Below are 50,717 nucleotides of genomic sequence, written 5' to 3'. Positions count from 1 at the left end.
AAATGGCTAGACAACTGTTGTCAGGATTTGTGTAAAAATAATTCCACACTTAAGAGGTGGATTTTTGGTCTTATGCCCAGGCATGACAATGGCCTTTTTCTTATCACTGACAAGAACTGCTGCAATCTTTGTTTGAAAGTGTATGAAAATAATATTGTGACCTATGAGGTGGTCACAATTGAATGGAAATTAGTGTTAGTGAGGTTAATAATAATGTAGGTACAAAATAATACCTAAATTATGTTATTTTAGCCCAAAAAATTTAATTTTTGTAAAAAATAGCAAAACAAAACCAAACAAAACCAAAACCAAAAAACACAAGGGCTGTTTTGGCAAAACCAAAACACGAAGGTAATGCAGATCCAAAACCAAAACCAAAACATGGGGGTCAGTGAACATCTCTAGTTTAGACTTACCTTACCATCAGCCTGCCTATATCTTTTCATAATCAGATGCTGTGCTTGGGTCAATATTACATTATACATTAAGGATCAATGTGCTTTTTGCATTGTCCCAAACAGGGTATAACGCAGAGATGTTCATACACCATCTATACATTTCATATTCGGAACAACAGTTAACCTTTTCTTGTATCTCTAATTTGTTTTTGTGAGTCTTTTTTAAATATATTTTAATTTTTGCAGCAAAAATTGGGTGTGAGGAGGGAGCCAGAAAAAAGCAAGAGAGCAATGAATGAAGTCCTACATTTCAGTCCTACAGCATATTACCTTCCAGGTGTCATTTTAAAATATTTGCAATCTCCCACAGACACATGTTTAACAATAAGTAGAGTTAAATCACCTAATAGATAAAGAAAAAGGAGTGAATGCTAGTATTAGTGGGGTCTGGATCATTACTAACAAGTCACGTGTTAAAAAGGTCCTCCATACCAGGTAGAGAATAATAGTTAAGAGTATAATAGATTATATGGAAGAGTATCTCTCTTTTGTTGAACTGGAAGCTAGTGGCTGTTTTGGTTCTTGTATATCCCAATATTTTACAATTGGTGCATTTTCCACAGTAATAAAACTTACTTTGTCTTGTCCCCTCATGTCGACACATACCACTAGACTTTTTTAGTGGGATATGAAGTGCAATTGGGTCATTGTCACTTTGCAATGCAAATAATCATAGTCAAGGAGCCCAGAAAATATGCTCAAATTCACAATATTTATTGCAGATATGTTTCCAGAAAATGCAGTATGGTACAAATCGGATGGTGTAGATAAATAACAGGGATTGCAGGGAGATGCAGAAAAGCAAATAACAGGAACACGGCTGATGCAGGTGAACAGGTAGTTGTAGAAATCCCAGAGAACAGGTTAATCAGAAGTACAACAAGGAACAACACAGCAACATGTAACAACAACAAGAAAGAGCACAGGAATGATAGAGAGGCAGGTATAAATGGGGAAAACCCAGGTGCAGGAGATAATTGGTGCAATAAGGTTAACTCCTAAAACACAGAGAAACAGAGCACAATAGCAGCACCTATGATGGATCAGAGGTACTGCCGGATAATACATTCAGTGAAACACAATAATAAAGTTCAATCCAATCCCAGCGGCAGGAGCTGCGAGATGAAGCAGCATCCCAACACGAAGTTACAGAGGAAGTGAGGCAGGTCCTGACAGTCATATATTTTTCTGCATAAACTGATCCTTCTTTGATTCCCCTTGTGATATGTAGTTTTTATATCTGAACATTTATGCCTAATCCTCTTTAACTGTCCTATAGGTATGTATGTTCGTTAGCCAGCTTGGGTGGTGGTGACTGCTGGCTAGTAAGTAGCTGTTTACATCAAATGTTTTCTAAGAATTCTATGTGTTTCTTACTTTATTTTTGTAAAGATGAGATTGCACAGGCTGTCATTCAGGTACAGGAGCATTCTTGATTGCCCTCCTAAATGAAGAGCACATCATCAATATATCTCCTCCAAAGCACCAGGTTTGCAATTGGCCCAGGCAAGTAATCACATCCCATGCTCAGCAGTGTTTATACAAAAGAAGATGCGGTCATGTAACACAAATGTAACCAATCAGACGGATGTAGTAGGTGCGGTCATGTGATGTTAAAATGTCCAATCAGATGAACTGAAACAAAAAGCGATTGTGTCAGTATGTATAGCCCAATGGAGCGGCAATTGAGAATACCAATATGTTAGACATTCATGTGACTGCCAGGTATCCAATCAGAGAAGTTTAAAGACATACACAAAAAAACAGAATAAATAGTCTAAGCCAGGGTTTCCCAAACCCAGTCCTCAGGGCTCCCCAACAATGCAGGTTTTCTGGATCATATGTGACATAATTAGGACCACCTGTGGATCTGTTACAATGTGTCAGTCAGTAATGAATACACCTGTGCTCCAGCAAGGAGATATGGAAAACCTGCACTGTTGGGGAGCCCTGAGGACTGGGTTTGGGAAACCCTGGTCTAAGCAATCAGTACATATTACCAGTTAATATCCCATATGGGACTAGATATATGGTATAACCATACAGAAAACGGCTCCTATACAAATATTTTCAATAATAAAATTTATACCAGACCCTTCTAATGCATCACATATACTTCATAATGGTCACTAATTGCAAATCTATCATAATAATAGTAGGTCTCCATTGTAAAACACAAAGAAAATGTCCAATGAATGGAATTATGTCATATACATTCTATTAAGAGCATAAAAATAAATTATAATAATAGCTACCCATCTCTCTGCAACACCTAATCTACGAAAAATAAATGTATAATTGTCAAATCTAAGTACCTCACAGGGGAATAATTAGAAAAAAATATATAATAATATAGGTACATGAGTAAAATACAAGAATAAAATAATTAACAAAAATGCAAAATGCAGATGTGTGGCGGATAATGAGACTCAATACATGAAAACATATATATAATAATCAGACCACAAAAACGTAATGCTTATGGCTGGTTATTTAAATATTGCTGAGTCATTAAGGCCAGTAGGTAACAGTGTCTTTAGTTGATGTGTCTGAACTTATGACTAATGTTTCCTGTGGTCGACTTAGGTTGACATGATTTTTGTGTAAAAAAAATTTTGAGGGAAAGTTTCTGTATCAAATTCTGAATGTCTAGGTTAGTGTTGAGTTTGAGATGGTGTGATCATAAAGACAGATTACAGTAGGGAAGGGTGGACTATATTGCTTTATCTGTCATTTCATCTAGAGCAGCTTTGTTTCACAAACTATGGCATTATTGGCTCTTTTTAGTGTCTAATAGCATAGAGCTGCTTGTGTTGGTGAGTACTACTTATCACGCATCCCACCAGTTTTCCCCCGTGTGGTTCACTGTGTGCTTTGGTTTCCCTTGGTTACCGCTATCTGCTGTTCAGCCTGGCATTCCTCTATCATCGGACACCATCTTGCCTAATGGTCTGCGCATGAGTTTCCCTGGGAACCTTCAAAACCTCTGCTCCGCAGTGATTGGATCATCTGCAGCCAGTTTCCTTTATAAGGGCCCTCCTCCCTTTAATGAGTATCAGATCATCAGGTCTCTCCACCTGATAGGAAGCATCTCCTCTGACTCCTGTTGTTCCTGACATCGTGGACGGTGCAGCCTGTTGCTACTCAGAATATCTATGCTGCTTACTGATTTCCAGCAACTCCCTGTGCAGCTTATCTCTACTTAGCAATACCTGTGCTGTTCACTGATTCTCAGCATTACCTGTGCAACTCAGAATTCCTGTGCTGCTCACTGCTTCTCAGCAACTATCTGTGCAGCTCATCTCTACTCAGCAATACCTGTGCTGTTCACTGATTCTGAGCATTACCTGTGCAACTCAGAATTCCTGTGCTGCTCACTACTTCTCAGCAATTACCTGTGCAGCTCACCACTTCTCATCATTACCTGTGCTGCTTACTGTTTCCTAGCAATTATCTGAGCAGCTCATCTCCATTCAGCAATACCTGTGCTTTTCAATGATTCTCAGCATTACCTGTGCAACTCAAAATTCCAGTGTTGCTCACTGCTTCTCAGCAACTACACTTGCAACTCATCACTACTCAGCAACACCTGTGCAGCTCACCACTTCTCAGCAGTTACCTGTGCAGCTCATTGCTTCCCAGCATTATCGCCGCAGAGCATCGCTAATCATTGGTCCTGTTCCAGCGTTATAACACCTGTGTGGATCTCAGTGCTATTGTGCTGCTTGTCTACCAGACCTCAGTTATACCTCTGACAACCATTTTGTTCACTGCTTGTGCGCCAGAACCTGGCCTTGAACTTTTACTATTGCATATCGTTACCTCTGTACTAGACCCTGGTTTTGATCTTTAAGCAATGTTCTGCTGCCTGTATACCAAACCTTGGCTCAATGTTGACCACTGCCTATTTGTTTCCCATGCATCTGACCTTAGTTTGCAATCCCAGTTCCAGTTATATGCTTACCTGTGCATTATCTACATTGAAACTTTCATACAGCAACTATTATAATACCTTTTTGACAGACAACCTGGCTAGAGAACTGAACACAGCTTTGGGCCAGCTCCATTCCCTTAACCAAGTCTGCCGTTTTTCTTTACTTATATTTTTACTTTACATCACTATTACATTTTGCACATAGACTTAGTACTGGGTGACAGTGGCCTCCAGCTACCGGGGCCTATCCATCTTGCAAAAGGAATGTTCCTTGGTACAAGCTATTCAATAGGTTCAGGTTAAAGTGCACATTATGCAAAAATGCTTGGAAGAATTACAAGTGACTTTTTCTCGGATACCACTAGCTGGAGCAATTATACAAAAATTGACCCCAGAATTAAACACAAATCTAAGAAATTTGGAGGCAACATGATGCAATATCGATCCTTCCTTGCACAATATTGATTTGCATTTCAGATGTGCCCACCAGTGGGCATAAACTTAATGTTATCAAAATGAGAAGCACTAGCATGTGACACTCTGTTGTAAAACACTACACTGTTACACTGTTTTTACTCAGGAAAGTATTCAAAAGGTACTAAGTTGATGCAGCAATATTTCTCCTTTAACTGTTTACATATAAAGTGTTAATATTATTGTTTAAAATAATTTGTATGTTGTTATAATACATAATATTTAAAAGAAAACATAATTATACCATATATGTCAGGCATTAAAATTCTACTAAATTCCACATTGAGCACACACGAGCCTGTGTGATGTGTAGGTTTTAAAGGGCTAATCATAAGCTATTCAGCTGGTGTGTCTAAATATGACTAAAATACCCCCAAATGCTATCTCACACTCACTATTTACTACCTTCTGTCACTAAGATTTAATTCAAGAGATGTCACTCTTACAGTAAGTATTCAGCTACTCCCTGACATCTCAAAATATATTCCACTTTAAATTTAATCAGAGTTACTGTTACCCAAACTATGATCTGCCTTAAATGCAGCATTTATAAAATAACCAAGCTTATCTAGCACATGAACACAAAGACAGGCCTCGGGGACAGCAAGATCATGGACAGCTCCTCAATCAGATTGACCTACCAAAAAGACTGACAATGGTTTACAGATTTACATAGTTTTTAAACAAACTCTTTTCTCCCATTTGCTCCTCTTTCATGTGAGGTCACTACAAAGGGCTAATGACTCTTTTATGACCCGCATTCACAAATCAAAAATGAAACATTAAAATATCAGGTACATTAATTAGGATAATACTTTTTACTCTATCTTCTCTATTGGCTAGCATTTAAGCTTGACATATTGGATATACCTTAAAGGCTTTCTCAAATATCAATGATAAAGTAAATTGTCTTGATATATAATAAGATCTGAGATTGTCTTAATGGCCTTTAGCATTTGGTGGTGCAATAAAACATTATCTAACTTACTGTCCTTATCTGTAGTTGGAAGACACTAAGGCTCGGTACACACTAGAGCATTTTCTTCCAATAATCGGGCAAATCAGCTGACATACGACCGGCTCGGAAGTCGGGTTAGTGTGTATAGTGTGTTTAGTGACACGATGGTTGAAAGTCATTCCAAAGTGTCGATTGTCGGATCATTTGGTAGGTCGCACTGTTTAATATTTTCCGACAAATCACCTAACAATCATGTAGTGTGCATGCACTCAAGCCCAGAATTTCCATAGAATTTACAGAGTTGGGCTATTTTCAGCCAATGCTAGCAATAAATGTCCCAGTGAATAAATGTGGAGAGTGCTGTAGAAGGAATCATTCATTTGTTAGTTCTGAGACAGAATGTTTCGTTTCAGAGTCACAGAAGCTAGTGAAATTCGTTAGGACATGTGGATAGCTATAACAAGGCGTTTTAATCAGTATGACAATGTGACAAGAATGAATGAATGAATATTGTGCTGTCATTCTCTAAAGACTAGAGGACCAAATGAAGAACCAGATAAAGAACACAGATCTGAAGGTAAATCTTGTCAGTGTGTATGCATGAATCGCCAGACTGATCGGACCTACAGTCATAGGTACAATCGTTTGAGGTAACATGTCGGTCGGAAAATTCTTCAGTGTGTACCTAGCCTTAGTCTCTGCGAATAAAAACAACCCCAGCTGGGTGACAAGACAGTGATACTTTCTAACAAAATTAAATCTTACAGCGCTAAATAAATATGGACCCAAGAAGGAATAACTATACTTATGTTGTTTATTAGGCTACACAAAGTAGATGCACATTTTAACAATACATAGTATACATTTAAAATAGGAAAAAGTCCAGCTGAGCTGTACGAAACGCGTCAGTGTCCCTGAGCGAGAGACAACCCACGCATGCATGCGTTTGGTGTTTAAGATCTACTAAGAGATTTTTACAACGAACACGACTTTGGCTATCTGCAGTAGCCAGTAGATCGTGGATACTAGAGTGGTGATTTCCACGGAGCTTCTAACAATCCACATTTTTTACGTGTGAGACATTCAGGAGGCGGCAGAGGTTACCGTCCAGCTCCGCCTCTTCATCCACTTGCCGGATACTGCATCTTCTAATGGTAGTATGCCAGAACTGTTAGCGGTGAGTGCTTTTCTCTACTGATTCTGAAACAAATATTTCTAAGCCCACTTTGGCTATAGAGACTATCCATAAGACTTACCATCTAGACTATATCAGAGTTTATAATGGAGAGCACTCTTATCCGCCGCTGTCTTTAGGGACACATATTCAACTATATTGTGGAGACGATGATTTAATGCAACATTTGTATGCACGAATAGTTGAGCTGTCATTAGCTCCAGTAAAGAGACATCAGAACACGCGATAGTTCTCCTACTGCTGACTAGACTAACAAGTGGAATATTATATATATGGCGAGTGTCTCTCCCTATTGACTTCGAAACAAATCTTTTCAATCCCATTGTGGTTACAGAGACTGTCTATAAGAATTATCATTCTGAATATATCAGCGTTTACAACGGAGAGCACTCTTATCTGCCGCTGTCCTTAAAGGATATATATTCAATGATATTGTGGAAACGACAATCCAATGTATGCAAATCTAGTTGAGCTGACACTAGCTCTAATAAGAGACATTAGAACATGCAATCGGTCTCCTATTGATGATCAGGCTAACAAGCGGAATATCATATACACATCTTTTAGAAACCTGAGTGTATCTACTCTATTACGACACAAAGAATCAGAAAACTGTAAATACTTACCACGGTCTTATTTATTGTTTATGACTATTTGCTGTGTGGTGGACCCAGCATTTTTTGCTTTTTTAATCATTTATACAATTATTAATATATATTGTTTTTTCCTGAGACCGGTCTCTTGAATCCTATTTTAAATGTATACTATGTATTGTTAAAATGTGCATCTACTTTGTGTAGCCTAATAAACAACATAAGTATAGTTATTCCCTCTTGGGCCCATATTTATTTAGCGCTGTAAGATTTGATTTTGTTGGATTTTCTATTTTATGGGTTGACAATTACCCTTCCCTCTTATTCAGCTGCTTATACAATTAAATGCGTTCTTAAAGCTCAGCGCAGGATCTCTTTTTGGTGTTTAAGTGATACGTTCTAACAGCAATCTCCTACAAATAAAATTTACTGGATGGCACAATTATTATTGGGAGCAAGTAAGCCAGATTTATATTTTTATTGTATTAACTCATGGTTAGGCCACATAAACAAATTGGCTAAGGTCAAGATAAAGAAAGGACAGGTCTTAAAGTAGTGGTAGTTCCTAGACCTCTGTTTTCGGTGTAATGTTAGAGGTGTGCATTGCTGTTTCTAAGTCTTTATAAAGTCTCTATAAAAATTTTCAAGTCATCATGCAAAATAGTCATGGCCTTTGAAACACCTCCAGACACTATAGAAACAAACTCTGATACATCACCAGCACTTGGGACTGAAAATTTCTCATAGCAAACACAGGTTCAAAGCAGGGCATTTAGTTACACATGTGCTTTTTAGGTTCAAACAACAGGCCTACTAGCACCCAATCAGTCCCAAAATTAAATTAATAGCATTCACATTTAATAAATATGCTTATTTCCACCCCCATATAGCTCCAACATTAAAGTAAATTAATAGCATCCACAATAGCATCCTTCCCCCTAACCAGTCCAACATTAAGTAGTGTTTATGTTTAATAAGCCATCTTATCACAAACCAGCTCTGAGATTAAATTAATAGCATTCCTATTTAATTAACAGACTTATTTTACCCCTCATGAGCCCCAAAGAACAATCTCATTTAATAAACAGACATATCCCCCTTACCAACCCGACATTAAATGAATAACAATCACATTTAATAAACCAACCGATTTCTATCTGAACCAGCCCCAACATTAAATGAATAGCATTCCCATTTAGAAAACAGATAAATCCCACAATCAAATTAAGGACACAAAATCCCACCATATTTAATAGAGATTATTATTACTAATAACCACATCACCACTTTTTTGAATATAGTACTCATTTATTTCTTTTATAATTAATTACTTATTATGTTATTATTCTAGTAATGTAGGGCCTGATTCATTAAGGATCTCAAATGAAGAGGATACTCATTTCAGTCTCCTGGACAAAACCATGTTACAATGGAAGGGGTGCAAATAAGTGTTCTGTTTTACACATAAGTTAAATACTGCCTGTTTTTTCATGTAACACACAAATATTTGATAGCTTATTTGTACACTGAAATTTAAAGTTGATATTTGTGTGCTACATGAAAAAACAGGCAGTGTTTAACTTATGTGTAAAACAGAACACTTATTTGCACCCCTTCCATTGTAACATGGTTTTGTCCAGGAGACTGAAATGAGAATCCTCTTCATTTAAGAACCTTAATGAATCAGGCCCGTAGCATATATTTATGTATCCCAAAGAACCACCTCTTCTCTCCAACATTTTTACAGCCCCCTTTCCTCTCTATTCTTTACAGCTCCTTCCCCCTCCACTTTTTCTTTATAGCCCCCTCTTCCCCCTGTTCTCTCCAGCCTTCTCCCCCCAGTTCTATACAGCTCCCTATCCCCGCTGTTCCCTCCAGCCCTCTCCCCCCAGTTCTATAAAGCCCACTTTCCCCACCTCTTGCTCTTTACCGTCCCCTCTCCTTCCTGTTCTTTACAGCCCCCTCTCCCCTCCCTGTTCTTTACAGCCCTCTCTCCCCTTGTTCTCTCCAGCCCCCCCCCCCATTCTCTCTATTCCCCTCCCCATGTTCTATTCAGCTCTCTCTCCCCCATGTTCTCCCGTGCCCTCCCCCCTGTTCTTTACAGCCACTCTCCCCCTTGTTTTACGACCTCTGTCCCGTGTTCATTACAGTGCTCTCCACCATCCTCAATCTATACAGCCCCCCTGATCTGTACAGACCCCTCTCACCCCTGATCTATACAGCCTCTTCTCCTTCCTGTTCTTTAAAGCTCCCTCCACCCACACCCTGTTCTCTCTAGTCTTTACAGTAACTTATTTACCATAGGGCTCCTCAGCTACTCTTATCTCTGTATCTTCTTCCTGCTTCTTCTTGCTCTGTCATCTTCTTGCTCTGTCTTTTCCTTGCTCTGTCTTCTCCTTGCTTTGTCTTCTTGCTCTATGATCTCCTTGCTCTGTATTCTCTTTGCTCTGTCTTCTTGCTCTGTCTCCATACTCTGTCTCCTTGCTCTGTCTTCTGCTTGCTCTGTCTTCTCCTTGCTAAGTCTTCTTGTTTTGTCTTCTTCCTGGTCTGTTGTCACCCTGCTCTGTCTTCTTCCTGCTTCTTGTTTCCATGCTGGCTTCCTCTATACAGCGTTCTGACTCCACATTTGCACGTCAGGTACACTGCAGTGAACAGGGAGCCGGCACCTTTCTCATTTTGACGGCTCCCTGCCACTGTGGTTTGTGCCACAGGGCTTAACATCCAACTGGAGGGCTGCATATAATGGGCAGGCATGGATCTATACAGCCTCTTCTCCTTCCTGATCTTTACTGCCCCCTCTCACCTGTTCTTTACAGCCCCCTCCCCTCCACTACCACCACCTACACCCTGTTCTCTCGAGTATTTACAGTAATTTATTTACCATAGAGCTCCTCAACTTCTCTTATCTCTGTATTTTCTTCTGATTGTTCTTGCTCTGTCATCTTCTTGCTCTGTCTTCTCCTTGCTCTGTTTTCTTGCTCTATCTTCTCCTTGCTCTGTCTTCTTGCTCTTTCTCCTTGCTCTGTCTTCTCCTTGCAAAGTCTTCTTGCTTTGTCTTCTTGCTCTGTCGTCTCCTTGCTCTGTCTCCTTGCTCTGTCTCCTTGCTCTGTCTTCTTGCTCTGTCTTCTCCTTGCTAAGTCTTCTTGCTTTGTCTTCTCCTTGCTCTGTCTTCTTGCTATGTCTTCTCCTTGCTTTCTCCTTGCTCTGTCTCCTTGCTCTGTCTTCTCCTTGCTAAGTCTTCTTGTTTTGTTTTCTCCTTGCTCTCTCCTAGCTCTGTCTCCTTGCTCTGTCTCCTTGCTCTGACTCCTTGCTCTGTCTCCTTGCTCTGTCTTCTCCTTGCTCTGTCTTCCTGCTCTTTTGTCATCCTGTCTTCTTTCTGTTTCTTGTTTCCATGTTGGCTCTATACAGTGCTCTGACATCACATTTGCATGTCAGGTACACTGCAGTCAGCAGGGAACCAGGCACCTTTCCCATTGTGCCAGCTCCCTGCCTCTGTGGCTTGTGCCACTGGTCTTGATATCCATCTGGAGGGCTGCATATAATGGGCGGGCAATGTGTCCCTCGGCCTTGCACCCAGCTGTGCTTCCACACCGCTGTTGTTATGTCTCTGGTTTGAAGGATGATGTAAAAATAAATATTTACTTTTAGGGCTTAGAAATTTTATTAAAAACTAGTTAACAAAATTATTTATTTCACCTAGTCCACATCATAATTAAAGTGAAAGTACCAATTAAGGGTTGGGGTTGTCTGTTAACAATATAGCAGTTGACATTTTTAAAAAGTTAAAAATAAATATGTAATATTTTCAGTGTGCTAAATAATTATAAAATGTGTGCTAGAACAATGGGTTTGTATCCTGCTGTCTCAGCAGTGGTATTTGTGTCTTATAGGTAATTATCTCATTTGCATTTGAATCCCTTAATGCTTCTGTTGGACTCTGCAAAATTTCTTGGCAGTTTCTTCTACAATCCAATTATGTTCCACACAAAGTAATTCTTCCTTGTGCCTTCTGTTCAATAACAAACACAAAGGTCATACTGACTTATTTACTAGCAGATAAAACTGATAGAAAAAACAAATATCATAATGGAAAACTTTTAAATGTTTATAAGTTACACAATTCTTCCCCACCAATGTTGCACTACTTGTTTCAGCAAATTGGCAACGGGTAATTTCCAGAACAATAACAAAAATTAATCAGCAGCAAAAAAGGAATAAGAAATAAATTCTGTAAATATATGTACAATTTCAGACAAGGGGTGCGGCCACTGCTCAGAGGTAAGGTAAGGTGAGGTGAGGTGAAGGGTGGCCCTGACAATTTCACTGCCTCCAGCCTAAGGCTCCATGTTTGGGGCTACAGCCCACTCATGTGCTTAATTCCTCACTCTTTGCTGTAGACTAACAGTGGAAGGTAGAGGATCTAAGGCCACAGCAGTACAGAACTCTTCTGATGAAGTTCTTTAGCAAAATCTATCTGCTTTTAATTATCTTTTCACCTGTTAAAAAACACATTAAAAGTAGGACAAATAATAGTCAATGGGTCCACTGACAACATTGTACAAATTTTAACACTGCGTATAAAATATTAGAACACAGCATTCCTTATTTCTCTTATGCTTTAGTGTGCATCCAGCACAACAGATTATATTTGTAAGACTGCAAAAAAACAACTGGTAAAAATCAATTCCAAGTGTATATGTGTGACCGAGCCTTCAAAACATGCAGGTGCTATTACACATCTGCAGAAACTCATCACAAGAACCCTGCAACGCTGAAGTATTGCCCCTCCCCCCTCCTCTTTAGTGTAGAGAAGGATGGAGAAGTGGCAATTCACATGTATTCTCCAGGAAGGAATACTAAAACAAACTGGAAAAATACATACATAGAGTAGTATATCAACAATAATGATGACAAACCAGAAATATGGCGGTGTGTTAAAGGAGTGAGCCCTCTTCCATGTGAATGGTATATTAATGGTCTCCTTAAAATGGGGAACCACGTGAAGGGAGTCCCCTTAGGGACTCTGCTTACAAGATTCCTCGTGGGATAAGGCACATCAAATCATAAATGCATATCACTTACTTCAGGAAATCTCCAGCACTCATCACATATGAATGAAAAGATAGAACAGGCATAGCATAATACCAATTATTATTATTCAAAATAAACATGATGGGTTCGGGAATGAAATTCTTAAATTCCTCCAACATAACAGTTGTATTGAGGAAATGTTCAACAGCTTTTCTACCCAAATCATGTCTGATGACCGTATAGAGTGCCCATACATCAGCGGTCACCAGAATGTAACTAGATTTCCATTGAACTTGGGAGAGTTTATTTAAAAAATCTTTTGTATCACGTAAATACGCTGGGTTATTTTGAACTAGAGGTTGTAGATAATGATCCACTACCTCTGACAAATTTGTAGTGATGGACCCTGTACTAGCAATTATCGGTCGTCCTGGAGGATTAAGAGGATCTTTATGTATCTTAAGGAGTATATATATTACCGGAATTGTGGGATCCTCTATGTTCACATAACCATATAGATCTTTATCCAATATTCCCAATGTGCTATATTTTTTAAGCAACTCCAGGAATTTATTTGTGATGTTACTAGTGGGGTCACTCTTCAACTTCCTGTATGTTCCTCCCTCATTAATCCTCATCATACTTCTCCCTGTCCATCTGTACTAACTGATGGAAGAAACGTGGACCCGGGTAATCCACTCCGTTCCCTTGTCATGTGCTTTGGACTCAAGAATAACTTTGGTATGCATAAAGGAAGATTCAGCTCGTTTCAGGTTGTTTTATGCCATTTTAATAAATGGAATTATGCTATACCTGTTCTATCTTTTCATATGTGACGAGTGCTGGAGATTTCCTGAACTAAGTGATATGCATTTATGATTTGATGTGCCTTATCCCACAAAGAATCTTGTAAGCAGAATCTCTAAAGGGAATCCTATCACGTAGTTCACCATTTTAAGGAGGCCATTAATATACCATTCACTTGGAAGAAGGCTCACTCCTTTAAGACACCACCATATACCTGTTTTGTCATCATTATTGTTACTATACTACTCTATGTATGTATTTTTCCAGTTTGTTTTAGTATTCCTTCCTGGAGAATACTATCCATTGTGAGGAATTGTGTTTTATCTTGTTCTTGACTCATTAAGCGCCACAAGGTATATTCTTTTTATTGTGTATTGTTTTTTAGGAAGTTTGTGGTCTCCCTTATATATCTTGGGCAGCTTTGTGTTTTACATCAATGCCCATTCCGGCTACTGTTCCTTTTGGCAATTCACATTGTTAGCTATGCATAGATGGAATGTTTTTCTCTACAGTGCTTCTCTGCTAGAGACTGGGATAGGTTTATTAACAGAGGTAGGTGGGGGTGGGTTTTCAATAAAAGTTTACTTTTTAAATGAATTGGGCCGTTAACATTTTATGTATCTGCGCTCTACCTTAAAGCATTTTTACTTTTTTTTCTTCCTACTCTGTAAGGATGAAATACATTGCAAAATAAATAAATCATACTGGATCTTCAGTGACAATTTGTATTTGTTCCACTTATATTTCTTGTTCCCATATATCTTCTTTAGTTGTGAGCTCTCATAAAACATATTTATGTTGGTGTATGGTACCCCCTAGTGGATGACTTTTTTTAAACCCTCTTCCATTTTCTCCCTTTAACCAATATTGAGGAGTGCTTAATTTCATTAATGATTTTTCAGGTTGCTCATTACTTATAAGCCCTCTTAACTGATGTTTCTGTAGGTTGATAAGTGTTGTTTGTATAGGAGTCCAATGATTTGGATTGAAATAAATAAGATATGTGCATTAGAGAATTTGATATTGTAGAGAAACAATAAGTGAAATCGTATTTTTGTCTTAGGTCCCTTATAAATGCCTCCAAAAGATCTTGACTAGTTTTAGCAGTCTTGGAAACTTGTAATATTACCTTACTTCAGGTGTGGCCAACCAGTCAGAGACTAAGAGGCAAAAAATATCTAAAGATAACACAAAGTCAACTTTACCTTTTATATGTGTGTATACAGTATACATATACACAGTATAAACAGGTGCATACATACCTTACACACATACATTAATAATATAACATAATTTACAATATCTTGCTAAATGAATAAGAAACTATCCAACATCACAAAAATGTTCACAATAATGACCAAATCTATACAGCTATGCATTGCACGGCTCTTACATTGCGTATAATCAGAGAACAATTACCTTTTGGGTGAGATAATTTTTTTCCCCTCACAGCTATAAGCTGATACATCATTAATTGGATGGTCTGTCACCATTTACTAACCTTTACTAATCATCTCCTAAAGATCCTGGAATTATGAGTGACTGATAAAACTATTGTCCAGTGAGCATATTAAATTTACCTGCTTATCTGCTGAATTTTATTTCATTCCATTTGTTCCTGACATTTAGATTCTATTAGTGCATGCATGAAGTTATAGTTCCTGTTAAAAAATGTACTTGTTCCTCTTATTAGTATCTTTACATATTAAATAAATTGTTTTTAATTCTAAGGTGTTGCAAAATTTATATATATATATATAGTTAACACTTTTTGTTTCAAATCAGAGGTCCAACCATCATTGTGTAGCTACTTGATATTGTTTTCATGTGATCAGATCTCCCCACATGTCATCAAACCTATCCAAAAGCCCACCAGACCTCTCCAAATGCCCTCAGAATTCCCCACATGCCCATCAATCCACCCTACATGCCTCTAGACCTCCTCACATGTCCGTCAGCATTCCCCACATGCCACAAGCTCAATCCTCATAACCCTTATTTGCCATCTGACCTCCCAACATGCCATAAGACCTCCGCACATGTCTTTTACATGCCCATTAGACCTCTCCACATGCCACCTGATCTTCCCATATGCCCATCAACCTCCCCACATGCCATCAGATCTCAATTTGTGCTACAGTAGCTCTTCTGTGGGATTGGACCAGACGGGCTTGCCTTTGTTCTCCTTGAGCATCAATGAGCTTTGGGCGCCCATGACCCTGTCACCGGTTGTCCTTCCATGAACTAATTTTTGCTAGGTACTAACCACTGCATACTGGGAAGACCGCACAAGAACTGACATTTTGGAAATGCTCTGACCCAGTTGTCTAGCCATCACATTGCCCATTTTTCCTGCTTCTAACACATCAACTTCAAGAACTGACTGTTCACTTGCTGCCTAATATATCCCACCCCTTGACAGGTGCCATTGTAACAAGCTAATCAATGTAATTCACTTCACTTGTCAGTTGTTTTAATGTTGTGGCTGACAGGTATACATTCATACACATATACGCAACACCACAATTCCTCACCAGAAATATATATACATATATATGCAACCAGGCTGGTTTATACTAAACAGCCAAGTGCTGAGGTTGCTATGGAAGCGCAGGGTGAAGCAGTTGTCAGCCATACTAGAGAGTCTGTGAGGAGAAGAGAAAGAGGCAGAAAGGAGAAAGCTGACAGGAAGAGGTGCTGAAGGTCTGAGAGAGGTGGCAGCAACAGGAGTGGCAGTGAGGTGTGTGTGGAAAGCTGAGTCTGCCGAAACGACCGAGTGTATAGAGGAAGAGAGGGTGACTGATATGAATGAGTTCTCTGTACAGCGCTGCAGAATCAGTGGCACTATATAAATAAATGGTGATGATGATATCCAAGCTATGCAAAAAAGAAGCTTGGTGTAGATTTGCACAGAGAGGTCTTGTATCTGGATCACTGCAGAAAATCCACTATCAAGCCGCCTAAGCAGCCTGAGGGAGATTACACAGCAAAGCTAGCCTATGTGCGGAGAGGGAGACTCCAACTATTAGCGAATTGCGTGTGAGCAGAGAGGGACAGCTAGCAAGATCAGGCTTGCAGTTAGTCCATGACCCAACAGTGGTTAAGACTCTCTTCAAAGGAGAGAGAGAGACCATCTTCAAAGGAGAGAGAGACCATCTTCAAAGGAGATATATTAGTAAAAAAAATACAGCAAACACTGTGACACTATTAATGCTGCACAATTACCAGAGACTGCTACCTGTCAGAGATATAATAAAATTTACCAAAGTTTCAACAAGTGCACCAACCTTAAGTAGTTAATTTCACAGACTATTTAATATTTGCAGGATTGTAATTATGGTTGATTTATATTTTCACATTGTGTATGGGTGCATTGTGGGAGAGTTTAGGGTGCCAGTGAATATATGTGTGGCAGACATCTTATTGTTTAGTTATTACTTTACCGTTGCTTTTAATTAATATCTTACCCGCTGTCCAATTTATCCCGTCCATAATCTCCCCATATTTAAATCCGCCTCTCCCATTTATTGTCCCCAAATTAAACACCCAGTTGATTGTTTGCAACCACAGTGTGCGATACATTATTATTTATAGGGTTAGTGTGGTCAGGTACAAGGGGCTTCCCAAGTCAACCCCTGGTGGATTCAGTCATCCCACCATACTGTGCACAAGACTGACTCGGGTGGAGGCACTGAAGCGAGAGATAACATTTCACCACTAGGGAAAGGGGTGCTACATATGTGTGTATATATATATATATATATATATATATATATATAGTGACAAGAATTACTTCAAAGACCTTTTGTTGAGTGATACAGTGACACACGTGATTAGGTGTACAAAAGGGTCTGCATCTGGCAAACTCTGGGCTTGAATTAGAGTGAGATGTACACCCATTTGAGTACAGAATCTTTGCGGGGTTTTTTGCACTGCATATGCTCAGAAAGTGAACGTACGGAGCTGTGACTTTTCAGACCTGTGACTTTTTGGTACTTACCCCTTACTTCTGAGTCCTTACACGTTTCTCCTTCTCTGTCACCTTGCATCGCAAACGAAGCAGGGGAGGGCTGGCAAATTTTAGCCCGGGAGGGGGCAAGACTCAACTCAGCAGCCTATTAGGAACATTTTAACGGCAAAAAAATGCAGATGGCCCAGTGACCCAGCCCAAGTGGGCCCACTATGGAAGTGGGCTGATAGGCAGATGCCCCCCAGCCCAGCCTGCCCCTGAAGGGAAGGATAGGGGTTTTCTAATGTAGGCAACATCCAGTCAGGGCATGTTCGAGCAATTAAGTACAGATACACATTGGGACGTAGTTGCAGATATGGCTGAAAAAGTGTTTTTATTTGTGGGTGGTCAGGGGCAGGTCTAAATAGCGTATGATGATAATGAACACCCAAATTAGCAAACCACTTGTAATTAGAGGTTTTTAAATGATTTGAAGGCCACTCATTGTTTGGAGACTAGAGTGCACTACTTATATATAGTATGTTATTGCTGTTCTGCATTATATACATCTTCCAATCACCACCTGTCCTCTCTCTCTCTCTCTCTCTCTCTCTCTCTCTATAATATATATATATATATATATATATACACATATATATATATATATATATATATGCTTTGATTTATCAATATAATCACAGTGATTGATTGTTGAATTATTTTGTATGAATAGTAACATGTTAGTGGTTTATCGGTATGTGTCCATAGTATGCCTATTCTTACTCAAATTTCTCTTAGGACACGTTCAGGAACACCACCCACCACCTGTCCCAGCAAGTTTAGGTGCTGATGTGGAGATAGAGAATCTACTCTTGTATAAACTGGTCTTTCTAAAGTTCATTTTCTATGAGTATGCAATGCAATAACATGTACATAAAACTGAAACACTTTCATTAACAAACATAGATAAAAACCATAAACAATTGGCATAACAATTGGCACAAATTTTAGGGTGAACTTCCGTTACATAAAACTTTAAAGGAGCTGTGTTTAAAATTTAGAGAGCCATATTTGTTATTCTCTACTACTATGCAGTGATGCCTCACATAGTCCCAGCTGAGCCTGTTTTCTGCCAGTATAAAACTGCTGATATTAGTCCCAGTGGTCAGTTTAGAACTAGAATGCTGGGCACATACAGAACCATCCAGGCCCGTGTGTTTTGATCATAGTGCATTGTTGTAAGTTCATTTATCAGGACCCTGGTAACAGCAAATGTTAATGTTGTGTCCCCTGTGTGCAGCTCATAATGACACTGCCCTTGCTGTATAAATACCAACACTGTCCTCATTACAACAGTTCAGGCAACTGGAAATGATTTTAAAAGATCTCCTTATCCTGCTTTTTGTGCTGTCATTAGCACAGGCAAGCTCACCTCAGCATATCATCCATCCCAAGTTTTTACACCTGGGTAAGTAACTTGTTTCATAGCTCAATATATGGTTTTGTCTCCCAAGACTCCTTTAGCTGTCCCATGAACACAGTTGTGTACATTTTGTTTCACCTCAACAATAACAAGAATTGTTATTCCTTTATGTTTAAAAATAACAGTTTTATGTCTGTATCTGTTTGGTTAGTTAGTCAGCTCCTTTACCATTTATAAATAGAAGACTGATTTATTTTTTTGTTTCGGAGTTAAATATTTCAGAAATAATACTGGTTTTTTTCTGCTGTTTGTGGTAATTATTTATCTCTTGGAAATAGACTTGACTAGAGGTTATGACATTGGGGCATATTGATACCTTGTCATAAAATATTTTGTGGAAAAGACAACCCTCTGCAATAGATATCAGTAGTACATGTAACAAATCCACAATATTATGTGTTGAATATTATATATTTATATTATGTAATAGGGTGCTCTCAGTAGTATACCTAGGTTAAGGAAAGGAAAAAGAAAAATAACTACTTTTATTGTGGGGTGACTCCTGGGGCACTAATCTCCTGAGGCATGATAACATTAACTACGAGGACCTATCAGCAAATATTATCGTGCCTCATTAGATTAGTCCCCTAGGAGTGCCCCACAATAATAGTAGTTCTTTTTCCTTTCCTTATAAAATATTTTGGTTAATTTGTTTGTTACTTGCATAATACATTAAAGGAAATAACATATTTTGTTGTGTTGTTTATAGAGAGCATCAATGGTGACAGAGGGTTCTAGCAAGAGTTTCCCTCAGGGTTCACTGATGGGTAAAGATATCCTCTTTGCTACTGAGCCATCTGTTGAGTGCTGGATGTAGTTTATATAATGGTGCTGATCACTTTACATAAACACACATCATGAGTGTAGACAAAAATGTCCACATTTATCAAATGCAATTAAAATGTTTCATCAATATATCTGTGTTAGTCAAGTTATATCCTGATGTTAGTGCCTTAACAGAACTGAAACGTCAATAATACATTTTAAATTGCATTTGATAAGGAATGTATTGTTCTCTACACTCAAGTATGTATTCTTAAGTCTTATTGACCTGTGATCATCGCCCAGATTAACAGTTTGCTATACACAAGAGGTGGAATGTGTGCAAACCCTTAACATAGGTCCTACAGCACGGGGAACTAGCGAGCTGTGGGCCCTGGTCCCCTCCTCATCGCTTCCCTGCACCTGGGCCCACAGCTCTCTAGTTCTGCCTCTGGTGCTAAGGGTTAAGTTACGCCAAGCCAGGTCTGAGTGAATATGTATTATATATCACGTTTGCACAGTGGAATTGAAAACCCTGACTTGGACTTTCAGTTCCACTAGGTCATTTTGTCAGTGATTTTCTTCTGCTGTAGGCATAGTGAGATGACAGAAATGAATAGTAGGTCAAGGATTGTAGTGGTACTTGTACCTCTGTAATGCTTGTTAAATAGGTTTTCCCATACATTGCATAGGCATACTTGTCTCCGACATATGTTACTACTGCAGTGACCCCTTAATGTACTGTACAGGGCGAAGCCCTATTGTCAGCGAAAACATCCATTTCCGCCAGCCATATGACTGCTTGTTCTAAAAAAAATATGCCCCAAATTTGTGACAGATGTGCTGAATATTGTCACAAAATTTGTGATGTGATTTATCAGTCCGCTGGTTGAAAGAGCATTTTCTGTTTTCTACAAAACCATCTTTCTGATGTGACTAATGTGAAGGGGAGTTAGGATTGTGGTCAGGATTGTTTTTCAGTTTGTGCTGTTTAAAAGTGTATTTCTTTTTGTTAAGTATATTCTAAAAAAAATATACTGTATAATTCATATTTGCTCAAACCTCTATTGTGCATATTGATTATCTGAAAATAATTTCAAGCACTTACTGCAATATTTATGTGAGTGACAAATAGGTTGTTATAAGATTGACGACAATTGGTATATATTATTTAACTATATTAAATTATTTTCAACCAATCCTACTGCGGTCTTCGAGTGAAAAAGAGATGTTTATGAGACAGCAAATTTCTAGTCCACAATTAAAATAAAGTTTAGTGAAAACGTTTGAAATCACACCTATTACATGAAAAAAAGCAATTATGAAACAGAAAATGAATGTTGTATTTAGAATAAAGTATAACAATTTGAACCACAGCTTCTCCAGTATTTATTTTTGAGTGAAAACAAGGGAGTTATAAGACAGAACATTTACAGGGTTAGTCAATATAAACTATACTCTGATTATTTAAACCACACCCACTGCAATATTTGAGTAAAAACATATATTTCAAAGTCTGATTAAACAAACCATATACATTCAACATGTGTTCGCAGGTCATTGTTAAACACCAAGAATACATAGATACATAGGTGTTATTTCCCAAAAACATTATTCATATTGTTTTAAAATTGAAAACTATACACACTCAACATCTGTTATGGAGGTGATTGTTGTGCTGGAAGGTTACATGAATATTTTTTTTTTTAAAAAAACTATACAAAATCAGCATGTATTAGGTAAACAACCCATCAAAAGGAGATGTACAAAACAATATTCATATTTTTTGTTTTACCATACACAATATAAACACTGAAGGAATCATGTGGAGTTGGACACATTTGTGCCATCAACGTAAGCAGGAAAAGATACAATCATGAAAAGGCGTATTTAGATACATATGTTCAGCCAGCATCAGTAGCATATACACCAGGTTGAAATCAGGCATCTCAGTGTGTATCCTTATGCATCACAATATCATAGAGATGTGGCTTAACAGTGTCAGTAGTAAATGTCAAAGTCGCATTACCCTATTTGTAGACAATATAATAATATAATTCAGTGTCATAAGAGACGATAATAACTTGACATTGTTATTATTAAATGCAGAAGATGCATTTTCCATATAACATTTCCCCAGAGATAGTGCTTTTTACCCTTTAATTAGCAGACTCCTTAGGGAGAAAAGCTACAGATTCAACAATACACAATGTTGATCATTGTAGACCTTTAAGGGTAGAAGTCCATTTTGCAATTATTTTGATCTACATGTACTTTCTTGACTTTCTCAGATTGGCCAGCAGATTGCGGGGTTGCATTTTTTCAGCAAAACACAGCTGGGAGGATTGTGTCTGGGAATGAAGTACGCCCGTTCTCCTGGCCTTGGCAGGTTTCCTTGCAGGTAAACTTATTCTTTAATTCCCCAATACAATATTTTATTTTCAATTACCTATTATATAATATTTTAGATGTTTCTACTACATATTATATATTCCTTTGTGTCGCTTAATTTTTTTTTGATAGAAACAGTCTAACCATGTCCAATGTTATGTTGGATATATGTAGTATTTTATTTCTAACATAATTGTTTATTGATCAAGTGTACTAGTTAAGCAATGTTGGCTAAATGAAAGATCTATATCTACATAGGGTGTTACAGAATTGTATTTAATAATGTCTAGTGGTTATGTCATGTTATATAGGTTTAAAATTTTATGTCTCTATTGAGGGTAGTAGAATCATATTGTGGACATGTCTAGTGATCATGTCATGTAGGTCTACTATTAAATGCTTGTTTCGAGTGTTTCACATGTAACACTTTAAGATTGACTTGTCCAACGACAAAGTGATTCTGGAAATTAGATTTACATGTAGGGGAGTGTGTATTTCCTATAAATGCAATGAGTCTGATGCAGAGTTAGATATTCGACCAATTGTGTTGCATATCTATCCATTTATTCACACTACGCATTCTCAGAAAGTGAATGTACTTAATTATTGTTAGTATTATTATTATTATTTATTTATTTATAAGGCGCCACAGATTCCATAGCACTGGATACAGAAGCAAGTAACAAATAGATGAAGTAATACATGTCAGTAGATGACAGATGAATGTGAGTAATGATAAGGGGACTCACACAGAGTGCAGCAAAAGATGTGACAGGACATACGAGGGACAGGAGACAGACATGGGACAATAGGTAGAGAGGACCCTGCCCTCGTCCTGCCCGCGAGGGCTTACAATCTAAAGGGAGGAGTGGTGAGAGAGAGTAGGACCAAATGGGAGAAAAAATTTAGATGGCAGAAGAGGAAGAGGAGGTGATGGATAGAATGGTTAGGAGGTGGTAGGAGAGGCAAGCTTGAAAATGTGAGTTTTGAGTGAGCATTTGAAGGACTGAAGGTTGGGGGAGAGTTGAGTCAGATGGGGTAGGATGTTCCAAAGATTAGGGGCAGCACAGCAGAAGTCTTGGAGGTGAGCATGGGAGGAGGTGATGAGGTGAATTGAGGCAGAGGTCAGAGGTTGAGCGGAGTGGCCGGGTAGGTATGTACCTCGAGACAAGGTCAGAGATGTAAGGGGGAGAAGTGTTGGTAAGGGCTTTGTAAGTGAGGGTAATGAGCTTCAACTGAATTCTGAAATGGATAGGATGCCAATGAAGGGATTTACGCAGAGGAGAAGCGGAAGAGGTGCGGTGGGAGAGGAAGATGAGTCTAGCAGTCTGTATGGATTGAAGGTCATAAGTGCGAGAGTGAGGAAGATCAGTGAGAGGGAGTTTGCAATAGTCGAGCTGAGAAATGATGAGTAAATGGACCAGGATTTTGGTTTCTTCCTGAGAGAGGAAGGGACGGATTTTCGCAATGTTACGGAGGCAGAAGTGGCAGTATTTGGTGAGGGACTGAATATGAGGGGTAAAGCTGAGGGCTGAGTCAAGGGTGACTCCAAGGCAGTGGGCTTGGGTGACAGGAGAAAGAGTGATGTTGTCAACCAAGAGGGAGATATTGGGAGGGATAGCAAAATTTTCAGGAGGAAAGATGATGAGCTCGGATTTGGAAATGTTGAGTTTCAGGAAGCGCTGTAGCATCCAGGTAGTTACAGCAGAGACAGCTAGCTACATGGGTTAGGACAGTGGGAGAGAGGTCAGGGAAGGAAAGATAGATTTGCGTGTCATCAGCATAGAGGTGGTATTGGAGGCCAAATGATTGAATGAGTTCACCAAGAGAGGTGGTGAAGAGAGAGAAGAGCAGAGGGCCAAGGACAGAGCCTTGTGGGACTCCAATACAAAGGGGGAGAGGGGGGAGCCAAAAGCAGACACAATAAAAGAGCGACCTGAGGTGTAGGAGGCAAACCAAGAGAGAGCTGTTTCGCGAAGACCTAGGGAGTGAAGGGTGGTAAGAAGAAGAGAATGATCGACGGTGTCAAAAGCACCAGAAAGGTCGAGGAGTACGAAAGACCATTGGACTTAGCTGAGAGTAAGTAATTTGTTACTTTAGTGAGGGCAGTTTCAGTTACCACTCCTTACACCTGAAGAGGCGTGATGGGGAGGGAAGGGTGTTCTATTGTAAGCAATGTACAGTATGGGAGTGTTCGAGGAGCAATTGCCTCCGGAATAAGACTGGGATGTAATCGTAGGTACGACTGAATAAGCAGTTTTATTTGCAGGTGATCAAAGGTAAGTGTAAGTAATGAATGATGATGATGACGAAACCTGAACTAGCAAACCTCTTGTAACTAAAAGATATGTGAATAATTCGCAGACAGGGCTGCCAAGAGGAATTCAGGGCCCGGGTACAACAAATTCATGGGGCCCCCCTCACAGTCGAGTAAGCCCTAAAAAAAAATTGCGCCGCCTTCGAGGGTGTGGTCATACATCCAGGGACGTGGCAATGCGCCGTTGGGGCGTGGCTAGCCTAACGCCGATGCAAACATTTTTGGGGGTGTGGTCCTGCATTTGGGCGTGGTAATGCGCCGTTGGGGCATCGCTAGCACATCAAAATCACTAGGTCCTGAATTTACCAGAGCGTCACATATGTCCCAGCACTCCCGACTTTTAAGACATCTAGCACCACAGTGCAGTATACAAAGAATGCAGTGTGTACACAAAGAGTTCAGTCTTGGCCTGCACCTTACATTGGGCACGACACTCACCAAAAATTCCCATTGTCCCTACTAGAATCACAACATTTCACACACTCTGCTGCTCTCTCCTACCTGTTCTTCTCACTTTCACCACCTGTGACTGCTGCTTTCTTTAGTTGCGGCTTGTCCGGATCCTGAAATGTTGGACGACCTATTTGGGGAAAAAATGGCTACATTTAGAAAATTACAGCCAGTCCCGGCGTTAAATCAATAGCACCCACGATTAATAATTAGGCCTTCCTCCAGCCCCAACATTAAAATAATACTATTCACATTTAATAAATAAACCTATTTCCCTTCCTGCAAACAGCCTACCAATACCTATTTCCCGCAACCATCACTGCCATTAATAAATTCATAGTCACATTTAATAAATAGACCTCATTCTCCCTAAACTCACCCCCATATTCAATAGCCCCCAAACCACCCCATCTTAAATTAATAGTCCCCACTATTAAATGTGCCTCTCCCCTTTTTTTTTAACTTTGTGCTTCTCTCCCCTTTTTTATTTATTCTGTTTCTCTCCCCTTTTTATTTTAACTCTGTGCTTCTCTTCCCTTTTTTATTTATACTGTTTCTCTCCCCTTTTTATTTATTCTGTGCTTCTCTCCACTTTTTTATTTATTCTATGTTTCTCTCCATTTTTTTATGTATTCTATGTTTTTCTCCCCTTTTTTATTTATTCTGTGCTTATCACCCCCCTTTTTATTTATTCTATGTTTCTCTCCCCTTTTTTATTTATTCTGTGCTTCTCTCCCCTTTTTTATTTATACTGTTTCTCTCCCCTTTTTATTTATTCTGTGCTTCTCTCCACTTTTTTATTTATTCTATGTTTCTCTCCATTTTTTTATGTATTCTATGTTTCTCTCCCCTTTTTTATTTATTCTATGTTTCTCTCCCCTTTTTTATTTATTCTGTTTCTCTCCACTTTTTTATTTATTGTTTCTCTCCCCTTTTTTATTTATTCTCAACCTCTCTCTCCCGTTTTTTTACGCCCCCTTCTTTATAGCACTGTCCCTTTCCTCCCCTTGCCTCTCCATTTCTTTACTTACCTCCTGTCAGCTTCTTTCTTTTTCTCTTCTCTTCTCTTCTCTTCTCTCTTGTCTTCTCTTCTTTCTTCTAGCTTTGTCTTGTCCGGCGCTCCTCACTGACTGACGGACGTGACTTGATGACGTCACGCCCGACAGTCAGTGTGAATAGAGAGGAGGAGAGGAGGGACGCGGCGCCGCGGTGACATTTTTTTTTTTTTGTTTGTTTTATTGTTCCAGCTCCCCCCACCAACCAACTTCCCCCCCCCCTCCCCCGCCACGGAAAGAAAAAAAAATACATTAAAAAAGACCGATGATAAAAAAAATAAAAATTAAAAATTAGAACCGAGGGCCCGGATCGGGCCCCCTCGCAAGCTCAGTCCCGGGTAAAATGTACCCGCTCCCCCCCCCTCTCGGCGGCCCTGTTCGCAGACACTTATTGAGACCTTAGTAGTCGCTCAGCCATAGATTAGAATTTGCTGAACATGTAGCAAGGAAAAAAATAATTATATGAATGTCGGGAAGTTGTATTAGCTAGGTTATTCAAGTCTAATTCATACTTAATAGCAATTGTTTTCTCATAAAAACCTATAAAATAAAAGGTTAAGTTGAACAATACTGTCTGAGGGGTGTGTATGTTGTCAAGAGAACGCATCTGCTGCTCATTCAGTCCTGGAAACATCCTTAACTCTGAATACGGCATATATATGTATACACTTGTGTGCTACTTTTTCAATCACAAGATATGCTTCAGCTTTGGTTCCATGCTGAATCAGGCCTAATAGATTTTTGAATAAGTGGTTTAAGGTTACAGGTTCTTTGACCACAGAATATTTGTATAAACACATTATTATTATTATTATTATTATCATTATAATTATTATCATCATTATACTTTATTGATATAGCTCCAACATATTATACAGCACTGTTCAATGCAAAACCAGAATGTGTAATCAGATACAAGAGTCCTGACCCCAGTGGAGCTTAAAATTTATTTTCGAATAACACAGGCACACACATACACGCTATGGTTGATTTGACAGGACACCAGAGCTTGTGAAGTTAGCCCATGCAAACACAGGGAAAACAAATTCAACGCAGAACAGCCTGGTTGAATTAAGACCAACATTACCATCTAGTGGTGAATAGAGTTAGCCTTGTCCTTTATTCTACTCTGTTACCAAAGGGTGAACCTATAATAAGGCAGACTGAGGCAGTTTTCATAAAGTCAGGGTCGGCACTACAAGTAGGAAAACCTAGTCGATCACCTATTGCACCAAGGAGCCTCTAAAATATTGAATTGGTGGCATAATGTAATTCATTCAGTGTTTTTTATTTTCCCAGAAGTACCCCCACACTGAGCCTTGGTTGTTGCATGGAGGATCAGCAGCCAGCAGCTATTACCTTTGTCAAAGCTCAGTTCCACACTCCTAGTCTGACAGAGAAGTAGAAGATGCTACCACCCCATTACCTTATGCAAAACAGCGGGCAGGTCAATGCCAATGCCTGGGCCCAATGCCTGGGGAGGGGGGCAGGTAGATTAGTGTGGCCTAGAGCTATTAAGGTGCCTTCACCAGCCCTGCTAAAGCTAGGTACACACTACACTGTTTTCGTCCAATAATCGGCTCAATCAGCCGACATACGACCGCTCGTTCAAAAGTCGGGTCAGTGTGTGTAGTGACACGCTGGTTGAAAGTCTGCCCAAATGGACGATAGTCGCCTCATTTGGTTGGTCGTAGCGTTTAATATTTTCGTTCCAATCTCGTTTCCGTTGTGTAGTGTGTATAAACTTCCGACCGATCCAGACAATCCTCCGATACTTCCTCATATACTTCCGAAATTACAATCATTGCTCAAGACAACATGGCTGTAAAAAGTCGCTAAAGGGACGTCCACTCTTCCCTTTATTGTCCTAAACAAGGCTAGTGTGTATGCAGTCCATGGCCCGAGCGATTGGACCATCGATCTCATGTAAAATCGATCGCCATAAAAAGTTGGTGGAAATTTCTGTAGTGTGTACCTAGCTTTAGGATTGATACTTACAGGAGATGTTAGAGTCCTTTGTAGTTTCTTAGCATGTGTTGTGTTCTTTGAGAGTTAAATGCACCAACAGTGCTGTTCAAAACAGTGATTTATTGATCATTATGCCATTTGTAGGAACTGTACTGTACTAACATGTGCTCCTTTCCAGATCCATCCAATGTTTGTAAAGACTGACATAAGCACATTGTTCTGTGCTTGCCCTATTGACCAATAGATGCCACGTTTGACAAGTGCTGTCCATGCATTGAAATCCCAGTAAACGCTGCAGAGGGGAGCAGACCGCTGGCAACACTATAACAGCCTGTCATATAAACCCTTAAAAAGAGCGGTTTTGAAAACTTATGGAGGAAGGGCAGAAATCAAGATTAGATTGTGGGGTTACCTTGTGGGTAGATCTAATAATGATTTAAATGAAAATACATGTGTTGTAGATTATATACTATATTAATGGAATTGTTTTTATTTTCTAAGGTGCTACCAGTTCAGTTGCTGGCTGAATGGTTAGACCAGTTATGAATTGTCCTTTTTAGAGTAGATATTTTACAATGAAGACATTTTAGTGGTATTATTCTACATTCATTGAATTCATTATAATCAATGTTGTCTGCAAACTTAAAATGATGAAAGTGTAGTAGAATTAAAATTAAAATAAAATACCAAAAAAGAATAAAAATAGACAAATAAATCCCAATTATTAAGCAGTAATTGTCAATTGTCACTTTAAAAAACAACTTGCAATTACTTATGTATTCAATTTAGCAACAATATAGAGGCTGAATTTACAAGATAATTTAAGTCCATGAGGTTAATAAATTATTTTGGTTTATTTTACAAGGTTCGGGCTAGAGGAAGTAAGAAATATGTTCACGTCTGTGGTGGGACGCTCATTCACAAAAATTGGGTCCTCACTGCGGCCCACTGCTTTCAGAAGTAAGTTTTCTAATGACTCTACTGTAATATATTTGAATACAGCTCATCATGATTACATTAAAGCAATTAGTTGTAAGAGCCCAGCAATGCTTTAAAAGTGTCTTATTAGTGCCTTTAATAACATGAGCTAAGGGCCACAAGTTCTTGCTGCACGAAAAAAAAAATTGTATACATTTACTTTGTTGCCCTAATTTTTCCATTTTAAGATTGATCACAATTTGTTATTTATAAGGGGGAAGGCAGAAGATGCAGCCAACTGGAGGATCGTCCTTGGGAAACATAACCTCAACCATACAGAACCTACGGAAAAGGTTTATGATGTAAAGCGTATATATAGGCATGAGCGCTTCCGCTATCCCCATCTAAATGAGCTGGACTATGATATTGCTTTAGTCAAGCCTGTAGGGGACATTTTGACGACCCACTTCATACATTATGCCTGCCTTCCAAGGAAAGAAATTACTCTGCGCCCAGGCCACTTGTGCTGGGTAACTGGATGGGGAGATACTAGAGGTAACGTGTTTGTCTGCTTTAAAAATCGAACACTCTCAATTCTCTGTGTAAAATTGCCACTGACATAAAATACGTCCTGTGCAGATCTATGTATGTACACATAGGGACATTATTAAGGAAAGACAAAAAGGACATTTATCTACTGGCTCCAGTTCCAAAAGGGCTTCAGTAGCAGGAATTGACCTTATTCCATTACAGTAAACATTCCTTATTTTCTGTAACTGTATTTTCTATTTTGAAGAGGTATTTGATGATTAATTTGTTTCTTTATTAGTTAATTCACTAATCATCATCAGCTACTTATATAGCGCTACTAATTCCGCAGTGTTGTACAGAGAACTCACACCAGTCCCTGCCCCATTGGAGCTTACAGTCTAAATTCCCTAACATACACACACAGACAGAGAGAGACTAGGGTCAATTTGATAGCAAATTAACCTACTAGTATGTTGTTGGAAGCCGGAGCACCCACAGGAACCCCACGCAAGCATGGTGAGTACATACACACTCCACACAGATAAGGCCACAGTCAGGAATCAAACTCATGACCCCGAGCTGTGAGACAGAAGTGCTAACCACTCAGCCACCATGTTGCCCAATCATTTAAGCTATGGCTCTGCCAGCCATAACTCCTGCCTTGCACACACAAGTACTAAATTTTTAAATGTATTATTTTTCCTTTTTTGTCATGTATTACACATTACATTTATTTTCTTGTAATTATTAGAACATATGGAATTTTGAAAAATATTTTTTTTTTCAGCAGTCTATTTAAATATTCAATTTATTCACAATATTTCGCACGTTTTATCAATTCTGGTACAATGATGAGTTTTAAACACTGAGAGAATTATTTACAATGAATTAATGCGTCCACTGCCTGTTTAGTTATGCCTGCTTTGAACGCAACATGCATAAATTTGCCCCTTTGATGGTTTTGTGTGCTCACTTTACATTTTGCAACGTGGCTCCCCAAATATAATATGAGTGTAAAGATTTTCCCTACCATGTTTTGACTTCCCTCTAAACTTAAAGTTCTTGATTTCTATCCATGAACTGTTTGCACCAACTTTATTAAAGTACCATATTTTAAAGCGGTTTGCCACTTTAGGATAACAACCTAGGGTTTTCCTTACCAACAGTCATTAAAAAGGAAGCACATCTTTTAACCATTAGTAAGAAAAAAGTAAGGGCATTTTGGCTCCATCCTGACACTGCAATAATGCACACAAATGGAACACCAATTATTTTCATATTATGTAGACCTTACTAGCAATCCCTGACCATCATTTTTTGTGTATATGTTTAAGCTCTGGATTGAAAAGTAGGAGCAAATGTGTCAAAAAATGCTAGCAGTCATTATATTTTTATAAAATTGTCAGTAAAACGTATTTTCAAAGGCCGGCAACCTTGCAAAATCCCCGTCTGACCTCTATTATCTGATAATCATTAGCACATTGTTCTAAAGCGTGTCCTTTGTGCTATGGAACTTTGGAGTGACAGATTAAAAATTGTCATGTCCTGGAATGTGTAAATAAAAGCAACATTATTGGACAGGTGCTGACAGGGCAGGAGGTGTGAAGGTAGATTTTATCCTGGACAAAACCATGTTACAATGCAAGTGGTGCAAATTAGTTTATTATTTTGTGCATAAGATAAATACTGGCTATTTTTTCATTTAGCACACAAATACTTGATAACTTTATTTTTACACTGAAATTTAAAGTTGATCTAAGACATGCATTGCCCCAAATATAAATCTGTCCCCATATTTTAAATTTACTCCACCCCCCTCCAATGCAACATGGTTTTGTCAAGGTGCAAAGTTACCCCTTTCTGTTGCTTTACTTTCCTTAATGAATCAGGCTCAATATCTCCCCCCATACGGTCTGCTAAATAGATTTCTTGAACTTTCAATGGCTGCTGTTATTTAATGGGGAACAGAAAAATGAATTCACTATCAGTCAATAAGCTCTGTGACCCACTACAGGCTATGTGAATGCTTCCGCTACCTAACAGGTCCACCAGGCTGTGGGCTCTGCTTTGTCCACTGGGCCGCTAGGAAATTGTCTCTTTGCCCTTTGTTCTACCAAGTAACAGGTGCTATTGTATATTGTGCCACCAGAGAATGGGCTCTATTTACACTAGCCACCAGGGGAAGGGCTCTTTATTGTATATTTGGCCACCAGAAAATGGGCTCTGTATTTTATAATAACCACCAGGCACGAATCTCTGAACTGTACACTGATCACTAGGCAATGTGGACTGTATTGTACACTAGACACCAGCCAAGGGATCTACATTTTATATTTGTTACATAAATAGTCGCTGGGTTTACTATATGGATATATTGTATGGGATAACTGGTATAATTTGTGTTGTTACTGAAGGGTTTCGTGTGGGGGTACCATTGAATAAAATGTTAATAGTGATAGTGGGAATGGTAAAATGGGTTTCCTTAGGGAAGAAAGGCAAATTTTCCCAATTTTGCCTACGGTGCCAAAGCAGCTTGTCCACTGCAAATGCCATTCAATCAGGTACTACATGTATTATCACATCCATAAATGTTTTGAATCTTTTTCTCATCCATTTGTACAGTTCAGATTTTCCCAAAGCTTAAATAGAAAACAGAAAACTGGAAATTTTCAGATTTACTGCTTTAAATATTTACTTATTTGGTTGTACTGCTAGCCAGTCTCTATACCTTGTCGCTCATTAATTAAAGCTGGGCCATTATGCATTTGGAGGAATCAAACCAGCAAACTAGAGGCATTACCTCTTCCAAAGCTATCATTGCAAAGCCTAGAGCATGGTACTAAAATACAAATATCACAAAAGAGGACAATACAGTTTACTGACTTCCAAAGTCTATAATGTGCCAATAATAATTCTACTGTGATATTAGTAAATTAATTCACTTTATCAAAGTCACTCACAAAATGATGCCTACACAAGAGTGTATAACACCCCCAGTTGTCTATAAATTCTGTTAGTTGCTTAAATATTCAAATAATACCAGTTTTATATTTATTGATGTTCCAGTGGTTTTTTTTAGCATTCTTATCTAAGTCCTAGCAGATATAACTTGGGAATCAAATTTTGATATTTTTAGTATGTTTTTTCTTTGTTAGTATTTCTCAGATTGTTATGTTTGGAGTTTATCTCTTTAGACCATATGATTTCCAAGGTTTTCTTTTAAGATATACACCTCTCAAAGGTCCTTCTATTTTCCAAATTGTCCCTCTTTCGGTCAGATTTATAAACATATGAATGGTCCTGAATGAAAAGCTCCTAAGTGTAAGGCTCCAAATTCATTGCAATTGCATCTACCCCATTTTGTGAGTTGAACTGAATTGTGTTTGTGGCATCCAGAAGCCGGAGGGGCTGTGCTATTTAACCTCTAATCTATTTACTCAAGGTGGGAAAGAGAACCTGACATTATCAGAAGTCCTGAACCAAGCTAAGTTGCCCATCATTGACATCAAGACATGCAAGCAGAAAAAATTCTGGGGAGAAAGAGTGCAAGAGTCAATGATTTGTGCTGGCTTCCGAGACATTGGAGGACCCCCTGCCGCCTGCCAGGTATGACTTCTTCTAGACCGGACTTCCATGTCACATAACATTGTTACATCCAAACAATCAACATTGATTTTATTCTGCATATAGGCGAAACATGTAACAAAAATACAATTGATACAAATCATATCACTGTGTATCACTAAATATATGCAAAAAGTTTAGCCAATGACGAATCATACTATTGTCTACTCACTACATGGCTTACGGTACGATTTTGCGAAAACCAAATATCAGAGTCATATTAGAACCAGAAATTGTTCACTGACATCATATCAATGATCTGGTCTTCAGTTGGTATGCTTCTTTTCTCACTAATGATCATAATTTATTTAAAACATTGATCATTTGAAGTAATCTTAAATAAAACTTTGAGAGAAGTTGCATGGACAATTTTTTTCACAACTTCTTACACAAAGCACATATGTATTGCTTAGTCAGCAGGGCCTGATTAAGGGTCACAGCCACCCCAGGCTACTACACTAGTTCCCCCCCAAGTGTGTGTGTAAATAAATTTTTTATATATATATATAGATATATACCTGTAAATAAAATTGTAAAACATTAATACATTAAACACACTTCATTATGCACTTCCTCTCTTACCTGATCTTGCAGTGTAGACTACCTGGTGTTCTCTTTTGCATGTTCTTGGAGTGTTGTCCGTTGGCTTCTGGAAACTTGGGAGTCCTGTATTTTTAAAAAATTGCAAAAAATATAGCAAAAATTGTATTATAGTGCAAAATTTTAACAAACCCTGAATGATACAAAACAACCCCCTAGTACAGACAGACAATAAAATATATGAAAATTATTTACACTCCTATAGTAACATCTACCAGCCCTGTCTATCTAGTATTTAGCATTCTAGTGACCGCTGAAACCACAGTCAGCATCAACATCACCGTCAACACAATACAGAAATCCTGCCCTCTACAAGCTATTTCATCACCTCCCCACCAATTCATCCCCCCTGTCATTATTATCAACCCGCACCGGACAGTTTATGAACCCCCCTATCCAATTCACTAACCCCCCCCCCCCCGTAGCCAGTTCATTACCTCCCCATTGCTTTATCATTAATCTCCCCTATCCAATTCATTAACCCCCCCTCTAGCCAGTTCATTACCTCCCCATTTTCACTTCATTAATCACCTCCCTCTAGCAATTTCATTAACACCCCCATCCATTTGATATGCCCCCCTATCCAATTCATAAGCCCCCCCCTCTAGCCAGTTCATTAATCCCCATTTTCACTTCATTAATCCCCCCTCTAGCCATTTCATTAACTCCCCCATCCAATTCATAAGCCCCCCCCCCTCCAGCCAGTTCATTAATCCCCATTTTCACTTCATTAATCCCCCCTCTAGCCATTTCATTAACTCCCCCATCCAATTCATAAGCCCCCCCCTCCAGCCAGTTCATTACCTCCCCATTTTCACTCCATTAATCCCCCCTATCCAATCCATACTAGCAGATCATTAATCCCCCCATATCCAATTTATAAAATCCCCCCAGTCATCTCCCCCCCCCTCCACATCCGATGTGTCACCCCCCTGATATTTAACAAGCACTTACCTTGCTGTCTTCTGTTCTCCTCTGACCAGACGCCGGCGCTTCTGTCATCTTCACACGCAGCTAACAGCATCCAACGTTGTTAGCTGCGGGCGCGCTCTGTGTGATTAGTGTGGTCACGTGAGATGTCAGATCTCACGTGACCACACTAAGCAATACGCTGATAGGGCAGCTAACAGCGTTGGATGCTGTTAGCTGCGTGATTGGGTACAGGAACATGCGGGACCGCCCCCTTGAGGCCAGAGGCGGCCCCATTAGAGGAGAAAGAAGCCGATCACCGGCACTTGAAGAAAAAGAAAAACCCAAAAAACCAACAGCTTGTCAGTGTTCCGCGCTGCGCCCCCCCAGGACTCAGCGCTCCAGGCTGCAGCCTGATCAGCCTAGTGGTTGATCAGGCCCTGTTAGTCAGATTTCTATTTCCTGGTTAAATGTACAACAAGTGTAACACTAGTAAATGCAAGCGCATAGTTGCTATTTGTAGAATATTACAGAGTGTTTTGTCCTGTTAGGAAATTATCTTATGGGTATTAATAAAGAAGTTTCCCAGTTGAATTAAAGATTTTGCAGTTACTTCAAAGGGTTATAAGCCTCCCACCCCCATTAATGGACTTTACTTTTTATACATGTATTTACCTATCCAGTCATCCAGCACTATTTGGATAGTTAACAGACATCGTAAGTAACTCAAGTTTGCATGATTACAGAACTGACAGGTCTGTTGACCAATGTTTCCATGGAGGTTACCTGCCTCACTAATACACTGTAATGTCCCATATTTAATAGCACATTGTAGTGAAAACTAACACTATGATGTGCTATCAAACATAGCTCATTATAGATCAGTATATTAGAAAGGCAGGATAGCTGCATGGAAATGTAAGTCTACAGACTTGTCATATTCATTATTGTTACATAATTGCCAATGTTTTCAAATAAGGTGCTGAGCTGATGCATGGAATGCATGTTATGGATTAGGTATTGGAGCATCTGTCAGGTTTACTGAATTTGATTACATCATATTTTTCTTTGCATTTTAACTACTTCTACTCAATAAACTTTAATTTATTAAACCTGAGAGATGGAATGGTGCATGATACTTAAATACTAAGACTTTTCACAAAAGGGACCACACTGCAGAGCTGTGCTACTATATTGCTTGCTATTAAATATTTGTCATCAAACTGTGCATTCTAAGGGCATTTTCACTATCTAGATTAATTGATTTTCCCATTAAAGTCAATGAGCCACAATGTACAGTGTGGTGTCCCCTGACATAATGTCAGCACAGGGCTGAATTCCCTAGAGGGTTGGGGTCTGCAAAAAAATGTGTGCCCCCTCCCCTGCCTACGGATACTCAGCACGTGCTGAAAGCAATAGGGCTCTTCCCACAGCCCTGAGCGGTGGAAAAGGAGTAATAAAGTGAATAATTGAAATGCAAACACTATATTAGTTTGTGGAACTACAGGTCCCAGCAAGCCCAGGTTTCCATTAACAGTCTGGGCATGCTGATGCTTGTAGAAATACAAGCACCAGTATACTCATGGCAGCTAGGGCATGCTGGCACTGGAGAACCTGGCTATCTAGTAATGCCGGGTCTGGTGGCTGTATGCTGCTAGACCAGGCGCAACACTTAGACTAGCCCCCTTGCTGGTGCAGGAGATACAGGTGAAAGTGCGCTGGAAACTGACTTGGGCATCCCTGCACGGGAAACGTAGACTGTAGTAAGCCTTTTTTTAAACCAATAAACAGCCGTTGACCGATTTTACAGAGGATATGCTCAAAACAGCCATATATGGTCCATAATGACTCAGGCACGTAAAGTCTAACTACGTAACTGCAAGAGTTAGTTTCCATTAGTCTACAGTGCACAACAGACAAAGTATGGAGATCAACGCATGCAACTACAGATGTGCATATATTCATATGAAACTGCAGAAGTCCTGAGTCATTGCAGTATCATTTAAAACAGAAATCCAAGTTGTAGACAGAAATGGCTTGCAGGGATTATTTTGCATGAATGACTACAGATGAAAGCATTTTTCTTCATCTGTAATGTGTGCTGGCTGCAGAATTTATGATTGTGTTTTATTGCTAGATGTCTACATGGATGTCTGAAATAAAATCATTCTAGTCCAACTGTGAACAGTAACTAAGTTAAAGTGTACATTTTTTTTAATAAAAAATAAAATCAGCCATTTTGAGAGCGATATCTATGTTTTTGAGAATGAGATATACCAATTATCTACACCGATGTACAAAGTGCTGCAGTAATGCAACTTGTTCTCAGGGATTGGTTGCATTCTACTATTGGTTCAGCCCAGGTGTGCCTGCCTCCACTTTGTACTGAAGACAATTTTAGCATATGTCCCAACTGTCGCGATTTAGCCGTGCGCACATTTTCCTGATTCCCCAACTTCAGTTGTAAGGTATGACTTTAGTCAGCTTAAAAGGTATTTCTGTATTAACCAGGTGTATGCAACAGTGTCTGATTAACTAATAGGCTGACTAGTCTGCAGTCTAGGGTACATGGGTTTTGGGGGCGTGAGTGCCGAGATCTTATCTGCTTCTGCACAGTCTGCTTCTCCCGAGTGGGTCATCTCTGGCCTGTGCGCACCGACAGGGTGCCTGCTGATGTAGTGCCTAATTGAGAGGGGACCAGATTCCTGCATATACTTAGGGGTGCTTCTGGGCAACCAGCACTTGAATGAATCACATTTCCTCAGAGACGTGCCTCCCAATGACTTGGAAGGGGAGGAGCCATTTGTGTCACATGAACTGCATGACATAAGGGTTGCACTGAGTTGAAAGTAATTTCATAACTGCCCGGGGGTCACCTTCCCAGTGTGCCTTCGAGGTGGCAGTTGCAATGAAGGCTACTGAAGGTAGACGCTAATAAGTTTGATTTGGTGCTGCTATGGAAGAATGAGTATGAGGAGCAGTTCTACATTTAGATTTATTCTGAAGAGAGAGAGGATAAATGGAGCGGATCATGGTTAAGGACATAAAATATGTAAGAATTTATTAACAATTGCACTTAAGAAATGAAAAAATAAAAGTAAAAAAGCATATCATAATCAATATGTTACCTCTTGGATTAATCTATGGCACAATGCAAACATTAAAAAAATCTCTTTTTGGTCATCCCGGGGTGGAGGACTGGGGAATCCTGATTTCTGACGATACTACCTCTCTGTCCAACTTGCTCAATGTGTCCTGTGGTACGGTTCATCAAATTCTAGAGACTGGTCTAAAATTGAGGCTGAAGGTCTGGGATTACTGTTGTTATCCACCCTCCTATGGATTCCCAGGGCTCGTCGCCCTAAATGCTCACTATCCCATCCTGTCATTTCGCATTCCCTGTCCATATTGGACTCCTGTTCTCAAAAGTATGGCCTGTTGCCTCACCAATCTCCTGTGATTCCATTATTTAATTCCCCAGATTTCTCCCCTGGAACAGACCATAATGCATTTTGGCCATGATACTCGAGGGGCATTAGATACCTCAACCACCTATCTTCTTCTTTGACTTTCCCTCAATTCTCTGACATCCAATCTCATTTCCATATCCCCTCGAAACGGTTTTATCAATATCTCCAGCTACGCCACTTTCATGCTTCTGTCAAAGTTCGTCTCTCCTCCCGTCCTTCTACTACTTTTGAATCTCTCTGCTTACGCCAATCCATCCTCTACGAAGGGTCTTATATCTACTTTATACTACAAACTTGCTCCTTCTATTGCAAGCCTACCATGACCCCCATGAATTAGCTTGGGAACGCGACCTTGGCAAATCCTTACTTGATGAAGAGTGGTCGGAGATTCACGAGAATGCTGCCTCCAGCTCGATCTGTGTCAGAATAAAAGAAAAATGTTTATAAGATTCTTTTTCATCGGTAATATGTGCCTACGAGACTGCACAAAATTCTACCTGACTCTTCTGATCGCTGCTGGCGGGGGTATACCCAGGAGGGCTCTTTTCTTCATATCTGGTAGACCTGTTCAAAGCTGACACATTTTTGGTCTGAGATTAAACTCTTGATTCAAGCAATTCTTCAGGTGGATATTCCCCTGGAGCCTAAATTTTTTCTCCTTTCTCTTGGGGTCCCCTCTGCAACTCGGTATCAGAATAAGTTGATGAGACATATTCTCTTAGCAGCCTCTTGCGAAATTGCAGCTGTCTGGTGGCAGCAGGCTCCCCCTTCTCTCCTGACTATAATTAGCAGAGTCTGGCAGATGCAACGCTTTGAACACATGCCTGGCATCATTCGCAATTCCTCAAGGGCTTTCGCCAAGGTCTGGGACCTGTGGATCTCTTTCTTTCAGCTTCGCTCGTCATTCATATAATATTTCACTGCTGTCTGTCCCTTCTAGGTATATCTGTTTGTTTGTTCTTTTCTCTTTCTGATCCTTTTTATATGGATTTAGCCCCTCTTCCATTTTCTTTCTCTCCTATACATTCCTTCCCCCCTTTTTTCTTCACTCTTCCCTCTTTATTTGACAATATAATCTCTTGGTCTCTCATTCCATTCAGTTCTATTTATTGGCTGTCATCTGTAGTCTACTAAGGCTACATAGCTCGTAGCCACTACATGTTTATTTCTTTATTCTGCTCAGTGATACCCTGATTGTCAGTTGTAATGAATTTTTGAGTTGACCATACAAAAATAAAACTTTGAAAAAAAAATAAAAAAAAATCCCTTTTTGGCCATCTGAGGGCATCGCATGCCCACCTACACAGACACCTAGCCATGGAGGTTACAGCCCCTTTCAACCACTGCATATTATTTCAACAAGTTTGATCCCTCTTTAAAGCTAGTATGCGGTTCTTTATGTAGAATTTCACCCCAGATTCAGATCTTTCAGTATGGATGGTTCAGCCATGAGGCATGCAACACAGTTACGCTTGCCGGGCACCCGGCATGTTAAACTTCTTCAGGTGTTTCTCCACAGCCTGGACCAACTCTCTGTCCCAGAATTTTCTCTGTACTTCTTTGCAACCTGAAAGGAAGTAAAGCAGTCCATTACAGCTCTGGAAAATACAGAGTAGGCAAAGAGCATTTGCCTAACAAAACTGTGTGCTACCCTGTGATAGCATTGGCTGGGCACTCATATCCTGTTGCCAGGTCCCTACACCGCCTCTCTTCTGACGTGGAAGTGTCGACTGAATGCCTGCCCACTTGTTCCTCTGTCACAGGGGATTGCTCATCATCCGACATGTCGCTCTGTAGCTGAACCGGTTCTGAAAAGAAACAGATTACAAGATTTCCAACATACTATCCAGATCAATGCGCATCTCGTCCAAATTCTTGCCTTTGAATTCGGCCATTCTGCCACTCTAAAGAGCCATTAACAGTTTGCTGAACTTGGCAAGTTGGAGAGCACCTTCTGGGAGGTGGTAATACTGCCAGAGAACCCCGATGTCGTGCCCAAGGAAGTCCACCACTGATCCAGTTTTGTGTCGTTTAGGCTCAGTACCTTTTGTGAAAGTGGCAACGTGCATTCGAAGCTTTGCGGAAGACAGCATGTGGGGATGTTTGGCCCCAAATTCTCTGGCAAACAGTGGTATGCAATCGGAACCTCTGAAGTGTGACAAGGCAGCTGTCCTGGCAAACATGTAGATATTTCATTTATCCACTCCACATTCTTCACGCTGGTGTCAGCAGGATAGGAACTTTTCTCCCTCGTTTTCCCCGGATTTCAATGTGAGTGAAGTGCTGGCAGAGCTTCCACTCAGCCTCGGAAAGTGCTAGGGCCACATCTTCATGGAGATCCAAAGTATCTCTTGAGTAGAAGGTAGTCATCAACATCTTGGAAACTTTCCCTTCCTTTTTTCGTTTGAACAAGATCACCTGTTCCAGGGTGACTTTTGCAAGCAGTGCCCAGTGGTTAAGCCTAGGCTCGGAGGACAGACCAGTTCAGTAGGCTTGTTGATTCTCATTGAGGTACAAGTGCATCTTTTCACATCTTTCATGAAAGATAGGAGCTGAGGCATGTTCCACTTGGAATCCTTAAGAGTTTTCAACAGCAACAGTGCAGCCCTCCATCATGGCTCAGCACTCCACTATGCTCACTATCTATTGCAGGTTGTGCCTGACCTTGAGTGACAACGAGGGCGTCATAAATGTACCCATCTCCTCATCATAGCCAGCTACCAGCTTCACAGCGTTTACTACATGCAAAAAATTTGATGGGGTGGTAAAGTCTTCCATCCTCTCCAAAGGAGTACTTCTTCTGGCCTTTAGCAGTAGCCTGCCCATTTCTCTAAGCTTCTGACGGATGTACTCGTGCCTGCAAACATCTGAACCAACCCGGTTGAAGAGATGCTGCCCCATCTGCATGATGCATCGGTCATTTTGTCTGCGAGTAAGACTTCATCCTGGCTCATGTCACTCAAGAGCTTTCAAAAGCCACCACTGATGTCAGGTGGAACAGGCTGAGCAAAGGCGCACAGTGACTGGATTTGCCATGTGTGGGCTTGTTGCCCCCTTGGTTTAGCTTACATCTCTTAATGTGTGGCCACTATTATTTACTTGCAAACAAGCCTTGGCAAGCTGCACAGTGCTTTTGGCATCCATCTCTTTGCCTGCAAGTTTGCACGGGACCAGAACACCATGTCCTGCACTTATTACCTCAGCATTGTGTGCAAAGTTGCCAATTGCATGCACCTTTCTTTTGGGTGCTTGGGGAATTGCATAGCCCAGGCTACTTCAGTCCCATTGCGGTGAACATGCTCCATGTGCCACTCTGTTTTTGAGAGGGGCTTCTCACAATACAGGCAAGTACAGCTTTTTGTTATATGCCCTGGAGTTATCACTATTTCTGGATAGTATTTGGACAGACACCACATTGTCACTCCGACCCTCTGTGTTTAAGACACTGCTGCCAGCAGGTTGGGAATGGACCTGCGTAGAACACATCACTGGTTACCTGCACTTTGCTCCACTGGCAGTCAATGGGGCATTAACGCTGGTGTCTGAACCGCTCTCCTCTAAAGTGTCAGGGGCACACTCATCTCCACTGCTATAATCTGAGTCTCAGCTGGGCTCTGTCATTCTCCACTGTAACCACTTTAATTTAATAACTTAATAACATCCCCACAGTGTTTAAAGTGTGTTGTGTTCTAAATCAGAATATTTCAGGCAAGTGTTTCTATTCTGGGTTTGCTTATCATCTCCTTTAAAGAAGAACTTTAATGGCACTTGAAATGTAAACATTTTTATTAATTTTCATGTATGTGTATAAAAAATATTATGAAAATGTGCAGTATGCCATATTACTAAACTACATTGACTGTTATTTGCAGGGAGACTCTGGAGGACCTCTTGTTTGTCAGAACGGAAGAGAGAGATGGGAAGTCCATGGCATAGTCAGCTTTGGACCCATTGGTTGCACAGTGGAGAACAAACCTAGCGTCTTCACTAGAACTTCCACATATATTCCTTGGATTGAGGCCACAAGAATTCGTGATTTCTTCCTACACTGAAGGCAGGAGCTCTAGTGTGGCAGCTGGTCAAGTCTTGGATTGTAAAAGGGATTTATGTTTATTCTTCATAGCAGGGATTTAGTCATATCACATGGCACAGATTGTGAGAACAACATCTTCAGCATTGTTACATTAGTTTGCAGCCCAGTAGCTACTTGCAGACAAGGGCCATTAGCATAGATATGAACCTGATTCAATGTCTTGTGTATTGCAGGTCATTGATCCCGAATTGCATGAATACTACTGACTACTTGAACCCTGCCTGCACTTTAGTGCTAAAGAGTTCATACAAACACTAAAGAGATTGCACACACTGTTATTCACATGGTATGCTTCAAATATTTACATCAAATATTTGTATCAATGATTCTCCTGTTGATTACATTTTAGATGCCATGCCACTTATAAATGAAGTTTCATACATGAGTATTAAAGAGCGACAATATTTTGCAGACAATGATGTTGTTGCTGGTATTGTAGTGTTCTGTATTAACCTGTATTAATATTAGTATGTAGTTCCCACATTTCATGTTTCACTATAAAATTTGCATATGTCATTTTTAGAGACTAACAAGCATTAGCAAGAATCCTTTAGATTATGTTTAGTATGTTTGGTCAAGTGCATAGATGACACCACATCTGAAGGTCAACAGCCAATGGGTAAATTTGTAAGAGAACATTTTCGACTTAAAGTATTTAAATCTGCACCGTGACAAGTCAGATTTGCCCTCCTCTCAGCTGCTATTATTATACTTGCTAAGAGCAAAATAACTTTACAGTGCTATTTACTGCCACATAGGAAATATAACGGTTGATTTTCCAAGAGGAAATAAATCGGCACTAGAATGAGAATAAGATGAGAAATTACAAACTTAGTTACAGGAAAAAAGTGTGTTACAAGGTTCACGCAATATTCTTTCAAATATCAAGACTAAACTAAAGACTCGACAATTTTATATTTCCCTCATCACCATAGTGTGGGTGTTGGGTAGAGATGTTTAAGTATGTTTGGCACACACAATTACCAATGTAGCGTATATTTACCCACAATGCCTTGCACAGCTGACACTCTAAATACAGCCCTGGCACATGTCCAATAAATGTAATAGATTGCAATTTATTAAACACATATGCTTAAAAAATTAAGGTTTTGTACACATGGGGATATATTTAATAAACTGCGGGTTTGAAAAAGTTGAGATGTTGCCTATAGCAACCAATCAGATTCTAGTTATCATTTATTTAGTACATTCTACAAAATGACAGCTAGAATTTGATTGATTGCTATAGGCACCATCTCCCCTTTTTCAATCCTGCAGTTTAGTAAATATACCCCATAGTGTTAAAATCAAGCACTCAGTTAAACATTCACAAACCCAAGTAAACACTTTCTGACAGAAGGGCTTCAAAAAATAATGTAAATGAATGAACCTGTACACACACACTTTCTGATGTGTTTGGTTCAATTTCAAAGTTGTCTAATGTTGTTAATGTCTGGTACAACATAATGGAATTGAATATGAGTGCTCATTAAGTACATCGTAAACTATGCTGCACTGAACCTTTGAGAACATGTTTCTGATGCTTTGTTAAAAGCTAGAACAACGTACAAAGTTTTGTCTACATTTTAGCAGGTGTTTTTAACGCCTGTGGGTATGAAGTTGAAAACGTTTAAACAGGTCACTATAATATAGATTACTCCCTAGCACAAACCACAGCTAAGCTTACAGTATTGTTCTACTCTCACTTTTAGGAGTCTAAAAGCCTGAAGCAGAACTGACACATTTAAACGTATCAATAATTATTAAGACGAACATAAAAAACAAAACAGGGTGATTTACTACAAAAGTATGAGAGTCCCTTAATAGTAAATACTATATTAACTCATAAGTTAGGGGAAGATGCACAATGATAAAATATAAAGTCATTGTTTTTTAATTTGTGGACAAAAAATATTGCCTTTAATATTACCATATTAAACATACTGCCCCTCAGCGGTTAGAATTCAACTTGTTATTTTACATTTCTCTATGTTTTGGAGACTTTTTACATGTGGTTGAAATGCACTTGTATTTTGTACTGACAATTGTCTGTAGACAACAGATGTGTTTTAACTGAAAAGCCAGCTGGTCAAAAGTACCATTATCTCATTGCCCATACAGGTGCTATGCATCAATTCTTACATGTATCTGACAGTATATTAATATGTGTGCTTTGTTTGTTTTAAACTTTATTAAGTTTGCTGTTTATCCATATTAGTATTTTTTTTCTATATTATTATGAACACATTTAAAGCATTGGTTACAAATACAGTCATAGCTGGATCACATGGTATCTGAGCTGTCCTGGAAAGAAATGTTTATTCATAAGAGTGGATTGTGGTCATTCAGTATCAGGATTAATAAAACAATGTATGCATATATCACACTTCTGGATTTTTATTTGTTTTCTTTAATACTCTGTAGAACTATTAACCTACTACCTTCTAATACAGCATGAAATGATATGTTCAGTCACAAATATATTTTTACTCATCAGTCTACCTCCATCCACTAGCAGAGTGGTGGGGTCCTGTGCCTCAGACATCCTCACTCCCATTGTCAACGCAATTAATGAAAACCAAACAGCTCTGTGTTATTTTCTAACATGGCACCGTTTGCAGCTTCTTTCCACATTGGTCAAATGGCAGAAAGACAGTCAGTAACGCGAGACAACACAGATGGGGAGAGATCAGGAGAGGATAGATAGATTTGTGTATCATCTGCATAGAGATGTTACTGAAATCCAAAGGAGCTTATTTGTTTTCCAAGAGAAGTGGTATAGATAGAGAATAGCAGAGGACCTAGGACTGAGCCTTGTGGTACTCCAACTGATAGAGGAAGCTGAGAAGAGGTGGATCCAGAGAAAATAACACTGAAAGAGCGTTTAGATAGGTAAGATGAGAACCAGGATAGGACAGTTCCTTCAAGACCTAGGGATTGTAGCGTTTATATGAGAAGAGAGTGGTCAACAGTGTTAAATGCAGCAGAGAGATCCAGGAGAATTAGAAGAGAGTAATGACCTTCAGTTTTTGCTGTGATCAAATCATTATAATATGGAACCGCGCTCTCCTCCCAAGGTTTGTGAGAGCTGCACCTGCTAAGGGTATCCCTCCCTTTAGAATAAATCTAGAATTTTATAATGCTGGGCGCTCATCAAATGTTTTACCTAAAAGTGCAGAACCTAGTGATCCAATGATGTTATAAAACCATTAAATAGTTGCTAACATTTATTAAAATACAATAAAAATACAATAAAAGTATAATCACGTGTTACCATGAATAAATGACTAATGAATAATGGAATAATGATATGTACATTAAATGGAATTAATATCACTTTAAATAATGACGTGATCTACACAATAATGTACATGATATCAGCCTGACTGCATACTGAGCAGATAAAATCAATAGACAATAAATAACATTATAAGATCTCTATCAAAAATTGCATTTTGTACACAATGAGCCGCTTAATGCGGAGAACAGAGACTAAAGCACGAAAGATTTGGGAACCTATCAGGTTCAATCCCAGCATATTTAAACCACAGGATTACAGATGTTCACAATAGCCCTTGAGAAAGTCCGGAGCAGGACAAAACGCGTTGGGACTCCACCCATTATCATTCTATTGGCCTAAAGCACTATCCGGAAGTGACGTCAATACCGGAAGTGCGTTTGCGCTCCACAGTGGAACGCACCGTTAGCCGCTAACAGCAGCGCATGATCACCCGCTGCTGAACTATCTCCTTTTTTCATTTTGGACCAGCTGATAATTTGTATGCCTGTTTATCATTGGGACATTACACTGGATTTATTGCAAAGGTTGAACCCTACACTCGTTTAACTTCAAACCGCAAGTATCATTTTCGCATGGAACAATACAACTAATTGTCTGATTCATTCATCATTGTTGATATATTGATGTAAGCGTGACGGATTTCTCTGATTCGAAAGTTTACAACCCTCATGAGGACTGTTTATATTTACAAATTTATTATTTATATGGGATATTTATCTTCAGCAGCACGCGCCATCAATCCGGAAAATTAGAACTGTGATATATGGACGATTTTTGATAGAGATCTTATAATGTTATTTATTGTCTATTGATTTTATCTGCTCAGTATGCAGTCAGGCTGATATCATGTACATTATTGTGTAGATCACGTCATTATTTAAAGTGATATTAATTCCATTTAATGTACATATCATTATTCCATTATTCATTAGTCATTTATTCATGGTAACACGTGATTATACTTTTATTGTATTTTTATTGTATTTTAATAAATGTTAGCAACTATTTAATGGTTTTATCATTGGATCACTAGGTTCTGCACTTTTAGGTAAAACATTTGATGAGCGCCCAGCATTATAAAATTCTGTGATCAAATCATTAACAACCTTGGTCAGCGCAGTCTCTGTGGAGTGTTGAGAGCGAAAGCCTGACTGAAGAGAATCCAGCAGGTTGTTTGCTGTAAGAAAGTGTGTGAGGTGAGTGTAGGTAATTCTCTCAAAAAGCTTGGAGGGGCATGGGAGATGGGGCAGTAATTTGACAGAGAGTTTAGGTCAGAATTAAGTTTTTTTCAAAAAGTAGAGAGATTACAGATTTTAGTTAGATGTGGAATGAGCACATGAGACAGGTACCTACCAATTTGTGAGGGTACAGTAGGAAGATAGGAAGAGAGTAGAAACTTTCTGTCAGAGGGTGCTACAATGGAAATGAGCTGATTGCTTGTTGAGGGAGATGATACCATTTCAAGTCTGATCTTATCAATTTTGTCCTTGAAATAGGAAGCAAGATCCTGGGCACTGATGGTAGTTGGTGGGTTTGGGGAGGGAGGGTTTAGAAGAGATTTAAATGTGTTAAAAAGGCGTTTGGGGTTGTGAAGCCTGAGCACAGATGAGAGATTGGAAGTAGGTTTGTTTTGCAGTGTCCACAGCATTTTGATAATATAGCAGTATATGTGATGAAATCATTAGAGGTACAAGATTTACGCCAGTGACGTTCTGCTTTACAAGAACGTTTTTGTAGAGTTTGTGTTACTTTAGTGTGCCACAGTTAGCAACGAAATCTACGCAGAGTATTAAGAGTAGCAGATAAGGTGATGATCTGAGAGGGGAAAGGAGTGTTAAAGAAATGAGAAACTGAGCATAGTCTAAAGAAAACAAAATCAAGACAGTGGCCAGCTGATGAGTACCAGATTCAATCCACTGGGAGAGGTCAAGTGAGAATGATAGAGTAGCAATAGGGATGTTGAAATCACTCATGATGATGGTGGGGATATCAGAGGATAAGTGAGGGAGCCATGCAGAGAAGTGTTCAAGAAATTGTTGGTGTGGTCAGGGCCGCTGAGAAGGGGGGTGCGGGTACTAATTACCTGGGCCTGGAAACTCACTGCCCACATTTTTTTTTTTTTTTGCATTTTTTAAACTTAAGGTTTTTTTTGCGGGGGGGCAGGGGCGGGGCTCCACCCCTTTGTTGGTGGGGGGAGCATGGTAGTAAAAAAAATAAAATAATATAATACATATACTCACGTGATCACGGCGCCGGCATCCCTCCTCCTTCCTCTCTGCTCTGTTTACACTGAATGTCAGGCGTGACGTCATCAAGTCACACCTGACATTCAGTGAGGAGCGGCACAGAGAGGACCAAGAATGAAGCAAGAAAAGAGAAGACAGAAGAAAAGAAAAGAGAAGAGAATAGAAGAAAAGAAAAGAAAAGAAAGAAGCTAATACAAAGGTAAGTAAAAGAAGGGAGGAAAGCAGAAAAGCACAGTATGAGGAAAAAGGGGAGAGGCACATTATGAGGAAAAGAGGGGAGAGGGGCACAGTATGAGGAAAAAAGGGGGAGGCACATTATGAGGAAAAAGGGGGGCACAGTATGAAGAAAAAAGGGGGAGGCAGAGTATGAAGAAAAAGGGGGGAGAGAGGCACAGTATGAGGACAAAGGGGGGAGAGAGAGGCACAGTATGAGGAAAAAAGGGGGTGCACAGTATGAGGGAAAAGGGGGGAGAGGCACAGTATGAGGAAAAAAGTGGGGAGGCACAGTATGATGAAAAAGGGGGAGAGACGCACAGTATGAGGAAGAAGGGGGGAAGGTACAGTATGATGAAAAGGGGGGAAAGGCAAAATATGAGGAAAAAAGGGGGCCAGCAGAAAGGCACTGAATGATGAAGGAGAGGGGGGGCAGGATGGCACAGTGATGGAGAGGGGGCAGCATGGCACAGTGATGAAAGAGAGGGGCAGCATGGCACAGTGATGAAAGAGAGGGGCAGCATGGCCCAGTGATGAAGGAGAGGGGGGGCAGCATGGCACAGTGTGATGATGGGGGCCTGGTGAAGGGGGGAAAAGAGCATGGAGGGTGCAGTGTGATCATAAGGGGGCACAACATGGTGATGAAGGGGCACAGTAATGTCTGTGTGATGGCAGAGGGGGGTTGTGGCTGTGTGTGTGTGTGTGTGTGTGTGTGATGGCACAGGGGGCTTGTGGCAATGTAGTGTGAGGTAGGTGGTGGCTAATTAATGGGTGCAATTTTGTTTGTGGGGTGATGGTGGATCAATTTAATAGCCCAATGATGCATAGCCAAGCCCCCAATTGCATGAATACAGGGCGGCGGCGCAATATTTTTTACAGATTCGACCATCTTCCATTCAAAAACACATTACAACATTTATATTTCGGGACTCACTCACCTTTCATTCATTCCATTCAAAAACTCTATTCTAACATCTATCCTGCTAGCCAGGGCCCAAGGTCCTTAGGCAATTTACTTTCCTGCATGTCTAGCTAGAAGCTCTGTCTGCATGACTGGTCAGGCTGGGAGCAGCTCACCAAATGTCCCTTTCTCCTGGGTGGAGTTTACTTTTTCACAGGAACCAGACCACAGACTTTCATATGCTAATAACTGACCAACTGAACAGGACTTGTCTTTCAGGTATTCACAAACCATGTTTCCAGTAGCAGGTGGGAGAAGGGTTTTGTGCCTAGCCAGTGTGCTCATTCAACTCTGGCTAAATTCTGATAAATGTTATAAAATCAGATATAAAATAATAGATTATTTATATACTCTTCATCATGCACATAAGTTAAATACATTCTTTTTTTTCATGTAGCACACAAATTTCTTTTTTAAATTTCAGTGTACAAGTATTTGTGTGCTACATGAAAAATAGACAATATTTAACTCATGTGCAAAAGAGAGAACTAATTTGCACCCCTTGCATTGTAACATGATTTCGTCCAGGAGACTAGTTACTAAATTTTTTACTTAACTTTCCTTAAGGAATCAGGCCCACTGTCCTTAAGTTTGTCTTCTAAGGCATCCAACAGTGCCTGTGAAGTGGTGCAGTCCCTAAAAATATGCTGTGCTGTTTCCCTTCTGGTGATACAGAAGGGGCAGTGCACACATCTGCACAGGTTCCGGGAGTGCATTAATGTCCTGAGAGGCAGATTCCCCTGGATAACCATCCATGCAATGTCTTTATGTCTATTAGTCTGCCTCTTAGAGGCCACATTCTCCCACACGTGTTTTGCTGTAGCAGCAGGGAGCCCTGGAACAGACTCCATAACATCTTTAGCTCTGATGAGCTTGTGGACAGTTTTTGGCTTCCACAAGTCTGGTTTAAGTCCCTCTAGATGGTGCTCCCTCACAAATTGACCAACATCCAGGTAAAACCAAGGTGTAGTCCAGTTGTAAGGGAAGAAGCTGTCCCACTTGTCCTAGCCAAGGGACCTCCAAAGAGGCAGGAGGTAAAAGAGAGGCATGCACATCCAAGCAGAGCAAGTGTTCTTTTCGATCAAGGTCCTGCGGATACAGTTACAAACGAAGAAGGCTCGCAGCATAGTGGGGATATTAGGTATCCCTTTCCCACCTTTGAGGGGCACCTTGTATATAACCGACCGCTTCAATCTGTCCATTTTGAAGCTCCAGATGAAGTGGAAGACTGTCCTCGTGATGGTCTTGCAGATGGCAGCAAGAGGTGGCCAAGCTTGGGCCGCAGAACAGGAAGAATGTCGTTGCGCAGCACCAGTGCTTTCCCTTCGGTGGTAACTTTCTGTCAGTAGTAGCGAGTCTCTCTTCCAAACACTTCAGGACCGCTCCCTCTCCAATAAACCAAACTCGAAGAATCTTGATGAAGTCTGACTTGATTGTGAAGGGAAATGCAGCTGGGAATGACAGGTGCCACTGTACGAAAAGCATCGCCTCTGACTTCCCGCAATTGACCTTTGCCCCTGAAGTTCGGCCGAAGTTCACGCAGGCCTGGACGAGTGCTGTCACCAAACGCTGGTCAGCGCAGAACACAGTGATGTCACCCATCTAGGAAAAGAGGAGGAAATACCCTGCTACAGCTTCTATCATAGAAAAGCTGGACACTCCTACTAAATCCCATTGGTTATTCCTTCTAGAGACTTCCAGAAGTGGCAAGTGACATGTGAGGCACAAACGCATGATTTTAAATACGTTTGGCTTAATGGCTGGCCTCTCTTTACATTCCCACCAGCTTTTGTTCATCACTAGATGTACACAGATGTATAATTATGCAAGCAGACAGGTCCAATACACAGCTACAGAAAATATAGGTATGTGCTTTTCTTGTAGATTGCAGACAAAGGCGTAGACATATACAATACACATCTATATACAAAGTTATATAGTACATATACATAGGTGTATAATTATGCTATCAGACAGATCCAATACACAGCTATAGAAGATATAGGTATGTGCTTTTCTTGTAGAC

At 39.8% G+C, this 50,717-nt stretch overlaps 1 protein-coding gene across 1 annotated transcript; it reads left to right on the top strand.

Annotated features, from left to right (window-relative positions):
* Window positions 1-18,770: 18,770 nt before the first annotated feature.
* LOC142160318 (elastase-1-like) lies at window positions 18,771-44,163 on the top strand. The gene is made up of 6 exons (XM_075215245.1): window positions 18,771-18,867; window positions 21,936-22,045; window positions 28,691-28,785; window positions 29,018-29,298; window positions 32,717-32,880; window positions 41,750-44,163. Exons 1-6 carry the CDS (start codon window positions 18,771-18,773, stop codon window positions 41,927-41,929), a joined length of 927 nt encoding a protein of 308 aa, XP_075071346.1. The 3' UTR covers window positions 41,930-44,163.
* The last annotated feature ends 6,554 nt before the right edge of the window (window positions 44,164-50,717 follow it).

This window comes from Mixophyes fleayi, chromosome 6 (assembly GCF_038048845.1).
Source record: "Mixophyes fleayi isolate aMixFle1 chromosome 6, aMixFle1.hap1, whole genome shotgun sequence".
Lineage (NCBI taxonomy): Eukaryota > Metazoa > Chordata > Amphibia > Anura > Limnodynastidae > Mixophyes > Mixophyes fleayi.
The sequence above is the reverse complement of the archived record's forward strand: the minus strand, read 5'-3'. Positions and strand labels throughout refer to the sequence as shown.

Bases quoted from the DNA above. Each gene is read 5' to 3' on its own strand.
- LOC142160318 (XM_075215245.1), top strand. From the start codon at position 18,771: ATGATTTTAAAAGATCTCCTTATCCTGCTTTTTGTGCTGTCATTAGCA. The intron at 28,786-29,017 runs GTAAGTTTTCTA...GTTATTTATAAG, and splicing joins GCGGCCCACTGCTTTCAGAA to GGGGAAGGCAGAAGATGCAG. The intron at 29,299-32,716 runs GTAACGTGTTTG...TATTTACTCAAG, and splicing joins TGGATGGGGAGATACTAGAG to GTGGGAAAGAGAACCTGACA.